Here is a 71,296-nt window from a genome sequence, read left to right as displayed (position 1 = left end):
TCTCTCTCTCTCTCTCTCTCTCTCTCTCTCTCTCTCTCTCTCTCTCTTCCTTCCTTCCTTCTTCCTTTTTCTTTTCTTTTGTATTTGCATTCCCAGTATTTAGCACAGTACCTAGACCACAGCAGGTGCTTAATAGATGTTTATTAGCTACTGGGCTCAGCTTTGCCAGGATACTAAAACTCAGGAAGAAGAGAGTCCTGATGCACCAAGAGTTGAGGTTCTAACACTCAGCAGTTGATGGAAGTATTAGGACTTCTCCTTTTACCACCACCTGCAGCCCCCCCCCCTTCCCTGGCAGGTGGGCAGCCCTGGGATAGGCATTGGGATAGGCACTGGGCTTGGAATCAGAAACATTCATCTTCATGAGTTTAAATATAGCCTCAGACACTTACTAGCTGAGTGAACCTGGGCAAGTCCCTTAACCACTCAGTTTTCTCATCTGTAAAATGAGCTGGATAAGGAAATGGCAAATCACCCCAGCATCTTTGCCATGAAAATTCCAAACAAAAACAACAAAAAAGTCAGACTGAACTGAAAACAACTGAATAATAATTTCCCACCTCCAGCGGTCCCTTTAAATATCCTTTGCATATTGCAATGGATAGAGTTCTAGAGGTCTCCAATACATTGGGTATAACCTCATAGCAGATTTCAGAGAGAGCGCATGGAAAGGGTTGGGGTAAGGATGGGCCAGAGAGGGTTAGGGTAGAGGGAGAGGATAGCTTTGTTTGGATGTCCTTCTTTCATTAGAGAAAGGAGCTTCTTTGATGAGATTATGGGTATATCCCAAACAGCAGATAATGGAGTCAATGATTTTAAAATTGTCACTTGTACCTTTGGATGCTGGTGGTTTGGGGCTGGTTACTATATTTTAGATTAAAAAAAGACAGAATTATCCTTTGCAATGAGCTCGAGTTACAATTGATCTACTTATATCTGAAAGTATTCTTGTGTGCCAGTGGCCATGCGTGGGCTGTTTCCTGTGTATTGAAGGGGAGGTTACTTTATACCAAATGAGGCTTTATCTTCAGGTGAGGGGACCTTTTTCAAAGACAAGGATGAAACATTTTCTCTTCCTGAAGGCCTTCATTGACTGGCTGAGCTGTCCAGAACAGCAGCCCCTGAAGCACTGAGTAGTTAATGTGATCTGTCCTGGTCACACAGCTGAAAGGCATTCATAATTGTTCAAATTGCCCTAAACCAAATTAAACTTGACCTCTCTGCTTTGGAGCACTAGGTGAATTTAAATTTAGGTCTTATGTTAGTTAAAGTGTTAATCTTTGGATCATTTTTATCATTATTTTCCCCTATTTATCTATTTTTAGTTTTCAGCATTCATTTCCACAAGATTTTGAGTTTCAAATTTTCTCCCTGTCTTTCCCCTACCCCCACCCCAAGATAGTGGGCCTACTGAATACCCCTCCCCCACATTTTTATCATTATTTTTGGCACTTCTTCAGAAAAAACAGTCCTTTGTTTTCCCTTATAATGCTTTGGGCCAGTATTTGTGACTTTCAAAGGTAAAGATGCCATCCTCGGGAAAGTCTGGAAGCATGGGGTCATGAAATGTTGTCTTTCAGTGACAATGAGGGTGATTTAGAGATACTCAGCCTCTACCAAAACCTAATCAGCAGGTGAGCCATACTGGCCGTGGGAAGTTTTTTCTCATATGAGGAGAATGGGAGAGAGAAGGGTGCTAATCAAAGAACTCCCAGTATTGAGCTGCTACAGACGGCACCCAACTGCCAGGAAGAGGTGTCTTGGCTGGTCTGGGGAAGCTCTAAGATGAACTTGTTTTGTGAGTTTTCCCTGACACTTGACTGACAGCCAGGAGAAAGAAGTCATCTTACACCACATATGTCTGTATGTAGGAAATAAGGTAGATTTTCATGAAAGAAGACATCTTGGCACTCTGATTTCTCTTTCCTTTTTCATTTCTTTCAGTTTCCCATTGTACCAGCTGTGCATTTAGTCATGAATGAGTGGATGGATGGATTGATGGATGGATGATTTCCCTATGTGCTGGTCTCAATATTAAAGTATCCAGTTCTCTCCTTTGAAGGGAGCAACACAATGGCATAGATTGAGTGTCTTCTTCCTTGCTTCCTGCCCAGGTCTCTCCTTGACTCCCTCTGGGCTGGTGGCCTGTGTGGAAGCAGCATTTTCCTGGCCCTACAAGGTCATAACCTAGAGTTGCCAGTGAGTCTCTCCTGCAGGATATTTCTCCCACTCAACTGGCAGGGTTCCCCAATTGTGGAATTTTGGGTGTGCTGTGGAACTGCATTTGTTGCAGGAGGGACATAAAGGTATGGGGTTCATAGGGAAGAAAATAAAGCTCCCTGCCACCCTCCCCAACTCTCCTTTCCATCTAGTGAGACTTGAGGAAGTGAAGGGTGAATAGCCTAGTACTGAGCCTCATTAGAAAAGCATGAATTGTTTTCATTGGTACATTTCTAATATAAATTTTGAGGGTTTTTATTATTTTTGAAATATAATAACTATGTCAACACTAGGGGAAAAGTCTCTTTTCTGATGAAGTAAGCTTACTGAGCAACGTTAACCTAAGAGCAAAATTAGTGGAACTGGACAACATTATTACAAAACATGATATGTGAATGACGGTGATTGAAAAAAGGCTGAACAAACCAGTGCCTTAGTGAATGGGAAAAACCAAAGTGATCAGTCACCTCCTAGCCCTCTGAGCTTTCTCTGGGGTGCATAGGCTGCCCAGCACAAGGTAGGGGCATTCCCTTACGAAGTCCCAGAGCAGGATCTGAATCACCCCTGAGGCCGTGGTAGAGGGGGTGGACCCCAAGGCACTTACTGGATGAGACAACCACTGGGTCTCTTCAAATGCAGTCATTAGGTGCTGTTATCACCATTGTCTCTCACCTCCCTTTTTAGACCTGTTAGCACAGGGAGCACATGCAGGTCACTTATTCTGACTGAAGCTGCCAAATGCCCATGGTGCTAATCACAAAGCCTAGATACATTTATCATTTCTAACTTTGAGTTCTGTGTTGTAGGGCATAAATATGCAAAGGCATAGGATTGGTCCCATGAGAATGGCAGTAGCAATGGCAGTGGTGGTGGTCAATGGCATTTCCATGAGCCCAAAGGTACATAAAGTACTTCTCATGCCTCATTTCTTCAGATTTATTTTTGATCCAAATGAACAATGTTAAGATACCTGAAAGATAAGTCACAGACTGATGGCAAAACATAATAGAAGGCCTGTCCTCAGAAGAAGGTTTTATTTCAGTTCAACTGGCCAGTAGTCAACATTTACCTTCTACCTTGATGCTTATGCACATGCTGTGCCCCTCACCTCTGAAATAATCTCCTTTGGGAGTCTTTGAATATCCATCATTGGACATGGTGCCTGGAACACAACGGGCATTTAATACGTGCTTGTCGAAATCAGCTGAGTTGAACTAAATTGTCAAGGAAGTCCAGTAAGACTTTCATGCCACCAGGGCAGAGGCAGCATGACTGAGAACAGCTTTGAGTGACTGAGGCATCTGGACTGTTATAAATACTTAAATTAAGTCCAAAAACCCTATGAAGGAAGACGCTGTCTGCACCCAGGGAAAGAACTGATACGTAGAAATGTCTAGAATGACTTTTTGTGTGTGAAAGTGTGTGTGCATGTGTGTGTGTGTGTGTGTGTGTGTGTGTATGTAGTGGTAGCCATCCCTAAGTCAGGGGCAAGGAGAGAGATGGAAGAAAAAAAAAGAAAGTTGTACATAATGGATTTGAAGTTTCATGTTCAATCACTTTTTTCCCCTATTCTACTATGTTATGGAAATGCTCGTTTAATTTCTTAAGTTCAAAATAAAATTAATAAAATTTTTAAAAAAGAGAAAGAAAACCTTAAGGAAAATGTTATGTCTTCGGGAGCCTTTGAGAGGTCAAGGGGAGGAGAGATGTCAGGAAGTGGCAGGCTATTTTCCATTCTCCATCAAGGACAGAGGGGAAAGCACAGGACTTGGAATCAGACTTTATTGTAAGTCTCAGCTTTGTCCTGTAGCAATGAGTAAATTACTTTCCTATTGATTCAATCAATCCCTGTGGAAAGTAGCACTAGAGTCATGTGTTGTGCTGATTCTGGGGCATCCAAAGACCAACAATTCCTTCTGCCCTGAAGGAGTTTATACTGTACTGGAGGAAACAAAGTGCAAGCTAGCTATAAAGTGCCATTTGAGGAGAGGATACCTCAGAGTCAGTGGGATGGAGTTTGGAGGTAGCAGAGTCCAGGTTTGATGATGTGTTGAAGAGGGAGTGCATTCCAACAACAGAGGACAGAAAGAGAACACAGACAGCCTGTAAAAAATGTGGAGGCAGGCGATGGAATGTTGTGTGCTGGGAATGACAAGAAGGCCAGATTGACACGTGGAGTGAAGGAAGGAGATTGAAGCCAGACTGGGAAGCATCTCAAGGTCAAAAGGAAGACTTTTATTCCTGGAGGGAAGTGGATCCCTTGAGCAGACAAATGACCTAGCCAGCCTTTTACATTATGAAGGTCTGTTTGGAAGCAGTGCAGAGGATGGATTAGAGGGGAGGACCTGGAGTCAGGGAGACCCTGAGAAGGCTACTGGGAGAATTCCAGTAACAGGTGATGAGGACCTGAACTGGGCTACTGGTTGTGTGAGGGAAGAGAAGCTATGGAGGAAGAACAAGTAATACTTGGCGACTGATGGGACATTGGATGAGGGAGGGGCAAAAAACAAAGGGGACTTTGAGTTTGCAACCATGGTGCCTGGAAATATCAAAAGCACCCTGCCCACTGCCATGTATGGTAGGGAGGACTCTGGCATGAGGGCTTGCTGAGTCCTTTTCAGAGCTGCTCATCTACCTCATACCCAACTCTGACTATGACTCCAAGAAGCTGTAGCATGGGCCGTGGCCATAGCCCATAGACCCTGAGATGGGATAAGCCAGGTTGAGGGGAACTGACACATTTCAAACCCATCAGTGAGTTGGAGGGGGTGTCTTCCTTGATTTTGTGAAGATTTTCCCTAGTGGAATAGGTGGATGAGAACAATTTTCTCCACTGACCATAAAGGCAGCAGAATCATGTGTTGTTGAGTGCTTAGAGCTTGGTCAGACATTAAATCCACCAAGGTCATCCACTGCATTCTGGTCCATACCCAGTCATCTTGTCTTTTGTTCCACCACTAGATTTGGATGACTCAAAGAGAGAGGCTAATGACTGCAACTCTGCCCCACTTAAAGGCACTTCATGCATTACTCAAGATGCGACCCCATGATGTCATTGAGCTTCTTTGAAACAAAGGATGAACAAGTTAGCAACCTGCCCCAGTGCTGTGAGGCCCAGCCTCAAGTGGCCGACTATGAAGCAGAACTGTAACACATATCTCCATGGGACTGGCCCAGCCCCATGACTTTTACCAATGCTTGTCCTATTTACAAAGCACTAATGACTCTCCCATTACAGGTAGACCCAAAATGTGGTGGCTCTTAGCAGTCTTGAGTGCGGTCCATTTGCTTGGAACAATACATGACTTCTTTGGGAAAGGAAAACCTGTTAACCCAGAAGTCAATATGAATATTGTAAGTTGTCTTTCAGAAAAAAAATATGGGGCAATATTGGATATAACTGATTGACATGGCTAGAAGTCTGAGAGTCTATAAATTAAACAAAATGTTCAAAACAAGAAAAGGGACAATTTCAGTCTCCAGAGGTAAGAGATGTGCTTTTTCGCCTTCCAGAGTGAAATCATTGCTTACTGGGGCTATCCAAATGAAGAATATGAAGTTGTAACTGAAGATGGCTATGTCCTGAGACTGAATAGAATTCCTTATGGGAAAAATAGTCCAGGACAAGGTAAGATGTAGAGGTGCCACTTTCTGAACTTCTTTTGGAAGCCCACAGGAAGGGTCAGCTGCTAGGCTCTCCATAAGTTTTCCACGATCCTTGGTTTTGCAGGTCCACAGCCTGTCACATACCTTCAGCACGGTCTGCTCTCTTCTGCCAGTGACTGGATTTTAAACCTACCCAATAACAGCTTGGCTTTCATGCTGGCTGATGCAGGCTATGATGTGTGGATGGGGAACAGCCGAGGGAATTCCTGGTCTAGGAAACATGTTAACTTTTCCCCAGATTCATCAGAATTCTGGGCTTTCAGGTAGGAAAACAATTAAAATGAGGATGGTTTGCTTTATGAAGACATGAACTCCCTTCAGACAATCACCACACTTCCTATTTAGCAGTATGTTTACTGTGCATTGTCTAGGAACAGGGAGAAGAAAACCCTCATTCTTTGATACTCTTGACTTATTCTTTCATTTTCCTTAGTTGAAAAGGGGAATCGAATCCGGGCTCAGACACTTAGCACCCACCCAGAAACACCTGGCTGTGTAACCTTGAGCAAGTTACTTAATCCCAATTGCTTTAAAAAAAAAAGGGAAGAAACTTTTCAAGGCAATAAGTGGGCACATTTAGGAAAACTGGGCAATGTCTCATCATACAACACAGCAGGAGTCAAGCCACCCAAATGGGCAATGGGCTGACATGGGACAGATGGGCTATTCATCTTTAGAGGTCTAGTTCAGAGGCTGGAGAAGAGAAAGTTCAATCAGAAACCGGGGCCCCTAAACTATACATATGAATCCCTCTGGGCCACATTGATGTATTTTAAAAATATATTATGTTTCAGTGTATTTTTATTTATTTTGTTAAGTTTTAATCTGGTTTAGCCCATTTGATCCATGGATTGATTGCATGTTTGATACTTCTGGTCAAGGGAATTCCCACTCAGGTATGGGCTGCACTGGATCACTCCAAGATCCTTTGCAATGTCAATATTCTGTGAGTCAGTGAAATTTGAAAGGAGGCAAATGAGCCCCCATCCACCTTCTACCAATTCTGCATAGCCTTACCATCTTATGACATTGAAGTGGTGATATGGGTTCATTCACCTTCATTTTGTCTCATTCTTGCAGTTTTGATGAAATGGCTAAATATGACCTTCCTGCCACAATCAACTTTATTTTGGAGATGACTGGCCATGAGCAACTATACTATGTGGGCCACTCCCAGGGTTCCAGTTCAGGTATGTGAAGGCTGACTGACATATGAGATGGTTGACTTGTCATGCATCCTGGTCAAAGTTCTGGCTTGAGACTGGTACTGGGTGGCATAAAGTTACTTCCTTTGATCTAGAACATGAACATCTTTGAACATGGACCTTAACTAGGCAAGTTCCCCTTCCTCTAGCTTCTTGCTGTCAGAGAGAGGATAGGAAGAAAGCTTGCTGATTAAACCCACTAAGTGAGAGCCCCTGCCCTTAGTAGGGTCACACCCCACTCCACTAAAATAGAGGCTGGATCTGTTTCTTGGTATGTATATTCTGTGCAATGCTAGATATGAAAGGCCATTTAAAATTAGATATGCTTAAGTATTGCTTTTTCCTCACCTTCATGGCATCAGAAATTAAGCCTGTATTTTACTGAGCTTCTGGTGACTCTGACATCCTTGCAAAGGCCTTTGGGTAGACTAGGAATCACTAACCTGAAGATACTATGAGCAAAAGTATTCTCATAGGAGAGAAGAGTATCTCTGTGCAGGTTGATGGAAAGTGCCCCCTTAGCAGCCTAGAGGCTGGAGCACTGGACTTGGGGTGAAAAAGACCTGAGTTAGGATCCTGCCTAAGTCTCTCACTAGCTCTGACTCTGATGATGTCATTTCACTTCTCCCTATCTGTTAGATGAAGGGGTTGATATCAATAGCCTCTTAGGTCCCTTTCAGGCCAAAGTTTATGCTCCTATGGACTTTCAAGACCTGTTTCTAAAATGTTCTAGTCACACTGCGATCATGGGGTACTGCTAAATCTGCCTTCATCCATCTCCTCCATTTGTTCTTCTCTCCAAGAGTCAATCTATTCCCCCTTCAAATCTGCCTTTCAACTCTCTGCCATCCCCACTTTCTCCTTTGGCTTCTCAGCTCAGCCAGAAAGCCATAAACTGGCCAAACCCAGGCCATGTGGGGGAGATCACGTCTGTGAGGTCAACTTGTGATTTCATGGTCTGCCTTTCCTGCTGTGAATGTATGGAATTCAAATGACAGCTTCAGCCAGAAAGATGCCCTGAATTGCTAGATAGTAACAGGCTGTTTTCTAGGCAAATGAAACTGTCTTTACGTTTCCACAGCTTTGGAGATTTTAATCATTTCGATGATCCAGTTTCTACTTCTCCTCTTGATTTCTTAAAAAGATCATACTGGGCTAAACACAGGGTTTGGCACACAGTAGGCACTTAATAAATGCTGATTTACTAATTGACATAAAAGCACTCCGTGGAGCTAGTGGACTCTGGAGGCCTCTGGGGTTATTGGAGGGTGCTGGTCTTTGGAATCTACACTCGGTGGCCTAGGTTTGGGAGGGATTTTTCTGTCTTCTCTTTTGCTGTTAGGCTGGCAGCTCTGATGCCCAGTGGCTCTTAGTGTTCCTGCTTCTGAGACCTCCTCTGCTTCTTGTTTCTAATTTGCTACTGCTAATCGGTCATGAGCTGGGAGCCCATTTCTAAGCTTACCCAAATGGGTTAGAGACAAAGAAAAATAGCCCAAGTTTGGTTTGGAGCATTCTTCTCAAATGAAGAATTTCCCTCTGAGTTTTGACTTAAAGACAATCAAGCCTGTGTTGTATGCACAAGGCAGGGTTGGAGTAAACTGACCATCTGATGTCTCCCCAAGGAGGTGGAGGAGGGGGGATCAGAATGGAGAAGACACAGGATATGGAGGGGACACTAAACTTGCCACTTGCTACCCTCTTGACCTTGGACAGCCTTCTCTGAGCTTCTGCTTTCTACATAGATGATTTACCTGAAAGCCAAGCAAGGAGATTTTACCATAAGACCTGTAAGGTCCCTTCTTGACTTTTGATCTATTATCCCACCATAGTTGAGCCAACCCACAGTTGGCCACAGTGGAGCAGAAAAGGAGTGGGCAGCTCTCAGAGATTTGGTGTACAGCACTGCATTTGCTCATGTGGGCCAGAACACTCACAAACATCAAGACTGATTTGATTAAAATGGAGAAATCCAAAAGCTGCTAAAGAAAAATGAGCATTCCACAGGCTTTACCAACAGGATAGTTCATTCATCTCTAATAAGGCAGATTTTAATCCCATGGAAAGTAAAGTACAAGGAAAGCTTAGAGAGATGCAGGATTCTTGGCTCAGTGAGAAGGCAGATGAAATTCAGTTTTATGAAGATAGTAACATTCCAAAGAGTTTTTATGATGCCCTGAAGGCCATTTATGGGCCAAAGAAATCTGGTGCATCTCAACTACTCAGTTCTGATGGACACATTGGTCAGTGATAAGGATGTGATCCTGGAGAGATGGGCTGAACACTTGATATTCTCAACAAAGCTTCACCAATCGATGCTGAGGCCATTGACTGTTTACCTCAGGTTGAAGTCAATCTCTCCCCACCATCCATTGCTATTTCTACACAGTCCATTTCTGGGAACTGAGCTGAAGAATCTTGAGATCTTGTCATGTTCTATGGCTTGTGTTCCTGTTAGAGAAACAAATCATGTTGGCATGGAAATACCGGGAGGCATGCATGCCAATTATCTTTTTATTTAAGTGTGTAAGTAAGCAGAGTCCCACAAACTCCCTTCCCCTCAGCTATCAGAGTTTGTCAGAAATGTGTGGAGCAGATCAACCCTGGTCCCCAGAAATCCCTGGAGAACCAGAAAAACTGAGCTCGGAGGCCTTTGCCCATCCCTCCCTTGGCTCTCACTCTCAGCACACTGGGGTGTGTGGTCCTGTTATCACATGGCTCTTCTTCTCTTTCAGCTTTTATTGCATTTTCTGCAGACCAAGCTCTGGCTCACAAGGTCAAAGCCCTTTTTTCTTTGTCTCCCATCACTGCTGGGAAACACGTAAAGGGTCTCTTAAATATCGTCTTCTTGTTTCCCAAGAAAATATTCAAGGTATGTGACATTCCCAAGTTGATTCAGTGATCATCTCAGTTAAAACCCTTCCATGGATTCAGAATTCATTTCATGGATTAAGAGCTAGAAGACACTATTAAGTCCAACCCTCATCACTAAACCAAAGAGCAAATGGGAAGGAAAGAAACTTACCCAAGGTTGTATAGCCTGTCCAACAGGATTCACACCCAGGTCTTTAGAGCCCAAATCCAATATTCCTTTCACTACCCTATTATGTCTCCACTAGACCTTAACTTTCTCTTAACAGCTAAAGGTTCAACCCCAAACAAATCCCAGTGAGTAGCAATCTCTGCCCACCCTTCTGTTCTCTAAGGTTCCTTGCTCCTGAATTGCATTTACTATATTCAATTTTTCCCCTTAGAGCCCAGGAAGACCCTGTAACCTGATGAAATTGTGGGACCCATGACATTTGGGGAGGTCTTTAATGCAACTCTTCTTGAATAGACCTGGAATTATTATTGTTGTCACTATTAGCCACTCTCATTACTTAGTACTATTTCTGGAATTTATCTAGCAGTTTAAGGATTACAAAGTGCTTGATATATGTTACCTCATTTGATTCTCACAATACTGGGAGGCAGGTGCCATTATCTCCATTTCACAGAAGAGAAGCTTGAGGCTTACATTTAAGCTATTTGCCCAGAGTTACACAACAAATAGGTATCTGAGGTGAATTTTGAGCTCAGATCCTTCCTCTAAATCCAGCCCCCCATCCCCTGTCCCACCTAGCTGCACCCCCAGAGAAAGCTAGAAGAAGAGAATGTCCAGAGAAGGACAAGCAGAGTCACTCACTGCCAAGTGCTGAGCCATCCTGGGCTGGGGAAGGTGGTGATGGGTGATAGAGTTGGAGGGTTGGCATGGGTTACAGTTGGGTTAGAGTCAGAGGGATTCAATAACTGTGACCCAAGGGTTAAGATTTTGTTCTGAGAGGTAATGTGGGGCAGAGGAGAAAGGGCTGGCCTTAGAGCCACAAAGCCCCAAACTCAATCCTTCCCTTGACCCATCCTATCTATGTGACCCTCCTCACTCTTTTTTTTAAATTTTTTTTTATTTTTTAAGCAATCGGGGTTAAGTAACTTGCTCAAGGTTACACGGTTATTTCTGGGTGTGGTGCTAAGTGTCTGAGCCCGGGATTCGATCTCCAGGTCGTCCCAGCACTGGAGCCGGTACTCTTACTCGCTGAGCCACGTGGCCGCCCCTGACCCTCCTCACTCTTGTTACCTCTTGGGGCAGCTCTCTCTGGCTGTGCAAGTCTTCCAAATCTGTACTGCTAGAGTAAGTTTCCATAGGAGTTGGATTTGCCAGTCAATAATAAATATTAAGCACCTACTGTGTGCCAGACACTGTGCTAACCTTTGGACATACAAATACAAAAAAGAAAGTCCCTGGTCTCAAGTAGCTTATAATCTAATGGGAAAAGACAACAGCCCCCAAAATCTGGCCAAGCAGCAAGGGACATACCCAAATCAGGGGTCTGGGGAAGAAGTCAAACCAGTTTAAAACAAGGACAGTCAGGTGGAAAATGGGTAAATTCTTTTTTCTGTTCTTAAATGGAGGAATTTATGGCTCCTCATCAAATCAGAGGGACAGAGGGGACTGATGAGGTGTGAGCAACACAGCTGATTGAACCTTGCAGATTTATGAGATTTTCCAATGATGAATTTGCTGCAGGCATGGTGGAAAAGTCAAAGGAATCTCATCTGAGAACAGTTGAGCGGGAAATGAAGAGATGCCTGATCAGTGGGATAACCTGCATGGCCCTCTTTTCTCTCACAAATCAGGATGAAAATATACACTTTAAGCACTATTACTTTACACATGAGAAATGTTAAGAAACCTTACTCTAATCATTAATGATAATTAAGAAATATTATTTTAAATTGCACTGAAAGAATACCAACTTTGGAACTGGAGGATCTGGGGTCAAAGCCTGTTTCTAGTGCTCTCTACCTGTGGGTCCTGTACCTTTGGGACCTGTACCTGTGGCCCCTGTACCTGTGGCCCCTATACCTGTGGGTCCTGTACCTGTGGGACCTGTACCTGTGGCCCCTGTACCTGTGGGTCCTGTACCTGTGGGACCTATACCTTTGGGACCTGTTCCTGTGCCCCTGTACCTGTGGGTCCTGTACCTGTGGCCTCTGTACTTTTGGGACTTATACTTTTGGACCTGTACCTGTGGCCCCTGTACCTGTGGGTCCTGTACCTTTGGGACCTGTACCTGTGCCCCTGTACTTGTGGCCTCTGTACCTGTGGGTCCTGTACCTGTGGGTCCTGTACCTGTGGGACCTGTACCTGTGGCCCTTGTACCTGTGGGTCTTGTACCTGTGGCCTCTGTACTTTTGGGACTTATACTTTTGGGTCCTGTATCTTTGGGACCTGTACCTGTGGGCCCTGTACCTGTGTAACCTGGGTCAAATCCTCCAACATCTCTGGGCTTAAGTTTCCTTATCTATAAGACAAAGGGGTCCCTCCCAGGTCCATAGCTCTGCCTTTATTCAGTGCCCACCTAGAGGTATATCTAAGTAGGAATCAATGAAAGGGAGTGAAGAGAAGAGGAGAGCCCCTGGACCCCCGCAGTGAGGCCAGACAAAGAAAACTCTCAGCAGGCTGATTCACAGTAAGTCCCTTGATGGGTCTTGGCCGAGGATGTGGCTATGATTCTCCAATGTGCTCATTTCAAATTGATTTTGCAGATTTTATTTGGTGACCGAACATTCTTCACAAACCTTCATTCGGAGAAATTCATTACCACCCAGATCTGTGGCCGCAAGGTCCTTGACCAAATTTGTGTAAACGCCTTATCCACCATGCTTGGATACAACCAGAAGAATTTAAATATGGTTTGTATAAATTATGGTTCCCCCTCTCCAACTCGCCCCTAGAGATATTGAGTACACAGCTGCAGAGAATTCATCTCATCCTTATGTGAAAAAAGCCCTTGGGGGCTCCCTTATCCATGGGCTGTGTGGATCCTGCCTTCTGAAGCCCCAGCTCTCACCCCATCTGTCTCATCAGGGCAGCTGGGTGGTAAAATGGATGAAGCATGGGATCTGAGATGAGGAAGATGAGTTCAAATCTAGCCTCAGATACTTACTAGCCATGTGACTCTGAGCAAGTCACAACCTCAGTTTCCTCATCTGTAAAATGGGAATAATAACAGCCCCCCCCCCCCACTTAGGGTCGTTAGGAGGAGGAAGTGAAATAATTATTGCCCGCACAGTTACTGGCACAGTAAGCACCATATAAGTATTAACTATTGTTACCATTGCTACGTAAAGGGCTACAGGTCCATGGCCATAACGGACAACCAATCCCCGAGCAAATCCATAGCTCACTATAGTCACCTACTTTCCTCCCACCCACTAGGGCCCGTCCCCAACCAGCCCTACTTTCAGGAAGTAGCATGTGGAAGAATACGATCTAGGAAATGACCTTTTGTGACAGCATCTTATTTGGATGTGCCCAGGACCTTCTCTGCAGCCTCCATGGCACAGTGAAGAGTGCTGCTCTGGGAGTTAGAAGACCTTGATTCAAATCCCGACCCTGTGACCTTGGGAGGGGAGGGGAGGCAGACTGCGGGTGAAAGAGCATGTTTTTGTTATGGTATCCCGGGATGGAACAGACTGGCAGGGAAAGAGGGCCTCATCTAATGACCTTCCAAGCAGCCTTGGGCCTTGCTCAGTTTCTCTCCAGCTTCCCCTCTTTCAGATCACCTTCCACCTGCCATTTGTGATTCTTCCAGAGTCGCTTGGACGTGTACCTTTCCCGTATCGCAGGGACATCGATGCAGAACATGCTTCACTGGCGTCAGGTAGGGGCTGAGAAAGAAGCAACGGGATCCCAGGGCCTTTGGTCATCATTCCCCATCACTCTGAGTAGAGGAAGGACAACTTCCTCAGTCAGCTGGGGCATCAAATTCTCCACTATTCGCCCCCACTGACCCTTTCGAGCACCATTTTACATTCTGCCCCTCTCTGTACTCTATGCTCCAGCCAAACTGATCCCTAAGCTCCCAGTTTCATCTCCTGCCTCCATGCATATATATGGCACCTGACCTCATGCCTGGAGTGCAGCCCTTTGTCATCTGCACCTGTCAGAAACTGTCATCCTTCCATGGCACCTCCTCTGTGAAGTTTTTTCTGTCCCCATCCCCCCAGGCTTTACATTCTCCCCATTGCAGATTAACATAGCTTCACTTATCCACTCACTTGCTGTATCTTCCCAGTAGACTGGTCTCCTTGAAGCCTGGCTCACTTTTGTGTTTAGCACAGGGGGTCTTACATGCAGCCTTTGGTTACTAAAAGCTTGGTTAATTGAAATGGGACACATTAAATGGCCTTTTTCAACTTGTGGATTTCTCTGATGCAGGAGGTTTGGACCCTATTTGTATCTTGGACCCCTGGGACAGGTGAAGTCTATGAGCCCCTTCTCAGAATCATGTTTAAAATGCATTAAATAAAAAATATTGGAAAATGCAAAAGAAACTCATTATACAATGGAATACAGTTATCAGGATATTAAAAGCAATACCACCATCACAATTCATGGGTCCCAGGTTAGATCCTTTGCTCTAAGGAATTCTTCATTGCTAGATGTTACAGTTTACCCTTTGATGTTGTCCAGAGAAGGACACTGATGTGGGAACTGGGGACTTGTCTATTGTTTCCTTTCTCATTCCAGGTTTTGAAAACCGGGCAGTACCAAGCTTATGACTGGGAAAGCCCAATCCAGAATATGATGCATTTTAACCAGGTATGTCTGCCTGAGCATTTTGGGCCAGCTTCTTCTGGCTTGTGACGTGCTAAATGTGAGAAATCAAACACCCCAAATTTGGGATGTCCCAAATAAAAGACTTCCCCCTCTGATCCCTCATCCAGGGTGAGGAAGGGCCCTTGGGCTCTGCCAGCTGATCACAAGCAGAAGGGGGAACATGTCCTAAGTGAAAAACTCTGACCCAGAAATGGACTGACTCCAGCCTGTCAGCCAAGCAGAGACTGGAAAGCCTCACCATCAAACTGACCTCATGATGAGGCATTTGTTGACCAAAGTGATTTTCAAGTATAATTGCCAAATAATGACAATTGGAGATAGTGGGGGGGGGGATGGGAAGGGAGGAAGAGAGTATTTTTTGTCTTTTCCCTCTCCTCTGCCTTATGGAGCACAGTGTCTGCTATGTAGTAGGTCTGAAATGTTTATTGATTGATTGATTGACTGGTTGGTTGTTATCCATACTGAGGAGATCTTGAAGATATGAGAAGAATAGAAGCCTGTTATGCCCTAGGGCCATCCCAAGCAAGATTTGACTCTGGCCCCCTCCCACCAGTTCCCTCAGTGCCATTCTATCTCTACTTCCTACTTATGTGCCCCAGATTCAGCATCTTCATTCTCTTCCCTGGCTTTCTTTACTTGGGTTGACCTCCTCTGTTTGTTTCAGGTCTCCCCTCCTTGCCAAATTCTAGCCCCCACTCCAAACTCTTCCTGCTCTCTTTAGGTCCTCCTCTCTGCTTTGCATGGCTAAAGTCAAGGAATTTGACAAAAAGCCACAGTCTGATGAGTCAAATGTGTTCATCGCACCCTTCTAGGAGAGGGGCAGTGGACAGAATGGCCAGAGAGATGACTGAGGGCTCAGAGAGATGCAGCTTGTGGTTCTTTCCGCCTCTGACAGCTTCTGATTGTGTAACACAAGGCAAATCACATCATCTCTCAGTGTCCCAGGCAACAATCTGTGACCATCAGTGCCAGAGCTGGTGCTGACTTGGATTGGTAGATGGAATTTCCTGGATGGCAGTTATGGATACCAAAGAAACCATGAATCTGATTCAAAAAATAAGGGACCAGACGATATTTGTTGAATTGTTAATGAAGTTAAGGAAAGAAGCTGATTGGATCTATGGGTGTCTGGGCCTTAGCTCTCTCATCTATAAAATGAGAGGGTTGGATTTGACCATTTCTAAGGTCTCTGGCTCAGAATCAATGATCTTGAGATCCCATGGCTGCCTGGATGCTCTTCTCTTTCCAGAAAAGAAGAACAAATACCATTTCTAATACTCTTTAAGGTTTGCAAAGCATTGTACTCACATTATTTCATTTGAACCTCCCAACCTCTTGTGAGACGGACACTGCAGTTATCATAATGCCCATTTTACAGAGGAATTAACTCTGTGGTAATAAAACTAATAAGCACTGGCAAAAATAATTGAACCCAGGTCTCTCCTGACTTGAAGCCAAGCACTCTCTCCTCCACCACTGGGGCTTCCATAGCTCACACTCACTTTAATACTGATCTTTTGCACATTATTCCCTCCCTTTAAAAAAAAATGAACAGAGACATGGCATGGATGGTAGGCATGTCAAGTACAGTATAAGGGATAGGTAGATGTACTGTAAGGACAAACATGGCAAGGATTGGAGTTAGGGGTTTCTTCCAAATTTTCTTCCTGACCCAGACATAAACTACAATTGAAGTAGAGCATAGGAGAGGAAAGAGAATTCTCCAGAAGAAATCTTTTCACTTCAGGTCTTCAAGGATCTGAGATTCAACCAATGAGATTCAATTCAATCTCTCCATCCAAGAAAACCCTACATAGGTCTGCATAAAGACAGAGTAGAGTTTTGGAAACTGAAACAAAGGATCCAACTCCTTCCAATCAGTGTGGCATAAGATTTTTCAGTGCTTATGTGAAGTATTACCTATATGGGGAGGCATTTGATGTCCAGTTGAGACTACAGGTCTGGACATTGAATTTGGAAGACCTTGATTTAGATCCTTTGTTGGAATTTAGCTGTTGGAACCTGGGCAAGTCTATAGACCTCAATTTCCACCTGTGTTAAATGTTTGTGTGAGATTCAAAAAAGACACTGCCCATCAAATATTTTACCAACCTTAAAGTGCTGAGCACAGTGTCCGGTACATAGTAGGGGCTTAATCAGTGTTTATCTACTGACTTGCTATGTAAATGTCAATGGCTATTATACGCTATTTGTTGGTATGACTGATGGAGGGAATTCTCCTGGTGGTTAACTCATTTTTTAGAAACTCATATACCCGTCAATACTTGAGGAGTTTGTAGTCCATGAACTTTTTTCTTTTATTTAAAAATTTTGATAACTATTATTTTAAAATACTTGGTTTTATTTGTTATCCAATATATTTTATTTTATGTACTTAAAGACATGATTCAGAGGAGTACATAGATTTCACCAGTCTGTCCAAAGGATCTAGAACACAAAAAAAAGGTTGCGAACCCTGCTCTAGAGGATTAATGTTGGATTTTCCCCAATGGTCCTACCGAGAATGTTCATTTGCCTTCTTTTTTGCCCCCCCCCCCCCAGACTACACCTCCCTTCTATAGAACAGAGGACATGAGAGTGCCTACTTTCCTGTGGAGTGGGGGCAATGATTGGCTGACTCCTCCCAAAGATGTGGAGAATTTGCTCCAACAGCTCCCCAACCTCAAGTATCACAAAATGATTCCTTCCTATAACCATCTGGATTTTATCTGGGGCATGGATGCTGCACAACAGATTTACAATGAACTCATTGAGATAATGAAGCAAAATGTGTCAAGCTTCCCAGTGATGGGAAGGAGTTAGCTTCTCCCTTGTCGTTGATTCTTCTTGTATTGGGGGCACACATGCTGGCTTTTCAGTGCTGTTGTTCATCCAATAATAAATAAAACAATAGAAATAATCCATTATCAATTACCTTTTCAGCAGTCATTTTTAGTCTCAGAGACTGGGATTTTCTTCTTGGCATAAGCAGGAACAGCTGTGGGATAATGACTGGACAACTAGCCTTGGACACAGGAAGACTTGGGCGCAAGTCCTCCCTCTGATACAGACTTGCTGTGTAACTCTGGGCAAGTCATTTAACCTCAGTCCTCCAGGTAACTCCTTAAGGCATTAAGCACCAATTGGTACCAATGAAAGGAGTTCCCTTTATCATTGAAATTACAGATTTGGTCCCTGTCCTCCTATTTGCTGAAGAAACATGATTTCAAAAGTAGAAATGCCCAGTTCTGAGGATAAAACCCCACCCCTCCACATTTTCATCTGAAACCCGGATGACAAAAGACTTGAAGAGAAGACTTATTTCAGAGAGTGAGCTGATGTTTCCCTGCTATCCCTGTTGGGTCATGAAGTTCCAAGATGTACTTCTAGTCCTGCTAGAAATGTCAAAAAGGAGCTAAGCCTGTAGCAACTCCTTTCTACTTCTTTCCCTGAACCAAAGTTCCTTAATCAAGTGAAATAATAGTATAAAGAGTTTAGCACAGTGTCTGGCATATAGGAGGCACTACATGAATGCTTATTCCCTTCCCTTCCCTTCTCCTTAATCCCTAAATCCAAAGCTTGATTGGAAAAGAAAGCCTAGATATGAATTAGCTGTCTCCACTAAAGGGTAGTCAGCAATAACTGTTTATTATCCTGACTTCTTTAATGACTTAAAAAATTATTTTTAATTTATTTTGTTAAATATTTCCCAATTACATGTAAGTTTTTAAAACATTTTTTAAAGTGAGTCCCAAATTGTCTCCCTCCCTCTTACTCTTTGAGAAGGCAAGCAATTGACTATATATGTGAAATCATGCAAAATGTATTTCCATATTAGATTTGTTGCAAAAGAAAACATACAAAAAGAAAGAAAAAAGTAAAAACTAATCCCACTATGCTTCAATCTGCACTCAGAGTTCATCAGTCCCTCTCTGGAGGTGGAAAACATTTAACATTATGGGTCCTTTGGAATTGTGTTGCTTCATTGTTTTGATTAGAGCAACTAAGTCTTTCACAGTTGATCATCCTTACAATATCGTTGTGATTGTGTACAACGTTCTCCGGTTTCTGCTCACTTCAATTTGCATCAGTTTGTACAAGTCTTCCCAGGATTTTCTGAAAGCTCCTGCTCATTATTTCTTATAGCACAATAGTATGCCACATTGATCAGCATTTGTTGATGTTAATGGTTCCTAAGCCTCTATCTACACCTCTGATCTTTAACCTGACCTCCAGGATTATTGTTTTCGAGATCTCCAATATGGCTCCATTTAGATGATATTCCCTCACATAAAAATCAGTCTATCTCAAATTGAGATGATTACCTTACCTCCCCCCCCTCAAAAAAACCCAGCTACCTTCTTGCCTTCGACTCCCCAACATCTATCAAAGGCTTAAGAATTTGGCATCTTTGCCTGTACCTCCTCTGTTCATCTACCAAAAAATCTTTGTGGTTTTTCATTTGAGATGCTTCTTGGACTCATCCCTAACTCTTCATTATCATGCACACTCCACCCACTTCATGCCTCACCCCCTTTTACTTGAATCATTATAGTGGCTGTCTGCCTCCAGCTTCTCCCCTTTATTCTACACTTCAAATTGCTACCAAACCCAACTTAAAATATCTATCTTATCAGCTTACTTCTCTGTTTTAAAAACCTGGACTCCCTAACACCCTTTGAGTCAAGGTTGCTGGTGAGGATTTCCCTTTATCCAGAACAACTACCCCAGCAATAAAAGTGGCAGAAAGATGAGGTGCCTGAGGGATCTCATTCAGCATAGCAGACCCAAGTCAACTGAAGGCTCTTTACCTTCTCAGCCCAGTGAGGGCTTTGCCCAAGAGTTCCAAGGATGCTGTAAAGCTATGTCCTTCAGCAATACCCTTGACTGAGAAAAGCTAATATATCTCCCTAGAGAAGGTTCCCTTCTGTCAACAGAGTTTGGGGGCTCCCTTTAAAGCTCTCTCTTCCCAATAACAATGGAGTTCACATAAAAGGATCCCTTCCTGGCAGTTACTTAGTTTCTGTGCCCCCAAAATACTCTCTCTGTGGGCAGTTTCTGATCGATGGAAACACTTCCTCCTCCAAATGGAAGAGTAGACATACAATTTACAGCAGCAAATAAATGTAATAATCTTGCATTTGACAAGTATAAAGACTTAAGATTTGGGGATAAAAATTCATTACTTGGTGAAAAAGATTAGAAAAACAAGAAAGCATTATGGCAGAAACTGGAGACAGACCAAGCTCTTGTGTTCTTTGAAATATAATGTTCCAAGACCAATGGTCTTTTCGTGTAAAAGTCCAGAAACTTCAGGGCAGTTTTCCTTGATCATTTCTTGTAACATTGTAGCCAGATTCTTTTCATATAACTTTCAGGTAGTCTGGCAATTCTTACATTATCTCTCCTCAATCTGTTCTCCAGATCAGTTTTTCTAATTAGATGTTTTAGATTCTCTTCTATTTTTTCTAGTCTGATTATTTTTTGGTGTCTTATAGTGTTATTTGATTCCTCTTTCCCAATTCTAGATTTCAAGAAGTGATTTTCTTCCTTAAGGTTTTACACCTCTTTTTCCAGTGGTTAATTTTCTTTTCATAATATTCTATTTTTTCCCTGATTTTTCCTTGATTCCTCTTATTTGATTTTTGAATTCCTTTTTAAGTTCATCCAAGAATTCTTCTTGGGCCTGTGACTATTTGTGATTGTGATAAATGTGACATCACTCTTTAGGGTAGGAATGGCTTTTTTTACCTCAGTGTTTGTCTCTGAAAATGAACCCAAGTCTTCTTTACCCCCAAAGTAGCTCTTTGTGCTTGGGTTATTTTTCCTTTGTTTACTCATTTGTATTTTGTTTTATTTTATTAGCAGCTCATTATTATAATTAGGCTTTAATTCCAAGTTGTGGGTAATTTGGCCCTAGGCCTCAGGTTCTACTTACCGTTGTTTTCTTAATTCTGTCCACGGCTCGCCATAGGGGATTCTTCTCCTCCCCTAAGCCATGGTTATGGCCCCCTGCCACCCTGTCCCAAACATGTCCTTGCTCCCTGCAGCATCATACTCAATGGACATGTGTTCACCACTCCTTGTCCATAGTCACAGCCCAGAATCACTTCTGGTTATCACTGCTAGACCTGGCTTCCAGAAACAATGGGGGTCCTTTAATCTTCCCCTGCTCAGCTATCTGCTGTTCCTTAGATGAAAGTGTGTGAGGTGAAAGTCTTCGAGGTGAAGTTTCTTGAGGCCTAGTCTATTTCCTGATGGAGCTATCCCAGGTTCTGCTGCTTGTTGATTTAGTGGAGGTGGCCCAGAGGTGTCAATACTTCACTCAGATCAAGCCTTAGCCCCTGTCTTTTCTGAGATCCTCTCAAGTAGTCTTAGGAGGACAACTGCCTCATCCCTTTACTTTTGCTGCCCTGTGTTCATTCTATGTCCATTTGTAGAGGGAATCTGGAGAGCCTAGAAATGTCTGACCTACTCTGCCATCTTTCCAGAATGGCCCCATCCTTCATTTTCAAAGAAGCCCAATGGCACCACAATGTTGCAGCCAGGGTATGGTGTATTTGGCTGTGTCTGATCAGTCTCAAATGAGTTCAGAAGGCACTACCCCAGGTGGGACACAAACAGTCTGTTAGAAAATTTGGGATGGAAATGTCTGTGGATTTATGCATCTCATGTATCCTTTCTGGATGCTTTTGCTGACCAGTCTGCTTTGCTCATGGCATACAGAACCTTTGTCCATGTGGGCACATCATGCTGGGCTGTCCTGGCTCAGCTTTCCTACATCACATTTGATATTAAAGATCTTCAGGTACTTACTGTAGCTTGGACCTTGAATGCTCACCCTTCTCACTACTGCCTCTTACAATCTCAAACTTTCTACAAGACTCCAATGGAATGCCGCCTTCTGTAGGACGCCATTCCCAGCTCCTCCAGCTGCTAGGGACTTTCTGCATTTTTAAAAAATTAATTTAAAAAATTTTTAAAAAGTACTTTTTCTCCCTTTACTTTGGGGGAGGGGGAAGAGAGAAAAACAAAACTCTCTTAACAAATTGTCTAGTCAAGAAAAATAAGTACCACAGTGGCCATGTACAAAAGGGGATATTTCATCACATTTCTTGAGTCCATCACCTGTCATTAATAGGGAGGTAGGACACTTCTTTATTGATCCTCTGGAATCACGAGTGATCCTCACACTTGAACACTTTCTTTAGAGCCTTTCATAGTTGTATGACTTTATTATGGTATTATTGTATATATTGTCCCGGTTCTTCTCACTTTACCCTGGGGAATATATACGAGAGATGTATAAAGATAGAATGGACAGGACTTGACAACGGATTTGGTGTGTGGTGAGAAAGAACGAGGAGTCAAGAATTACACCTACAGTCTGAGTCTGGGACTGGGAAGATGGTGGTGCCCTCAACAGTAACTTGAAAGTGGGGGGAGGACAGTTTTAGGGGAAAGATAAGTTTTGTTTAGAACATGTTGAGTTTAAGAGATCTATAGGATATCCAGTTTGAGATATTTAAAAGGATGTTGTAGATTTGAGTCTGGAAGATAGGAGAGAGGTTAGGATGAGATCTGAGGACAATTAGCAGAAAGATAATGGAATATGTGAGAGCTTATAAGATCACCAAATGTAATCATATGCTTGTAGAAGAGAAGAAAGCCCTGGGCCAGAGTCCTGGGTGACCCCTACCATTGTGGGGGAGGGGGTACCAGAATGAAAATGGAGCAAAGGAGACTGAGAATGTGTGGTCAGAAAGGTAGGAGGAAAACCAGGATATTGCACTTTCACAAAAACCTAAAGAATCTAGGAGGAGAGGGTGCAGTGTCAAAGGCTGCAGAGAGGTTAAGAAGGATCAGGGTGCAGAAAGGGACATTAAATTTCCTAAGAGATCAATGGTAACTTTAGAGTTTGTTGAATGATGAAGTAAAAAACCCAACTGGAGAAAATCAAGAAAAAACAGTGAGAAAAAAAGCAAGTGGGGGTAATCATCATAGGTGGCCTTCTCAAGGAATTTTGTCACCAAAAAGGAGAGATATGGGGAGATACCAGGGATGAATGGATCAAGTGAGGATATTCTGAGGCTATAGGGAGACCCAGGCATGTTTGCAGGCAGTAGGGAAGCAGCCAGCAGATGGGGAAAGATGGAAAATCAGTGAGAATGGGGTTGACATAACAGGCAATGTTCTGGAGAAAACAAGATGGAATGGAATTACTTGTGCATACAGAGGAGTTTGCCTTGGCAAGGAGAAGGACCACAATTGTAAGATAAATGAGAGGTGAGAAGGACGGGGGAGAAGAGGTAGCTCTAGGCAAATGGCCTCATTTTTTTAAGTGACATACAAGGCAAGGTTCTTAGCTGAGAGAATGGAGGGAAGAAGCAATATGGGAGATTTGGTGATGGATCAAAAGCTTTGGAAAAGCCTCTGGAAGTAAGATAGTGAGTCAATTAGGAAGGTGTCAAAAGATCGCTTTGCCACAGTGAGGACCCAGCTGAGATCACATAGCATGCATTTGTAGTGGAGTCAGGCAGCAGTGTAGTTTCCTGAATTTCTCTTGCTTCTTTCAGTAGGAGCCACAGCAACAGATGATGGAAGGAATCAAGGCAGAGGCATGGCAGAGGAAGGCAAGTGATAGGACAAAGGACTTGAGAGAAGAAGACAATGTAGAACATATGTGGTTCACCAAGGAATCAAGATGAGGAAGGGGGAAAATGTAGCCAGCTCAAGTATGATATACTGAGAAAGAACAAAGGAGTTCATGGACTGGAGGTTCTAGTGAGGATGAAGAAAAGGGTTTGGGGCTGGAAGGCAGAGGGAGAAGTGCAATGACAGCAGATTGTGATTAGATAAGGAATTTCAGAGTTCATGAACATGGAAGTGGTGCATTTGTGGGTGAGGAAAGATTGAGGATATGACCATACTGTAGCTTGGTGCTCTGCCCAGGAAAGGCAAACAAAGCACAGATGCCACCCACGTGCATATGTCTATGATGTGTGCAAACACATGGAAAAGGGAAGAATCACAGAGAGGAGAGCTCGGGATCCAACGTCTCTGGAGTAGGCAGAACCAGATCTTACCACTGTCTCTCTTCATTCTTCACCCTGGGTTGGTGTATGTCATGTGGTGAGTTTTAGTGGCCAGCCCCGAATTCCCCACCCCTTTGCCTATGTGGGATATAAACAATCCCACACAGATTTTTCCAGCCTCTTTACGCAGCTCCTCTCAGGCTGGGTTGGGTTTGGTTTTCTGGAAAGCACTGTGCCAAGCACTCTGACAATTCTCTCTTCATACTCTCTTCTCTTACACCAGAAACTACACCTTAAACTCACACTCATCACAGCTAGTATCTCTTCTTCCATGTTCTAATGTTCGCTCAAGTAGATTGCCTTTCAACCACTTTGTCATACACACATGCTTACACATACACTCACAGATATGTATGTAGACATCATAAATATTTGTGTATATTTATATATCAGCCTACTAAGCACTACCCCTTCACTTCTGTTTTTAAATATTAATTAAATGGTATTAATTTAGTGTCATTGATAAAAATCCTTGGTGTCCCAAACTCATTCATTCTTAGTCAAAATCTCAAAGGGATAATGTCTCAATGTTCCTCTTTTCTGATGTCTAATTAGTCTTCAGTCTCATCAGTCTTTCTTTATAGAAGACAATTAAGTTTGGGGATAGTATGAGATCTCTGAATCTAAGGTTAGATAGAGAGATATCTTTTGGGTTAGGCCTTCCAACATTATTACCACTATTATTCTGTTAATGAGTCCAAAACTCTACCCAGGACTTTGTACTTTTGCTTTAGCTTGGCAAAAATTTGTCTTTGTTTTCAAATTCTCTAAACATGTATGAAGACTTGCCCTGGGCGGAAAGTCCTCTCTGAATATTCCTCTAAGCAGTGTGTTTGTAATATACATATATGTGTATATACATGTATAGATGTATATTTTTGTGTGTATATGCATATGCAGACATAATGTCTATAACAGATTTGACACCAAGAGTCCTAAGTTTTCTTTCATGATAATTAGCAAGGCCTTTCAATAGCACATTGAAAGCAATCACTGTCTTTTCCTGGGCCCTCCCAAGCACAAGAACTGGAGAGCAAGTCTTCCCACACACCCAAAAGCATCTGTGAATCTCCCCCATCTTCCAACTCAGCTTGGTGAAAGAGAGACAGAGACAGAGACACAGAGAGACAGAGATAGAGACAGAGAGACAGACAGAAAGAGACAGAGACAAAGATACAGAGAGAGAGAGAGAGAGAGAGAGAGAGAGAGAGAGAGAGAGAGAGAGACAGAGAGAAACCTACAACGTATTTAAGTTTGCATATTTGTCATGATCATACTAATTACTTCATAGAAAACTTGTTGAGGGGCATCCATTCCCAGGCAGAAGTCCATGTGATTGTAGTAGGGGACCCTCTTGTGGTAAATGAGGTTAGTGATATTGGGGAGCAAACTGTCCACATCTGCGGGGTCGGCCAGCATGTCTTCTCCACCGCTCCACAACACAGTCGGCACCATCATCAGCGTCACATTGTACAGAGGAGGAGTGACCTAAATGAATTAAATGGGGGAAATGTTTTCTCAGTGAACCACATGGTAGGAGAAACCTTTCCTAGAAACGTAAACCAATTCCTCCAGGGCTCCGAGGGTTATGCAATCCTTATGAGAAAGACTGTGGCCTTGGTGAGAAGGATTGCATGTGTAGTCATGCTGACAGCAGAGCTTACACTTATAAAAAGTGCTTTGAGAACCATCGCGCCAGCACAGCAAGAGCAGAAAAGCAAGAATTGTCCCCTGGTTATCACCCAAAGGGCACCAGAAATTGTCTTTAGTCCAAGTTCTTTTGATTCCACGTGTGACTTTTTCCACTTTCTGGAGGTCATGGCACTGCTCATCTTTTGACTGCTAGTTTTTGAAGATCTCAGAAGACTAAAGGGATCTTGATGGGACTTTAAAGATAGATTTAGTCTATTTAGGTTATAGGACTGGTTCACCCCACTGTGTCGGAGTGAGTCCATGGAATCTTAATATGTGGGTTATTCTTGTACTCATTACTAACTGTGTGACCATGGGCACCTCATTTTGGGCCTCTCCTACGAAGCAGAGGAATTAAACCAGCTGATCCCTAGGGTCCCTTTCAGCTCTAAAGCCTGGGATTTACACAGGCAACATAAGCAAATTGCTAACACTTTCCTTTTGTTCAATAGTATTGGTCTGAAATGGATCCGAGGTAGGGTCTATGCTACAGGAAAATATGCGGTTGGTTGGGGATAGTCTTCCACAAAGCCTGACCATGTCTGACGGCACATACCTGATTATAATGTACTATGTTCAGAGCTGGATCCTCCCAGTCAAATGCTTGCAACCGCCCGGAAGTAATGATCTAGGATGAAGAGAAGAAGAATTCTCTGCTTCACACACATAGAAGAGAGATGAGCACAGCAGTAGAGTGGGTAGGGAGTCAGTCTCTAAGCCAAGAAAACACGAGTTAAAGTCCTGTCACTGGCACACATGGACTCCATGACTCTCAGCTGCTCGTTAGGCTAGAGAAGTCTCTGAACTGTACTGGGGAGGAGGCCTTTCTTCACTGAGATCCCAGGTCTAGACCTCATCCCCTACTGCTACGTGGGCATGGAAAGTCTGTCTGCATGAACCATAAAGGAACACAGAGCAAAGGAGCCAACCCTGGAGAATCAGAGTAAAGAAAAAATATGCAAGGCAAGATAGTCATTAAGCCTGTGTGCATAGCTGAGAGAACACCAGGCCAAGAAGAACAAATATAGGTCACATTCTTCATCAGTACAACTGATCCCACCAGAATCATACCCTATTGCTAGTGTCTGTCTGTCTGTCTATAGACATACATAGATGTGGGGGGGGGGGAGGCTCTTATTCTCCCAATGCCAGGGCTATTGAATCCCCAACTGCCTAAGAGAAAACTATCCCCTCCCAGTTCCCACTGACCATTCTCTCAATCGCATCCACTTCAATCCTACCATGCAATATCCTACTCCAATACCCCACACCCTTCACCTGTAGTCTCTGGAACATCTATTCTGTAACAAATACATTTCCCATCAATTTAGACTTCTTCCTCTTGTGTTCATCCTGTCTTCTGTCACTCTCAGACACTAGAGTGCCACTGAATGGCATTGCATTCCTGGCCATCTTCTCCAGCTCCAGGTGTATCTTCTCTCATATTTCATGATATATAGATATAGATATTTATATTTATATATATATATGTATATATATATATATATATAATTGCCAGAGAGAGTCAGAATGCTCCTCACTGCCTCTTTCAGACACTCCATCTTCTGTAGCCACTCTCCTAATGGGAAGTTTATTCAAATTCATCACCAAAATTCGGATTCTAATGGTCCTTATCTACTGAACATCAGATCATTCTCTGTACTTTCTTCAGGAGTTTGGTACCTGGCTCACCGGCTTTCTGTCCTCTCAAGCTCATGTATTTATACTAACGGCCTTCAACGTCCCATGTCCTCCTTAAATATTCTCTTCTAAGTTTTTCATCACACTACTCTCTCCTGGTTCTTCTCCTACTGAGTCTTTCTCAGTTCCCTTTGTTGGGTCTTCATCTGTCTTATGCCCACCAAACATGGATATTCTTTAAGGCTGTGTCCTGGACTCTCTTCTCTTTTCAATTCAATCTATACTATCTCACTTGGTGATCTCATCAGCTTCTGTTAATTCAGTTTTCATTTACAAATAAATGGTTCCCAGGTCTTGATACCTAGCTCTAGTCCCACTGCTGATCTGTCATTGTGTAACTCCAACTGCTTCTTGGACATCAAGAATCTGATTCCTGGAGGTATCTCAAAGTCAGTGCATCCAAAACAATTCATTATCTTTGGCCACCAATTCTCCCGTCTTCTTGACTTCCATGTTCCTGTTGAGGATACTAATATCTTCCCAGTTAACTAGGTTCACATCCTTAGTGTCCTACTCTAAACCCACATATCCAGTCCATTGCCACATTCTACTCCATTCTCTGTGTCTTTGCATAAGCAGTCATCTTGCCCTCTCCAAATTTAGCAATAGCCAATTGTCAAACCAGTGACCTTTTTCTCAAGCCTGACCTGCCTTGACCCTATCTCCACAAGAGCTCTCCTATAGGACCCCTTCTCTCTCTGGGTAGAGTCAGCACCCAAGTTCAGGCTCTTCTCGCTTTTTGCCTGCAACACTAAAGTAGCTTTCTAACTTGTTTCTCCACCTCAAGTTTCCCCTGCCTCCACTCCAATGCATCCTTCTTTCTGCTGCTTCTAAAAAGTAGGTCTGACTATATCACCTTCCCTGCCCAATGAGCTTCAGGGGCTCCCTATTTCCTCCTGGATCAAATAGAAAGTGCTTTGTTTAGCATTCAGATTCCTTTATAACCTAGCTCTCTCTCTTACCTTTCCAGGCTGCTTATACCTTCCTCCCCACCACATTGATTTGTTGACACTGGCCTCCTGCTTCTTTCTCACACATGACACAACATCTCTGCTTATGTGCCTTTCCACTGACTGTCCCCCCTCCCCCCATAGCTGGAACACTCTCCCTTTTTACCTTCACCCACTTCCCTGGTCTCCTTTGGGATTCAGCCCCCAAATCACCTGTTGCAGGATGCCTTCCCTGGTTTCCCCAATGACTCAATGGCTTTTTCTTTCAGCTTAGCTCTGTCTTCTGTGTCTAGATCTTGTACAGACTTAGGCCTCAGGATGTTGTCTCCCCCATTAGGCTATGAGCTCCCCGGGGAGAGAACTGTTTGTTTTGTTGTTCCAGCTCTTAGCATGGTGCTTGGCACATAAAGGGTGTTTAATAAGCGAGTCTCACGTGGTTCACCACTATTTCTGGAATGTTGTCCCACTGCCTTGAAGGAGCACAGCTCCAGCCTCATCTCCGATATGGGGCCTTTTCTGATCCCTCGGCTCTTCAAACTAACCTTGTCTTAAAAATACTTAGAATTTATACTTACTTTCTATTTGCTGACCTATATAGACATTGTATCTCCCAGTACAAGGCAAACTCCTTGAGGGCAGACTGTGTTTCTGCCTTTCTATGCCTAATGCCTAGCACATGCCTGGTGATTACTAATAAATACTTTGTATCTCTATTGCCTTCCACAGTGGCTAGGGCCTTATAAAATTTCTGTTGAACTGAATTAAATATAGTAGACCCCTCTCCCTTAAAAAAATGTGCTGATGTCTTTTAAACACCGTATTTCCTGATTTAGCCTCTGACATTCAACCCCCTTTTGTCAAAAGGAAAACAGGTCAGCAGAATCAAGGGGTCAAATACTCCCCTGCCTGACACTCTATGCAGTATCCTGTGACCATGGGCTCCCACCTCCTTACTGAGAAGAGGGGCGTGTTATCATATGTTCTCTGCAGCTTCCACCTTCTCCCTCCCCCCCATTGTACAGAGGAGAAAATTAAATCCTTGAGAGAGGGAAAGATGATGCAGTTATTAAAGTAGGAAAACTAAGATTGGCTAATAATAAATCACATTTATATACTGTTTCCTTTTTCTCTTTGATATAGTCTGTAAAGTAGGTAATGTAATTATTATACCCCCCCCCATTTTATGGTTGAAGAAACAGGCTCAGAGAGGTTTGCTAAAGGGCTCCCAAACACATACTTATTCAGACAATTCTGAGTCAGTAGCATTATCCTGATTACCCCCATTTTGTGGAGGAATAAACTGAGCTTAAATGATTGTTTAGGGCCACTCACACTATTAGCAAGAATGGGAGTCAAGATTGGAACATAGATCTCAGTAAAGTTTCCTTCAAGATCATGCCTCTTTGAAGTGTCATGGGGCTGGGGAACTTCCTCCAGAAATGTCAACCCTTCTTCATGAAGTTTCTTTGAGGACTCTAGAGCAGGAGGAGGGACCTGCAGGGGGCAGGAATAAGCTCTTTAAGATCAGTACCTGTGCCCAGTGGATCAAATTCTGAACAGATATTGGCCCCGGATAATTGGACATATAGACATCCAAGCGACTCTGGAAAAGAAAGATGTGTCTTTATCCCATCTGATTACAACTTGCCAACATACTTGGAAAGGCCTATTAGAAGAAGAATCTCTAATGGGATGGTTTAATTAAAGAACCAAGGGAATCCATGAGGTTAGTGGGTTACTGATCACTATTTTATTTTACACAGAAGTAAAGTGAGGCACAGAGATGGGAGATGTGTCCAAGACCACAAAGATAATACGTGGCAGATGTGATTCATAGGATCATGATTTGGAAGCAAGTAGGGCTTTAGAGATCATTCAATTCAGGGCTTTTCCAAGGCTCTCTTGTGTCATGGAATACTTGAGCAGTCTGGTGCATTCCATTGACTTCTCAGAGTAATGTCTTTAAATACACAAAATAAAACATGTGGGATTAAAAAGAAAACCAATTATATTGAAATAAAATGATACAAAAAAATAAAAGCTTATGGATCTCAGGTCAAACACCTCTGATCTAATCCAATGCCTTCATTTAACAGATGAAGACCTGAGGTTCTCTGAGAGACAAAATGACTTGCCCCAAATCACAGAGATAATGGGACAGGGCAGGGATTCAAGGAATCATAGATTTAGAGTTGGGGGGAGGGAAAGTAGTGGCAGCAGAAGACCATTAGGGGGAACATGAAACCAAACTTTGAGGAGAGAGAAAAGGAGAAAAAGTGGAAAGACATGGCACTGAAGTGAATTGAATTGAACTGATGCCACATCCATCCCATCCCTCACAGCTTCTGATCATCCTGGGTCTTGCTGTCCATCCTTTCAACAAAGCTCAGCCAGCTGCTCCTTGGAGAAGGCTCGTTATGCCCATTTACATGCAGGTGGCTGTGAGCTCACCCAGCACTGGCTATTTCTTTGTCAGTGGGGGACTTCCCCTTATTCCAAAGGAATGAAGGGGAAAGGTGAGATTTCTCACAACTTCACTGTGTGGGATGGGGCTTTCCCAATATAGCATTAGGTTGGCCTCTCCCTCAGACCAGCTCTGCTTTATTTGTCCAACTTTAGGGTAACAAAACTTCACTGAAATCACTCTCCAAGGACTCATCCTGTTTTCCTAGGGACCGTGGGCTCTCAAGGGCTATGCTAGAAGCATTAGGCAACTGGCAGAGAACCAGGCTTGGGCTGATCTAAGCAAACAGCCCCAAAGAACAGCTGTTCCCAAGTGGGAGAGATGACCTCCATTCAGAACTGGTCTCCCCTTGCTGGAGGACCTCAAGCAGATACTATGTCATTTGTTCAGTATATAATTGAAAGGATACTTGTTCAGGTGTGGACTGGCCCAGAAAGCTTTGAGGTCCCTCCCAAACTGGAGGGTTTGTGACTTCATGATCATAAGTGGAGAAGGTACAGAGGCCAAGTATGGGGAGAGAAAGAATGTCAAGCAAAGACCATCCCTGCTCAGTGAGCAGGATCTCATCACCAAAAACTTGACCACAAAGTTATGACGTGCTTGGTCACCTGAAGGCAGCGATCTGAGTGACCTTGAACAAGTTAACCTCCCTGGGCCTTAGCTTCCTCATCTGTAAAATGAACAAAGTAGACTAAATTGACCTCTACAATTCCTTCCATCTCTAGATGTGCGAGTCTACATGTAATGGTAGACAAGTCACTTCACCTCCTTGGGTCTCAGTTTCCTTATCTGTAAATGAAGAGGTTGGGCTAGATGACCTCAGAGGTCCCTTCCAACTTTAAATCTCTGGTCCCATGAGCCTGTACTGTAGTGAAGCCTGTCTGATAGGTTGAGAGCTGTCCCCACACCTATGAAAACAGGGGTTTGTTGTTGGTGGCTTTGGATGTACCAAATTAAAGAGAAGAAAATTAGCCCTGAGTATCATTTCCAGATAGTTCTAGTATAGGTAAGGAGAAGAACTTGTTCCCCAACCCTCCCCCAGGGGAAGATGCCTCCACATACCTCATTTATGTTCCTATAGTCAGATCCATATGTGGCAAAGAAAATGCCTTTGCATAGCCAGTGAAAAACCCAGAGGTTGCATATTTTGGTTGCAAGGAATTGATTGAACTTGGTGTCTGAAAAAATAGCTTTTCTGTGAAAAAGAACCTGCCAAAGGAATGATAAACATATCCAGACTTCAATTCATATAAACACATTGATTATGCACTTACTATATGCTAGGCACAGTGCCTGGCACTGAAGACTCAGAGCTAAAAGCAATCTTGGCAGCCACTGACTCCAACCCCCTTCATTTACAGATGAAGAGACTGAGGCTCAAAGAGCTTCCATGACTTGCTCAAGGTGTCACAGTCTCTAGCACAGTCCACACATTCAAGGAATGTACATTCTCATGGAGGCGGGTGGAATAGCATATACACAGAAGTAAATGCAAAACATCTGAAGAGGAATTTGGGGTGGGAAATATGCTAAGAAGTGGGGGATCAGGGAAGCTTATCCTTGAAGCAAAGAAGCTTGAAGGACAGAGGCAGAACCATTCTGCAGAGCCAATTGTCAAATGGTTAGTGTGAGCATTTGCCCCTTGAAAATTAGCAAAATACTACAAATTGGGGTCTGCTTTGTTATGTTGTTGATTGTGGGACTTAAGAGAAAATTGTAATAATGCAGATTAAACTTAAAAGCATGTCATGGGAGCAGCACCTCTCCCAGTGCACTGCTGAACGTCTTCCAGCACACCTCCAAGTGAAGGTGAGGACGAAGTGAATTCCAAACCGGAAGACAGCCTGGGCAAAGTCATACAGGTGGGAGATGAGATGCTGCGTACGAGGAACGTTGAGGTGGCCCAGCTTGTCAGAAAATACAGAGTTCATAAGGCAGAGTAATGAGAGAAGGGAGGAAATAAGCATTTATTAAGTGCTTACTGTGTTCTAGGCACTATGCAGAGTGCTATACAGATATTATCATCAATTTTCACAACTTTGTGAGGTAGCGACTATTCTTATTATTTACAACTGGGGAAACTGAGGCAGGCAGAGGTTAAATGACTTTCTGCGGATCACACATCTAATAAGTGTCTGAGGATGTATTTGAACTCAGGTCTTCCTGACTCCAGGCACAGATCTCTATCCATTGCACCATCTAGCTGCCAGGGAATAAATCTGGAAACAGACTGGAGGCAGATTGTGGGAGGTTTTAAATGCCAGAGAAATTTGCATTTGATTATAGAGGCAAGAGAGAGTCAGTGAAGCTTCTTGAGCAGAAACGGAGTATGTTCATCCCTCTGCACTAGGAATTTCAATTTAGCAGCTGGATGGAAGGAGAGGGATGAAACTGGATGAGGAGAAGTCCTTACAGTTCTGCTCTTTCCGATTCACTTACATAGGGGCTGGCTTCACACTAACAACTGCTGGGTGTGGATGGGTGGATGGGAGAAGTGAGCTAAGCAAAACTGTGAAACAGAAGGAGATTGCCTTCGCAAAGCTACTCCTCCTCTCGTTGCCTATCACTCCCTCCTCATCTTTATACGTGGCTGGCAAGGACTTAGGACTTTATACCTGCCTGATTATTTACATCTTAATAGAGGATTCTCGTTGGTTCTGGAGATTAAAGTGGTTATTGAGAGTATCTAGTGGTCTAACTGCCTCATTTTACAGAAGGCTGAAAGAGGAAAAACGAGCTGCCTTAAGTCACGTGAGGAATAAACACCAATTCCACTTAAGGGCATGTGCCCCTTTGGGGGCCAGGACCATGTGGAAAGGACACTGTAGAGTTTGGGATGTGATGTCAAAAGGATGAGACAACCTGAGCCTGGGCAAGATATGCTGAAGGGGTTAGGCTGACTGATGGGATTAGAGAAGTTTGGGGTGATTGGTCCAAATCCTTTATGATGTAGATGAAAAACCTAGGGTCTGGTAAGTGAAAGTGACTTGCCTAAGGTCACACAGGACTATAGGACATCACACCTAGGGGGAGAAAATTGAAGCTCAAAGGAAAAAGGAGAGGGAAGTCAGAAGGGCTATGCCTTGGGTCCTAACCTCGGGTCCCAACCAGCCCACAGCTCTTCCTCCCCCAACTCAATGTCACACGATCTTTCCTCCAATAGAATGTAAGTTCCTTGAAGGCCTGAGCCAAACTATTTTTCTGCTTCTGCATTTCAGATGCCTGAGCACATAGATGACACTTAATAAATGCTTGTTGTCATTAGAAGTGTCCAGGAATGGGAAAAATGCTGACTCAATGGGGGAAAGAAGGAGGGACAGAGACACAGGTCTCAGAGACAGGGAGAGGAGCTGTCCAGCTTTCCCTCCTCCAAGGTTGCCCTCAGAGGAAGACACCTGGGGACTTCAAGTTCACTTCCTTCTTGCTGCTGGACTTTCATGGTCCTGACTAGCTCAGTCCCTGAGCTCAACCATCTCCAGAATATTTCTCCTAAGGGAGGCTTCCTCCACTGTAGAGGAACAGTGTTAAGGACAATGACAATAATGTTAATTATACTATGTCATTCTACATCTTATAATGTTCTTCATTGTTTAATGCAGAATAGAGATTTGTACACAATGTTCATCAATCTGACCAAGGCCTTTGATACTGAGAGTCATGAAGACTTGTGAAAGATCATGAAAAAATGTGGTTGCCTGGAGAAATGAATTGTATTATGCAGTTATATAATATATGTATTATATCAGTTCCATGAAGGCATACTAGCCTGGGTTCTGGATAATCATCCCCAAGCTGTGTGCTTGCTCCCATGCTTTTTAAGCATGATCTTGTCAGAGGCCTTCAATGTGGATGAAAATGGCATCAAGGGCAGCTACCACACTGACAAGTTAAAAAAATTATTTAAATTGAAAAGGCTACAAGCAAAGACTAAAATAGAAGGAGAGTTACTGCATGACTTTTTTGTTTGCAAAAGATTGTTCACTCAATGCAGCCTTGGAGTCTGAGATACGATGAATCTGTTCTCTGCCACTTGTGCTGATTTTGGCCTGACAATTAACCCTAAGAAAACAGAGATTCTTCACAGTCAGTACCACACCAACCCAAAATGGAACCATCAGTTGCAGCAAATGGAGAAATATTAAAATCTGTGGATAAGTTCCCTTACCTTGGCAGTATACTTTCCAGGGATGTCTATGTAGATGATGACGTTGATACACCCATTGCCAGAGCTAGCTCAGTGTTTGGGAAGCTCCAAAAGAGTGTGTGGGAGAAAAGACATATTAGGCTGAAGGTCTGCAGAGTTGCTGTACTGATCTCACTGTCTTAAACCTGTAAATCCTGTGCAGTCTACCAGCACCATGTCAGGAAACTGAATCTCTTCCCCTTGGATTGTCTTAGCAAGATTCTGATCACCCGGCAAGATAAGACACTAGACACTGAGGTCTTTTCTTGAGCCTAACTGCCAAAAATTCAAACTACTACAAGAGAGCACAACTCTGATGGGCTGGCCACGTTGTTGCCTATTTTTACAGAGAACTCACACAAGGTAGATGCTCACACAGAGGTCAGAAGAAGCAATAGAGGGCACTCTCAAGGTCTTTCTGAAGAACTTTGGAGTCATTTGTGAGACATGGGAGACACTGGCACAGGACTATCCAGGAGGGCATGCCCTCATCAAAGAAATGATTGTACTCTATGAACAAAGAATTTCAGCACCTCAACAAAGCAAAAGAAGACAAGAGATGCACAAATTTAGAGACATCTCCCCTCCAAATGTCCAACCTCTAGTAGAGCCTTACAAGCTTGTATTGGGCTGATCAGCCACAGTTAAGCACACTGTACCTTTGCCTTGACATAGATTCATTTTGGTCCTCTTTGAGCATGAAGGACAACAATCAACCATAATGTCATATCTTATTATAAAAAAGCATCTGCCTTTGCAAAATACTCTCCCTGCCCCACCTCAAATATGGTTTCTTCTGGGACTTGTTTAATCAACAATGCTGTTTGAACCATGGGGCTCTCCTGACTCTCCTGCTCCAGAACTTCCAAAATCTATGACAAGCAATGAACCTTCAGGGAACAGAATGGACCAGTGCTTGATGATCATGAATGAGGAAAATACTGGGCAAGAAAGGCACCCAGAATCCATGCATGTAGTAGTCAGTTTAATACCTTGTTTACAGAGCTTCAGGTGTGGGTAGAGGAAGGCAAGCTTGCCATACTGGGGCATAGGTAAAAAAGATTAGATCAGGAACCCTGGGCGAGGCAACAGGAACGTGTTGCTCTTACTAACATTGCTATACAGACTAGGGAGGTATCAAAGGCCAGAGCAGTGAGTAGGTCAGTATTCAAAAGTCAAGCTATGGTAAACAAAGGCCAGGATAAATGGGTCAAGATCTAGGAAGACAGATGAGAAAGACTCAGTGCATTGGGTTCAGTCATGGAACCCCAACCCTCAGAGCTGGGAGGGGCCTCAGAGGTAACTTGTCCAACCTGTACCTCATTTTCATTTGCATGAAATAGGCATCTGGGCTTTGCTGGAAGGTCTCTGGGGAGCACAGAACTCACCACCTCCTGCAGCAGCCCATTGCACTGGGGTTCAATTGCACATAGCTTCAATTATTAGGGAGCTGAAATTTGCCCCTTTGTAGCCTCTGCCCATTCTCCCTAGCCCTGCCTCTGGGGGCATGGGGAACACATGGAATTCCTCTCCCATGTGACAGTACTTCAGTTCTCTTCAAATATTTCACATCTCCCCCATGTCTTTTCTTCTTCAAGCTTGCTAATTCCCAGATTAGATATGCCTGAATAGTGATATTGCCTAGTTGGGGGAGAAGAGAAAGGCATGAATGGGTAGAAGTTAAGTGACTTGCTGAGGATGGGACATTGAAATACCATGGGGAGGGATGAGGAACAAATGGAAGAGGTAGAGAGTGAAAGAAGGAAAAGGAAGGCCATTAAAGGTAAGGTCAGGATTTAAGAACAGAAAGAGACTTGAAAGGTCCTCTGGACTCCTTCCCTCATGGAGCAGTGTGATATCCAGGAGATAATGAATTAGGAGGCAGGGGAGACTGAATTGCAGTTTCTTCATCAAAGAAGAAGAATAAAATTTGGGTCTTTGCTCAAAATGTTGTGAGAATCCATTGAAATAATCCACAGAAAATGCATTTCAAAGCTTCAAGTGATATATAAAGGTTAGCAAATGTTATTATTTGTTCATTGTTGTCTGTGTCCAAAAAGGATGAAAATGACATCAATATGTCAGGGTCAAGGTAAAGTGTGTCCAACTGTGATTGATCAACCCAATATGAACTTGGAAGACTCTAGCCCAGGTTGGGCAGAGAGTCCATCTGAACATTTGGAGTGGAGACATCTCTAAATTTACTCATCTCATGTTTGCTTTGAGCTGCTGAAATTCTGCTTTGCTCACAGAGCAGAGTCTTCTTTGGTGCAGGTACACAATGCTCAGCATCTGTAAAAATAATCTTTTAGGCAAATGTATGTTTGACACTCAACCAACATGGCCAGCCCATCAGAGTTGTGCTCTCTGCAGCAGTCTGAATTTTTGGCAGTTTGGCTCACTGTGTCTAGTATCTTATCTTGCCAGGTGATCTTCAGAATCTTGCTAAGACAATCCAAGTGGAAGAGGTTCCGTTTCTTGGCATGCTGTTGGTATACTACACATGGTTTAGAGGCATAAGGCAAGGAGGTCAGCACAACAATTCTGTAGACCCTAGTTGGTAGACTTTCAGCCTAATACCTCTTCTCTCAGACACTCTTTTGGAGCCTCCCAAACACTGAGCTAGCTCTGGCAATGGGTGTATCAACCTCATCATCTATGTAGACATCCCTGGAAAGTATACTGCCAAGGTAAGGGAACTTATCCACAGATTTCAATATTTCTCCATTTGCTGCAACTGATGGTTCCATTTTGGGATGGTGTGGTACTGACTGGTGAAGAATCTCTGTTTTCTTAGGGTTATTTGTCAGGCCAAAATTAACACAAGTGGCAGAGAATAGATTCGTACTTTATTGCATTAATTTATTACCTCTAAGGCTGCATTGAGTGAACAATCTTCTACAAAAAAAATTCATGAAGTAACTGTCGTTCCACTTTAGTCTTGGCTTGTAGTCTTTTCAAATTAAATAATTTGCTGTCAGTGTGGTAGCTGACCTTGATGCCATTTTCATCTTCACTGAAGGCATCTGACAACATCACTGAAAACATCATGCTTAAAAAGCCTACGAGCAAGACACAGCTCTGCTTTACCCCATTGGTGACTGAAAACGTTCAAGAGGCATTGTAAATTATCCAGAACCTGGCAAGCATGCCATCATGGAACTGGCATACCATACTGATGAACTTCTCTGGGAAATCAAATTTTGCAATGATGTTCCACAAGCCCTCATGACTAACAGTATCAAAAGACTTAGATCAATAGATGTGTACAGATTTCTGTTCTGTTCTTGTCATTTCTTCTGGAGTTGTCAGACAGCAAAGACCATGTTTATTCCTTGGCCTCTTCTGAAGCCACACTGACTCTCGAGTAGACAATCAGTGTATTAAGGAAGACTGGCAAGAATCTTGTCAGTAATGACTAGGAGAGAAACCCCTACTGTGATCATCATAAGACAACCTCTTTCCTTTTCATTTATATAGGTGGACAATGAAGGCATCCTTGATGTCCTGGGGGATATCCTTCTCTTGCTATATACCCCAGAAAATTTCAGTCAGTTTTTGTAGGAGCAGTGGGCCCCATGCCTTGTAAATCTCAGCTGGAGTAGAATCAACACCAAGCACCTTGCCACATGAGAGGAGCCTAAAAGCATTCAAAAACCCTTCTTCAGTTGGAGGTTTGGCCGGAGAGGGCTTGACTTCAGCTTGAGGTATAACCTCAATATAACCACAATTAGTGTGGTTCCATTAGCACTGCTGAGCTGTCCCATAGGTCTTTGACCCATAAATGGCCTTCAGATAATCATCAAAGTGCTCTGGATTGTTACTGTCAGTGCAAAACGGAATTGCGTCTGCCATCTTGTTGAGTCAAGAATCCTGCATCTCTCCAAGTTTTGCTTGCCCTTTACTTTTGATGGAGTTAAATGCTCTCTTCTTAGAGAAGGATGAAATATCCTGCTGGCAAACCCTGTGGCATTGTCTTTTTTTGCTTATCAGCTTCTGAATTTCCCCATCATTTTCAGCAAAGCAATCTGGATCTTTGAGTGTTCTGGCCCAAATGAGTAAATGTGGTGCTGTCCACCCAGTCTCTGAAATCTGCCCACTGCTTTGGTCTGCCACTGCCAACTGTGGGTTGGCTCAAGTTTCCCTCCAAGTTAGCAACAAAGCACTTAGAGAAGCTTTTTTGATCTGCTCACATTAAGTCTTGTGGCAGTCATCTCTCTTTGTGGACATCACCTTTATTGAATGTGAATATTTAGCTGGGAGAGGATGAGTCTTTCATTGGTATAGTATTCCTTGCCACCTATTGCCTACATCACTCTCAATCCCGTCAATGTCTTCTCCTTATAAGTTCATAGTCTATTAAATGCCAGTGTTTGCTTCAAAGGTATTGTGTGTAGGTCAATGAAAGACAGTATAGATGACAAGAAGGTCATGAGATACACAAGTCTTCAATAGTAAGTGACTGTTGCTGCTTATTTTTCCAACTTCATTGGTCTCAAGGGCTCCTTGGTATGTCTGATAATCTGTGCCTATTCTGGTGTTAAAGTCACCCAGAACTATAAACTTGTCCTCTTTCTGTCCACACTGATGATAAAGGTTTCCAGGTCTTTAGAAAAATTGTCTTTGACCTCATTAGGGTTAATCATAGAGAGATCCTTCGCCCTGATGATGGTGGTGTGGTACTTTTCTGCAAGTGGAATGCTATCATAGCAGCCGGTACAATGAAAACAATGCTGAACCTGGAGTCAGGAAGACCTGAATTCAAATCCTGTCTCACACATTTACTTTGTTGTGTCACTTAAAAACAATCTCTATCTGCCTCCGTTTTCTCATCTGTAAAATAGAGATGAAGCAGCACCTACTTCTCAGTGTTATTATGAGGATCAAATGAGATAACATGTGTCTGGCCCTTTTAAAGTGCTTTTACAACCTCCAAAGTACTAAATAAATGCTATCATCCTCATTGTTGATAAGGAGGCCCTGAGAAAACACTTGATCCACCCAGTGTAACACAATTTACAAATGGAGAAACTGAGGAATGGAAGCTGAAAACACATCCAGGAGATGCCTTTGTTTGAATCTGGGCTCTGGCACTTATTTTCATATTACCAGATAAGTCTCTTCAGTCTCTCAGAGTATCAATTTCTTCAGCTGTGAACAGGATCAGTATTACTGATATTATTTGCTTCCCCCAAGGAAGGCTTTCCTTATAGGAAGCCTTTTGTGGGAGAATCCTTTTGTGAATAATAAAAGAAATGCGACTAAAAAGCAAATGAAGGATTCAAACCCAGGTCTTATGGTTAGTGTTCTTCTGTCTAAACTTGTTATCTTCTGAATAACCTGGCTCCATCCTGCTTTGTGACCTGAACAGGCAATCTCTGTCCAAATTAATCTCTTTCTTGTGTTGGGGGACCCTTTGGTCACCTGGTGAAGCCTAGGGACCTCTTCCCAGAATCATGTTTTTAATGCATAAACTAGAATACATAGGATGACAAAGGAAACCAGTTACATTTAAATAAAGATATAATTATTTTCTTGGTCTAAGGTCTAGGTTGGAAGAGAAACGAAGCAGGCAATGTCCTGGTGTATACACCGAACTGCTTCTCTACCCATTGCTGGAGATTTGGTGAGAAAGATTACTGAATTTAAAATACAGAGAGATGAAGAGGAGAGTATTGGAATGGCAGTACCCAGGATTTGTGTGTATTTTTTATACATTTGTAAAAATAATAGTTGTCTCCCCCCCAAGAGAATGTAAGTTTCTTGAGGGTAGAGTCTATTTTACTTTTATCTTCATATTCCCCAGGGGTTATTAAAGTGCCTTAATAATATAGTTCCTGGGGCAGCTAGGTGGTTCAGTGAATAGAGCACCATCCCTGGAGTCAGGAGGACCTGAGTTGAAATGCAGCCTCAGACATTTAACACTTACTAGCCGTGTGACCTTGGGCAAGTCACTTAACCTCAATTGCCCTGCCTTCCCCCTCCAAAAAGTGAAGAAATAATAATAATAATATAGTTCCTTAACATAATAATTAATAAATAATTGAAAAATTAGTCCATTGATAAGAGATAAGCTTGGATGTGGGGAAAATATCTCAGGCCTGGATTCTGGGATCTGAGTGACCTGGAACAGGTCACTTCTTTCTGGGGCAATGTCCTCACCAGCAAAAGGAGAGGATTACATTGGGAGATCTCTAAGATTCTTGTCAACTCCTCATCAATGATTCTACAACATGGGGAGAAACCCTGGTTTGAGCCACTTTGGAGAGCACCCTGGCTTGCAGGGAGTGATGTGGCTGAGGAAGCAGGCCATGAATGAACCCCCAAGTAGTGGTGAGCACCTCCTGGACCCCCACTGCCTGTCTACATAGTGTCCATTAGGGATTTTGCTCCTTGGGTCATTATTGGTTTCACATCTGGGAATCACATACCTTTGTTAGTGACTCCAGGAAGGGAAACAGTTTTGTCGGAGGGCTTTTAATGTGATTTACTGACCCAACAGGAGCCAAGCCAAAAAACATCTTGATTCTCTGAGCCAGTTTTGGATTGGTAGAGAATGATATGAAAGCTGGAAAAGAACAAGAGACTTGTTGCTGGGCTGTTCTTGGTTAAGGTTAAAGTCCCCCTGCATGATAGAGGGTAAACCCAAAGGGAGCAAGAATGAGAACCCCAGAGAGAGGAAGATAGCATAGCATTTTCTTTGGCCACCTTGTAAATCCCAGGGACCTTTTCCCAGAATCAAGTTTTTAAATACATAAAATAGAATACATAGGATGGCAAAGGAAACCAGTTATGTTGAAATAAAGATGAGTTTTTCACCAACTAAGTTCACAGGCCCCTTGCAATGTATCCATAGGGGACCCCAAGTTAAGAATTCCTGGACTAGGAGCAGCTAGGTGGCACAGTGAGTAAGAGCACCAGCCCTGGAGTTGGGAGGACCCAGGATCAGTTCCGGCCTCAGATACTTAACACCCACACAAAAAAGAACTGGCCATGTAACCTTGGGCAAGTTACTTAACCCCAATTGCTTAAAAATGAATCCTTGGACTAGAGGAAAATAAGGCTTGGGGGGAAGGGGCAGCAACTTAGCCAATGGTGCTCAGGTTTGATTAGCTGAGTTGGAACCACTGATGATAGAGAAGTGGAAAGGAAGGCTGAACTCTTTGTTAAAATGATTATTTATGAGTAATCTTTATAGGGGAAGGAGGATTCAAAAAGAGATGGAAGATTTGTCCAAGGGTCTGTGGGGTAATCTGAACTTTTAAAAAAAAGATAATTCCAAGGGAGTGAAAAGCCCCTCTAAATGACTGAATGATCGAGAATCAAGGGCCATTTCCCAGCTTTCCATGGAATGCTAGACCATCCTCTGATGCTACAGTCCCATCACTGCTATTTGTGACTTTGGGGCCAACATTTTAGGAACCCATTCTCACCAGTTTAAAACAATTTTTCAGTTTTCAATTAGCTCCATTTGTTAGCATAAAGTTCTAAGTTATATCAGGGAAATGACCCCAATTCAGCTCAGGTAAAAGGATCAGCCTACAAAACTCTCAGTTATACTGAGATAATCCCTGTGCCCTTGGCCCAGGAGAGATGGGTGGGGTTCTTCATGGTAAAGAAGAGTTAGCCCAATGTGGCTCTGTGGATACCTCAGAGGTGGAAGGAGGCCCAGAAGCCCCTTATCCAGCCTGTGTATGAAGAAGAATCCCTTCTACTTTCTACCTGAAAAGTAGCATCTGGCCTTTATTTGAAGACCTCCAATGAGGGGGAGACCCCACAGCCTGATGCAGCTCCTTAGCTTTGGGAAGAGTTGCCTTATATCAAACTAGAGTCTGTCTTTCTGTGAATTCCTTCCTCGGCTACCAGTTCTGCCTTCCAAGAAGAAGAAGAACAGATCTAATCCCCTGACAACCATTCAAATACTCCTTTCTTTGAAGTCCCAGCACTTATCACAGTACCCAGCACATAACAGACACTCAAAAAGTACTTGTTGACTGGCTGACTGACAGCTATCCTCCACTTCCTAAGTTTCTTCTTCAAACTCAACATTCTAAATGCCTTCAATCGATCTTCTTTCCTATGGGGGGATTTGATCTGCTTAAAGGGAAGAAAAAGGACATTGGTGTAAGAATCATAACTTGACACTGTTCTGAGGACCTGAGAGAAAACAGATGCTCAAATATAATAAGAAGACTTCTTTGACAGCAGCTCCAAGGAAGGCATACTGACTGAGGTCCAGAGAGACAATAATACATTGTTTTCTGTCACTGATTTACATATCTCTGCTTTCAGGGATTTGAAAGGCACAATTTAGAAATTATAAATCATAAAAGTATTTGGGGAATGTGAGGAACTTGTAGATTGTTGGTTATCAGAGAGGACTATGGACTCAACCTAAGATGAGTCACAGCTCATGAGGAAGCTTCAGTTCAAGGTATTAGAACCCAATTAAGATGGAATCAGAAAAATAAGAAGACACAGCAGTCACCAGAAGAGAGAAGATGATGGAGACCGATGCAGACTAGAGCCTGGGCTCTGATGCTTGAGAGAACAAAAGTGGAGAATCAGAAGATAAGAGAAGTTGTCTCTGGCTGAGATTTGACTAGAAAGACAGCCTCTGCAGTGCTGCTGGAGGCTGATTAGAGGAAGCACAATCCTCCTGGTGTAAGAAGAACCTCCTGGGTTGTCTAAACTGCTTTTTTTTTAACTCCATCTGCAATTTGAGAATCTAATGAGAACCAACAAATATCACAGTGGATCTGGGAACTGTCCTGATTGGAGGAGCTGGGATTGATAGCTGCTGGGAGCTTATTGGAGAAACCAGAATTCTCTTGCTATACAAAGAGATGGTTGGGTTTGTATGTATTTCTATTTAGTGCCAGCTATAGCCTGAAAAGTCAAGCATTTTTGCTGGCTGTCCCCCATCCTTAGATATTTCTCCCTCCTCATTTAGGCTTCCTGGTTTCCTTCAAGTTCAACGTAATGTCTCACCTTCTGCACTTAATGATAGTGCTTTCCCTCCATTATTTCCAATTTATCCTGTCTATAGCTTGTTCATGCATAGTTGTTTTCCATTTGGGTTTTTTTTTTTGCTTGTTATCTCCTCCATTAGACTGTGAGTTCCTTGAGAACCAGGACTATCTTTTGCCTTTCTTTGTAACCCCAGCACTTAGCACAGTGCCTAACACATACGCTCCCAATAAATGCTTGTTGATTGACTGAGAGAGGAATGCTTTCAGAAGTCAGAGAGAAGATCTGAAGAACTTTGCATGTCTCAGACTTAAGGAAACTTTTTGTTACTTAAATTCCTGCCTCAATGTCTAGGGTCAGGGTTACTGTTTCACTAAAACAATATAATGTTGTGCTCTATGGAAAGGCTTAGCCCCCCTTCCATAGCCTGAGAGTAACCAAGAAGAGGTTTCATCCAGCAAGAGTGCAGTGAACTTTTCCTAAGAACAGCAAGTACCACAAGGCATATTGCTCCCTAAAAAGACTACCAAATAGGGGCTGCTAGGTGGTGCAGTGAATAAAACACCAGCCCTGGAGTCAGAAGGATCCGAGCTCAAATCTGACCTCAGACACTTGACACACTTACTAGCCATGTGACCTTGGGCAAGTCATTTAACCCCAATTGCCCTTCCTTCCCCCCTCCAAAAAAGCAAAAAAAAAAAAAAAGCCTACCAACACTCAGGCCTATAGGCCCTGGTTTGCCTTCTACTGAATTCATATCTTGCTATGATTATTCTTGTTTAATAAATATTTCATTTTGAGAATTGGTGTTGACAGGATCTCTTTGTGTACATGTCAGTATGAGTGGGTGGGTCATTGCTCTGCCCATTGTGCCTTGCCATTTGGAATATGGGTCTCAGAATTGAACTGGGTGCACGTGCCTTATGTTTATCCTCCAATTTCCATGTCAGATGCTGGAACAGGTTCCAGCTGGGCCTCCTCACATTTGCTTTTGGGGTTCGAATCCAGGACTAGTAGTCCCCTCTGTCTAAGCCAAACCTCATCCAGGAGACTTCTCAGAGAGGAGAGAGGCTGGCTGCCACCTAGGGCCCTCATACCCATCAGACTACACATACCAATGGTGGTGCCCTGGGAATGACCGAGGTAATACAGTTGCTTCTGCCTGGTTTTCTTCACAATAAAATCAATTGTGGCAGGAAGGTCGTAGTTAGCCATATCATCGAAACTGCCAAAGAAAGAGAAAAATGAAGCTGGCTGTACCTTCTGGCTGGGGGTGTCTGCTTTTAGACAAAAGAACATTTACAGACAGACTCACATAACTGTGGGCTAATGGGCTTCTCCAATGAGACGGATCCCCTGCTCCCTTAGGTCTTAGGAAGTGGTTGACATAGGTAATATCTCCTGGGAATCAGCTATCTATGGGGGGGGGGGCCTCCTCTTAGCCTGCTGAGCTGCTCCCTCAAGGGCAGATGCACTGTCCTCATTCTCCCCTGCACCGGCCTGTAAGAACCCAATGTCACTTCTCTACAATGAGGACGAATCAGAGCAGAGATGACAACCTTTAGCTTTGGTGAAACATTAGGATTTGTAAAAACTTGACCTGTAACTTTTCTGATGTCAAAGTAAATCCCCTCTGCCATACCAGCTCAGCAGCTGCCTTATTATTTATAGGCATATACAGATATATGTATATGCCTATATTTATTTACAGATATATATTTACTTTTAAAAGTAAAGTTTTGCAAAGTCAAAGACAATCTTCTCCATTCAACTGAGAGAAGAAGTGCCTTGCTCAGGGCCACACAGTCAGTGTATGTCTAAGGCAGGACTTGAACCCAGGTCTCCATCCACTATGCCAGGGTCCCTGTCATGGCTTCCAAGGTGTTGTTCACTTGGGATCTGGGAACTAGGATTTCTAACATTTTGATAGCTGGGTTTCGATATAAACAGTTTCCTTTGTAACTCTATATATTTTCTACATTTAAAAGCATTTTCCTGAGAAGGGCTCCATAGGTTTCAAGCACCTGCAAAGGGGGTGGGGTGTCTGTGACACAGAAGACATTAAGATCCCCTGTTCAAAACTCTGGACCTGCCTTGCTAGATATCCATGCTTGGCAACCTCTTGGAGATTCAGAAGACTAGAATTATCCAATTGAAGATCCCCAACTGGCCTAGTAGCTCCATGAGAGAGGGCAGGGGCTTCTCATTGGTCTCACTGATCTGTCTCACTCCCTAGTTTGGTAAAGATATATGCCCTGAGGAGGCAGCTTTTAATATTGAGGGAATTCAACTAAAGGAAATGAAAAAGATAATATTTCTGGACAATAAGAATCTGCCAGACCACAATTTGGTCCAAACTCTGTAATTTTCAGAGGCAGTATTTTTCTGTCTTTATTAATGAAGTTTCTACCAAAGTTGACCCAAAAGAAGTGTTTGGTGCTTTCCCTTTGGAGATAATTCCCATGTGAGTTGTTCATATGGGAAGTCCACGTCTAGGAAGCTATAGCCAAGCTCCATCTCCCAGTAAAGCTAAGCCCTTAAAAGGACATGGCCTTCTGGGTTGTAGGAGGAAGGAGTTCAGTGGGGAGTGCTCACCTCTTGGACACATTTATTTACTCCCTTACATGTGCTGGAGCATTTGACTGTGTTCCTTCATTGGTCAGGGATGCCCCAGCATAAACTAGGTCATGGCACATCTTTTAAGAATCTAAGGCTGACCCAGGAAATCCCCTGTATTCTGGCAAGTATTTCTTTAAACAGCTCTATTGGAATGAAATGGAAAGAATGCAGCATTTGGGGGGGGGGGGCTTGAAATCTGGCCATTACCATACTATCTGTGTGGCCTTGGATAAGTCACTTTCCCTCATTGGACCTCACTCTCCTTGTTTATGAGAAAAAAGGTTTGAACAAAATGATCTTCAAGCTCCTATGGAGTCTCCTTGTGAACAAGCCCCCACTCCTCTCTTGAAACTCACCAAGTATCTGCTGGACATTTCCATCTGGATGCCCCATGGACATCACAAACTCAACATGGCTAAAGCATCCCTCATTACATTGCCCTCCCTCGGACAGGTCTCCAGGGTCCTAGAAAGTTTATGCTAACACTCCATTCCAGCTTAGTCATCTGTCCTGAATGGAATCTGTTATCTGATTAGAGGCCAGAAGGACAGCATAACAATGCATATTCATGGCATAGTTGCAAGGTAGAACCAGCCATAAAGTGGCTATCCCCTGCCCTGGTGCTGAACCACTCCCAGTCTGGTTCTACTTCCTAGGGTTCTAAACAGCCTCAATTATCCCATGATAATGGAAATCTTAGAATTTAGATTTGGGAAAGAGAATCTTGAAGGCCCCATGGGTTCTTATACCTCCAACTTGATTGTGAAAATAGAGAACATTCACTGTGAGCTCCCTCTTCTCCGCTATTCTCCTCTCAGTCCCCCTCACTGCCATTCTCCATTCTCCCCTCCTTTGCTTCAGTTTCTCATGAAGAGCTGGACTTTTTCCTTGCCAACACACCTGCATTCTGACTCTTCCTCTCTCCGCATTCCCTCTCTCTGATCTTCATTCTCTCTTTATCCTCCTTTGTCACTTATACTCATTTCCTATCTCTGGTCTCTCTCCTCCTTAAAAATATATTCACTGGACTCTACCATTTCTTCAACTTAATTGTCCTACATCTTTTCTCCCTTCCCCAACCAAACTACCAGAAAAAGTATTTATCACCTTCATTTCCTCACTCCACCACTTACTTCTCAATCCATGAATCCTGAACTCATCCTGGAGAAGGGAAGGTGTGTGTGTGTGTGTGTGTGTGTGTGTGTGTGTGTGTGTGTGTGTGTGTGTGTGTGTGTGTGTGTGGTGTTTATAGTTAGTAACCTCAGCACTCAACAGAAAGTCTCTCTCCAGGGCTACCCATGATCTCTTAACCAATAAAGCCTTTGCTAACTCCTCATCCTTCAAAGCCTTTTGTTGTGGAGACTGTGACTCCCAGATACTAATAAGGGGAACCTGGAATGAATAAAAGGACAGTAACAACTTCATTTTTTCTGATTTTAGTAAGGGAATAGAGATTATATAAATAAGAACTGGAAAGGGCCATAAAGATCATAACATTGAATTCCATGATTTTACAGTGAAGGAAAGGGAAATGACTAATCCAAGATCACACATAAGTATCAGAACCTAGGCTCAGACCCAGTGTCCAAATCTAGAACTATCCCCCCAGCCCTCAGCTATCTGGGGAACCTTCTTCATGGGGAAGGAACACAACCAGAAGATAGCCATACTTGGAGGAAACCAATGGAAAGGCACATTGTGAGGAATTGCCTTGCTACCTGAAAGCCCAGAACTCTTCTGAGTCTGGAGACAAGGACACATGTCTCCGCGACCAGGTGGTTCCCCGGCTGTTCCCCAGCCACACATCGCAACCAGCATCTGCCAGAATGTAGGCCAGGCTGTTTGGGGGTAGGTTGGCAATCCAGTTAAAAGCAGATGCTGACACACCATGTTGCAAATATACAACAGGACGATAGGGAGCTGTACAAAAGAAGAAGAGCAAAGTCACATGACAGAGATCCAAATCACTGCTAAGAATTCTTTCAAAACTGATTCCTAAGGGTGTAGAAGGGAGACGGGGAGGGAAAGAGAAAGGATGGGGGAAGGGAGGGAAGGAGAGGGGGGAAGGGAAGGAGAGAGGGAGGAGTGAAGGAGAAAGGGGGGGAAGAAGGGGGTCTTGACTCAAGGTCTAATATCTTTCCCCATAACTCTCTACCACTTGGGTCATTTCAGGGCAATTGGTCACTTTAGTTTCAGATCCCATCATGTCTTGAATTTTAAAGTGAAATTAAAAAAAATCTTAGTGTTGGAAGGGAACTCAGAGGCATTTGATGCCACATAAGCCTGTCCAGACATTTCTGGGTCTATAACTGGTCTGGGAAATTATTTCCCTCAGCTTTAGAACTCAGATCCTAAGCTGTCCTGATTAGAGAGGAAATGACTGCAAATGTCCTGCTCCCCATCCCATCCATCCACCCGCCTGCCCATCCATCCACCTGTCCATCCATCCATCCACCTGCCCATCCATCCACCCACCCACCCATCCATCCATTTACCCACCTGCCCATCCATCCACCCACCCATCCATCCATCCCACGCCCACCCATCCATCCACCCTGGGCATCTCACCATCCTGCATATCCTACCATCTTCCCTCACCTGCTCACATTTCCTTCCCACCCACCCCAGCCTGATCTACTACCTCATACTCTAGAGATAATAATTCAACTAACACTTCCATTGCTTCTGGGCAGAACCTTATGGTTCCATTCCCCATCCCTGTGACTCCCCAGACCCAAATTCCTTATTTTGCCACTTCTTCTATATGGGTTTTATCTTCTCAAATTGAAATAGAAGCTCTTTGTGAGGACAGATTATCTTAATTTTTTTTGTATCTTCAGAGCCAGTGTGACCTCACAGAGTAGATCCTTAACATATATTTTGCATACATTCATTCATTTATTCATTCACTCATTCATTCATACATTCAATCAAAGTGGTCTGTTACCTTTTGCTTGAAGACCTCAAATGACAAAGGGGCCCATTCCCTTCCAAGCCCATCTACTTTCAGACAGCTACTTATGTTGGGAGATTTCCCTGACCTAGAACCCAAATTTGTCTCCACACATTGCTCCTTGTTCTGCCCTTGAGGACCAAGCAGCCCAGATCAGATGTCTCCTTCACATGACTCCCCTTCCGCATCTGAGCACAGCCATCATGTCTCCCTTACCCAGACCAAGCTCCCCAAATTCCTTCAGTTACTCCTCATATGAATGTCAGGTTTCCTCCTCATGCTTGTTTCCCTCTTCCTGGTGTTCTCTGGCTCCTCAATGTCTTTCCTAAAATGAGACAGTGCTGGGAACTGGACCCACCTTCTAGATGTGGCATTACCAGCGCTGAGAACATCAGTTCTATCGACCCCTTCCCCTGATCCTAGACAGTCTGCCTCTCTTGGCTGCAACCTGAGAGTCCAGTGAGATTTTGGCCGTCAGATCATAGGTCATCATATCAGGTTGGGGTTCAACCTGATCCTTTTATAAATGGATCCAAGCACGGGACCTTATATTTACCTCTATTAATTTCATTTGGTTAAAATTAGCACAATGGCCTAGCTTGTCAAGACCTTTTGGAATCTTGGCTTTCTTATCCAGTGTATTGGTGCTCTTACTTCCAAAGTTGTGTTATTTGTGCCTTCATCCAAGTTATTGATATTCTAAGCACGAGGCTTAGCACAGAGCCCTAAGCAATTCTACTAAAGCCCTCCTTCCAAATACTTCCTTCTACTCTTACCTGTTCCTAAACATCCTCTCCCATGAGGAATCCTATAAAGGCCCAGAATGTAGCCATCTTTAGTCACGATGTCATATTGTTCATTGGGGTAGCCCCAGTAAGACATAATCTGGCTCTGTATGGAAAGAAGACATATTTTTATTGGTCTTGCAGTCTGTATCAGCCTAGTTCAACCAATGGATGCCCATCAATGTTGCTATGTTTATTCTCTTGTTCATCTATGTGGAACGCGAGTATGCAATTATAAGCTCCAAGGGTCCTTTGTTCACTGGAATTACAGGAAGCAAGGAGAGGGGGCGGGGGAGAGAGGGTAAAAGCATAGTTCAGGAGGACACTTTGGGAAACTTGAAGGACCAGGGAGAAGAATAATAGGAGATACATAAGATAATTATCTTAAGTATCTAAGATAATAAGATAGCATACCTAAGATAGCATAGCTCCCATTTTTATGGGGCCTGAGTAGAATGAATAATAACCTCTCTTTATAGATGAGGTGGGGGAGCTGAGGGACACAGTGGATAGAGCATTGGATATGGAGTTAGGAAGACTCATTTTCCTGAGTCCAAATCTAACCTCAGATATTTACTGACTGTGGAACCCTGGGCAAGTAACTTAACCCAGTTTGCCTCAGATTCCTTATCTCAAAAATGAGTTGGAAAAATAAATGGCAAACCACTCTGGAATCTTTGCCAAGAAAACCCCAAATGGGATCTCTAAAAGTTAGACATGACTGAAATGATTCAACAAGATCATAGATGAAGAATCTGAGGGTCAGACTGAGGGCTTGTCCAAGGTCACAAAGTGGCTAATGAATGTCAGATCCCGGGAGAAATAATGCCATAAGAACAATATCATTCCCTACCCTGGCCAAAGTTCTAACCATCCACAGTTATGGTGGTATTCAGGGCTTTACTTAGTGAATGGCCAATTATGGATCCCACCCTGGGCAAAGACGCTATCTTGGAAGCCCACATGCTGTCCAACCTAATGACTGTTTCCCCAATAACATGGCTTACGAGATTCATACTAGCTTCTGGATTCTCTGGGATTCTGGTTTTCAAGCTGTAACCATTTCGTGTTCCAATAATGAGCATCCAACAGGCAATGACTGGAAGGCTCCACATTTGGAATCTGTCTGAAACAAAAGCAGAGGATGAATGATCTTGTGGAAACCAAGGGGCTCTTTTCCAAAATGAAGCCCCTTACAGTTTCCTTTATGACAACATCAACTCCAGTAATGTGGCTCTTAGTGAGTCCCAGCTGCTGATGGGCTTCAGAGCCATGCAGGTGTGGATCACTAGCTCCTGTCCTGAACTAACATGGAGTGAACAAGGGATTAAAACCTGGAGGTTACAAAGATGTGGTTTTTTAAAAGTCCAGAAATGAAAATAATAATTAAAAAAAAGGCCTACAACTGGTCCGACTTCATCATTAAATCCATGAGACATATATGTTTCACACACACACACACACACACACACACACACACACACACACACACACACACACACACACACAGAGCCCTGCACTAGGAGCCAGTAAGACCTGACTTCAATCCTGCTTCAGATACTCCCTAGCCCAGTGATTCTGGGCAGTCCATTCAATATCTTTCCTCACCTATAAAATGAGGTCGATCCAGATGGCCTCTAAGGTCTCTTGAGAATAGTCTAGACAAAGCAGGGTGCCTGTGGGAAGTTGCCATGCTGCCAAGACCTACGGAGTCTCTCTTCCCCCTGCTCTTTTGGCTTACTGGTAGAAAGCCAGGGGAGCTGATTATTAAAAAGGGCATGTCTGCGGGGGTGCCTGTGGATTGTTAATGAGGAGCCTTACAGATAAATGCTTACACACTAAAGCTGCTATTTATAACTCAGCTGCACCCAGTTTGGTTCCTTACCTGCTGAGGTTTATCTCCAATATGTGGTAAGATCTAGCCTGATGGGTTATTGAGTCTGAGAAAGCCATCTGGCAAAGCAAGGCTGTTAAAGCTAAACCCGGGACTCTCCTATCTGTGATGGATTGTGCCATACCACCTGTGTGACCTTGGACAAATCACTTCAACAGGCTTACCCTTAGTGTCTTCATCAAAACTTTGCTCAAGCAACATCTGCATGAAGAAAATCCCTAGTGCTTATCCTGGAGTCTGGTACATAGTAGCTGATTGCTTTACTGACTGACTTGACATTTTAGGATTTGACTAGATAATTTCTTAGACCCTTTCCACTTCTGATGATCCTAGACAAAGGTCCCTGGCTTCTAAATTGAGAAAGTTTTTATAACACAATCCACATCCCAACTCTCTGCCAATTCCCCATGTGGGGAGCAGAGGGCCTTATTAAGGTATGTAAAAGGCCCCCAGGAATAGCCCAGAGCCTGTACTAGCCCTCTTTGAAACACATCTCTGGGGTGAGGGTGGGGAGACAGAAGAAAAAAAGAAATTTACCTGACAATTTTGTTGTATATGTGAAAGAAATAGTAAGTTGCACATAGTAAATTCATAGTTTCAAATGCAATCATTTTATTTATTGTACTATGTTAGGGAAACATTTGTTTTATTCCATTAATTAAATTTTTTTAAAGAAATGTTAGCCCACAGATGGACTAGGTCTGCTCTGCTGGGCCTCAGAGGCAGCACTAGGAGCAGGGGTTGGGAGTGGGGGGCAATAACAAAGAGGAAAATTAAATATTAAGGGAAGGGAACGCTTCCAAGTATTTTGAGCTTAGCACAAGGTAAGAGCTTAATAAATACCTTTTCCTTAACCCCTAAGTACAATAGACTTCTTGGGGAGATAGCAGGGTCTCTTCTCTGGAGGTCTCCCACAGGAGGATGGATGCCCACCTGTTCATGATGAGGGCTTTATGGGTCAGTTATGGGTTGGATTTGATAGCCCTTGAGCTCCAGTCCACCTCTGAAATGCTCTGGCTCTGTAACTGTCTTAAGGTATATCTGCACATTTCAAAGTGAAAGGGAGAGGAGAAATCTGTACCTATGAGAAAGACTGTCTAATGCTTAGAACCTAGTCCAAGAACTTAGCACCCAAATTAGTATGGGTGATATGACTGAAATACTTCACAGAACACTCTTTCCCAGCCACAGACCAAACAGAGATCCATCAATGGACTAAATTTTACACCTGAGAGAGACTTTGTAGATCATTGAGCCCAAGCTCTTTACCTCACAGAAGACTGTGACTCTATCATCCTAAACTTGGCATATTATTAGTACAAATAATAATAGCAGGCATTTATAGGGGGATTTAATATTCTCAAAACACTTTTATTTGATCCTCACAACAACCCTGGAAAATAGACACTCTTGTTATCCCCATTTTACAGATGAGGAAAATGAGGCTGAGAGCTGTTAAGTGCCTTGCTCAAGGTAATACAGTTAAGTATCTAGGGTAGGATTTTAATTCAGGTCTTCCTTTCTCGAAGTAGAATGTTCTATCCACAAAGCCATGCTGTCTCCCAGAAGACTTGTGGTCTAGTCCTGACTTTGCCATTTGGAGACTCTGTGACCTTGAAAAAGCTACCTTAGTTCTCTGTGTCTCAGTGTTCTTGATTCTTAGAAGGGAAAAAGAGTCCTCACTCTACCCACTTCATTGGACTTTGATGAGGTTCAGAGAAGCCACTGCATGAGATGAGAATACTGAGGCTCCAAAGGGGCCATGAACTTTGCCAAGCTCATGAAATTGGTGAGTAATACCTGAGTAAATTTATAAAGCTGGTCTGTGAGCTTTCCAAGAAGAGCTGTGGTCCAGGAGAAATAGAGTTGGATTTGAAATAAGAACAGGGTTTGAATCTTAGTTCTGATGCTAATGATCCATATGGATCCATAGTCTCTGTTGGCAAGTTCTGTTAATTCTATCTCTTCTATTCACCTCCATTTATCCTCTGGCTTTGAGACAGTTAAGGAGGTGAATGTATGAGATATTAGGAAGCTCTTTCCAAGTCACTGAATAGACAATGGATAGGACATTGGTTTGGGAGTAAGGAAGTCTTGAGTTCAAATCTTATCTCCCATAATTCAACTTAACCTTTGTCTGCTTCAGTTCCTTCAATTATAAAATGAGGATGATAATAGTATTGACTTCACAGGTTGTAAGGATCAGATGAGATGATATTTGTAAAGTACCTTGCATATAATAGGCATTTAATAAATGCTTATTTCCTCCCTCTTTTCTATTTTATTTCTCTTTTAGGCCTCTTCTCTCTACTCACACATCTTCACACTAAGGCCCATATAATTTCTTAATTCAATTACTGTAATAGCCTTTTAGCTGATCTCCCTGCCCAAAGTTTCTCTCTATTATAATATAACCTCCATTAAGATGCCAAAGTGATCTTTCTAAAGCAAAGATCTGATTGAGCCTCAGAAAAAAAAATGGGAATTGGTATCAGACCCCAAAAGAATTCTTGAAAGAGTTCAAAAAGACTTAAAAAAAAAACAAATAGAGGTAGCGGAGAAATTGGGAAAAGAAATGAGAACAAGGCAAGAAAATTATGAAAAAAAAAGAGTCAACAGCTAGGTAAAAAAAGGCACAAAAAATACCGAAGAAAACACCACATTAAAGAAAACAATAGAAATAGGCCAAATGGAAAAAAGAGGCACAGAAATCCACTAAAGAGAAAAACTCTTTAAAAAGCAGAATTGGCCAAATGTAAAAAGATGTACAAAAATTCAGTGAAGAGAAGAAATCTTTAAAAAGCATAAATGGCCAAATGGAAAAGTAAGTACAAAAGCTTACTGAAGAAAACAATTCCTTAAAAATTAGAATTGGGCAAGTAGAGGCTAATTACTCCATGAAATATCAAGAAAAAATAAAGCAAAATCAAAAGAATGAAAAAAAAATAAGAAATCTCCTGGGCAAAGCAATTGACTTAGAAAATAGATCCAGGAGAGATCATTTAAGAATTACAGAACTACCTGAAAGCCATGATAAAAAAAAAATGCCTACACATCATCTTTCAAGAAATCTTCAAGGGGGCAGCTAGGTGGCGCAGTGAGTAAGAGTGCCAGCCTCAGAGCTGGGAGGACTGGGGATCAGTTCCAGCCTTAGGTACTTATCACCCACACAAAATAACTGGCCATGTAATCTTGGGCAAGTAATTTAACTCCAATTGCTTTAAAAACAAAAAGAAATCTTCAAGGAAAACTGCCCTGATACCCTAGAACCAGAGATTAAAATAGAAATAGAAAGAAGCCATCATTTATCTCCTAATGAGATCCCAAAATGAAAACTCCCAGGAATATGATAGCCAAATTCCAGAGCTCCCAGGTTAAGAAGAAAATATTGTAAGCAGCCAGAAGTAAACAATTCAAATATCATGGAGCCATAGTCAAGATCAAACAAGATTTAGCAAGTTTTTATGTTAAAGGACTAGGGAATGAGAGTAGGGGTTTGGAAAATTATATTCTGGAGGGCAAAGGAGCTAGGATTACAACCAATAATCAACTATCCAGCAAAACTCAGCATAATCCTTCAGGGGGAAAAATGGACATGTAATGAAAATAGAAGACTAAACATTCCTGTTAAGAAGGCCAGAGCTGAACGATAACAAAAAAAAAAAAAAGATTGATTTTCAAATACAAAATTCAAGAAAAGCATAAAAAGGTAAACAGAAAAGAGAAATCATAAGGGATTCAATAACATTCAACTGTTTACATTCCTATATCAGAAGATTATACTTACAGCTCTTAAGAACTTTATCATTATTAAGAGTAATCTACATAGACAAAGGGCATGGGCATAAGTTGACAATGATGGGATTATATCTAAAAATAAACAAAATTCAGGAGTGAGAAAATGGGATGACTATAATGGGATGATATCTAAAAACAATAAAATTAAGAGGTGAGAAAGAGTGATGCACTGGAAGAAGGGGGAAGGAAGAAGTAGAATGGGGTAAATTATCTTACATAAAAGGTACAAAAGAGCTTTGACAGCGAAGGGCATGAGAATGGTGGTGGCAGATAATGCTTGAACCTTACTCTCACTGGAACTGGCTCAAAGAGGGAATAACAGTTGGATATAAAAATCCATCTGCAGAGATGTAAAAGTGGAAGAAACAAGGGCACAGGGTAGGGCTGATAGAAAGGAGGGCTGATTTGGGGTAGGTGGTGGTCAGAATTAAAAGAAGAGGGACAGGGTGAAAGGAGAGAGAGAAGGATAAACAAGGAAAAAATAGAATGGAGGGAAATATACAATTAGTAATTGAAACTGTGAAAAAAATTTTCACTGGGTAAAATTTATAAGAATATAATTAATTCCTTAATTGATAAATGGTCAAAGGATATAAACAGGCAGTTTTCAGATGAAGAAATCAAAATGATATATAGTCATAAGAAATAATGTTCTAAGTCACTATTGATTAGAAAAATGCAAGTTGAAACAACTCTGAGATACCATCTCATGCTTATCAGATTAGTTAATATGACAAAAAAGGAAAATTACTGATGTCTCAAGGGGATGTGGGAAAATTGGGATAGTAATACATTTCTGAACTGATTCATTCACTCTAGAGAGCAATTTGGAACTATGCCCAAAAGGCAATAAGAGTGTGTATAACTTTTGACCCAGAAATACCATCACTAGGTCTGCATCCCAAAGAGATTATTTAAAAAAAAAAGAAAGGAAAGGACCTACATGTGCAAAAATGTTCATAGTAGCTCTTTTTGTGGTGGCAAAGAATTAGAAATTGAGGCTATGCTCATTAATTGGGAATGACTAGACAAGTTGCTATATGTGATTGTGATGGAATACTACTGTGCTGTAAGAAATGACAAGTAAGATGTTCTCAGAAAACCTGGAAAGACTTATATGAAATGATGCAAAGTGAAGTGAGCAGAACCAGGAGAACATTGTACATAGTAACAGCAACATTGTATACAGTGATCAACCCTGTATGACTTAGTTATTCTTAGCAATGCAATGTTCCAAGACACTTCCAAAAGACTCATGATGAAAAATGCTCTCTACCACCAGAGAAAGAACTGGTTGAGTCCAAATACAGATCAAAGCAGACTTTTTAAAAACTTAATTTTCTTTGGGGGGGGGGGTTGTCTGTGTTTCTTTTACAACATGACTAACATGGAAATATGTTTTGCGTGACTGTAGGTGCATAAACTCTGTTAAATCTCTTGCTTTCTCAGTGATGGGGGAGGGGAGATGATTAAGACCTCAACATTTTAAAAAAGTTAAACATTGTTTTTATGTGTAACTGGAAAAACAATTAAAAATGAACTGGACACATCTTGGCTTTCTAGTCTCCTTATACCTTACTCTCATATAGTCTCCAATCCAGTTATAAGGGCTTCCTTGTTTTTCTTCACACAAGACACTCCTTCTCTGGACTCCAGGCATTTCCCTTGACCAGCCTCCAGGCCTGGGGGGGGGGGGGCCTCTCCCCCATCATCCCTGCCCCCAGGTCCTTGACTTCCTCCAAGTCTCAGCTTCAATTCTACCCTCTACAGGAAACATGGCCTGAGCTCCTTTTCTCTGGAATTATCTCCAATCTAGCTTGTTGCTAGCTTATTTGCATACTTGTTTCCATGTTGTCTCCTCCATGAGACTGCGAGCTCCTTGAGAGTGGAGACTTTATATTTTTAACATTTTTTTGTGCCTACCACAATGCCTGTAAACACTTAATAAATGTGTGTTGACTGACTGACTGACTAACTGAATGAGACAGTAGATCTAATTAAAATAATAGAATTTGATTAGGAAGGAACTCTTCATTGACTGATTGCATCTGTTGACTGGAAATTGGTTAATGTTGGAATGATTCAGGATTAATGATTCTGTTTTCTTATTAAGGAACTCCTGGTTAAGCATTAAGACACATACATTTCATGTTAGGAAAAGCTTCCCAGCTAATTCCATACAGAAGCAAAATGACTTCCTTCATTGGTTGCAGATTCCCCCTTTTTGGGGTCCTTGAGCAGAGATGGAAGGTGTTAGGGAGGAGATTCTGCTCCAGCCTTGCCTCCCAGCTCCCTTTACATTCTTGGATTCTGGTCCTCTAATCTGTTCTTCCTTTTGGGACCTGCTTAGCCAGGCCAGACTCCAACAGTCCCCACTATCAACAATAGTGAAGGAATCAGAGGTATGGTTGACAGAAAACCGAGAAGTCCCATTTCTGCTCATAGGGGAACATGCTCTGTCTACTTAGCTCCCTCCTTCCATGGACAGTGGTGAACAGCACGAAGGCTGACAGCAGTTTCAGAGTATCCAGTGAAATCCTAAAACCACATCAAGGTAAAATGGAGACAACATGGGACTTGACCTCAGGAGACCCATGTTCAGATCTTGCTTCTCACATGGAACCTTGGGCAAGACAGCCAGTTTCGCTTGGCCTCTATTTTCTTCATTGTAACAAGGAGGCATAGTGTAGACACAAAGTCTTGGATTTGGGGTCAAAGAACCTGGTTACCAATCCCAACTCTCCTCCTCATTATGCCTGTGACCTTCCAAGGTCTCAGCGCCTCCTCTGGGGAGGCCAAGGTTGAATTAGTTGTCCTCTGAGGTTCCTTCCAGCTCTAAGATAATCATCTTTAGACCTTTAGGGTATTTTCTAGCTCTCAATTTATGGTCTTTGATCTGTGTGACTGTGAGCAAGTCACTTAACTCCCCTGGTCCTTGATTTTATTATTCATAAAAATAAGGGGTCTGGACCAAATGGCCTCAGAAGTCTCTTCTAGTTCTCAGTTTCCAATCCCATGATGCCAAAGAAGTGTGTCAGCCCTTTGCTTCTACATTCTTGGCCCTGGGTCTAAGTCCTACCTGCACCCCATTGATATCAGCATAGAAACCACAGAAGCGCAAACAGAAACAATGTTGAGACACCACAAATAGCTCTGAGCAGCAGCTGAGTTCCCATACATCTCCAGGCATCTGAGAGAGGACTCGATTTGTAACGAGGAGGATTAATCTTGTATGGGGGCCATGGGAGACACCAAGATAGGAGCAGGATAAAGGAGCTGAGTCAGTGACAGATGTAACATGTAACAGCCATAACACCAGCCGGCAGTTATAGAGAGCTCTAGGGTTTGCAAAGCACTTTGGGTGTGCTACCTGCCCCATTGGATTCCCACAACAGCCTTGTGAGCCGATTGATTATTGAACCATTTTCAATCATGTCCAACTCTCTGTAATTCCATTTGGGGTTTTCTTGGCAAAGATCCTGGAGTAGTTTGCCATTTTCTTCTCCAGATCATTTTACAGATGAGGAAACTGAGGCAAAGGGGGTTATGTGACTTACCCAGGGTCACACAGCTAGTAAGTGTCTGAGGTCAGATTTGAACTCAGATCCTTCTGACTCCAGGCCTGATGCTTTATTCACTGTTCCATCTCATTGCTCTCAGAATCTAAATTAATGGACCATTATATTATATGCTTGAATAATTTCACCCTCTTTCCCTTGATATTTTCATCTTAAAACTGAATAAGGGGGAAAGAATAGAAGGCAATGTGAAATATCTCATGGGAAAAACCACTGACCTGGAAAATAGATCCAGGAGAGATAATTTAAAAATTATTGGACTACCTGAAAGCCATGATCAAAGTAAGAACCTAGAAATCATCCTCCAGGAAGTTCTCAAAGAAAACTGCCCTGATGTTTTAGTACCAGAGGGCAAAATAGAGGTTGAAAGAATCCACTGATCACCTGCTGAAAAAGACCCCAAAAAGAAAACTCCTAGGAATATAATAGCCAGGTTCCAGAATTCCCAGATTAAGGAAAGAATATTACAAGCAGCCAGGAAGAAACAATTTAAATATTGTGGAAACACAATCAGGATAACCCAGGATCTGGCAGTTTCTACACTGAGGGATCGAAGGGCTTGGAATACGATATTCCAGAGAGCAAAGGAGCTGGGATTAAAACCAAGAGTCATCTACCCAGCAAAACTGAGTATCATGTTTCAGGGGAAAATATGGTCATTCAGTGGAATAGAGGACTTTCAAGCATTCTTGTTGAAAAAACTAGAGTTGAACAGAAAATTTAACATTCAGATACAAGAAGCAAGAGAAGCATGAGAAGGTAAACAGGGAAAAAAAATCATAAGGAACTTATCAAAGTTGAACTATTAACATCCCTACATGGAAAAACAATAACTGTAACTTATGAAACTTTTCTCAGTAGTTGAAGGGAATAGAAATATATATATATATATATATATATATATATATATATATATACATATGTCTATATTGGAGTGTATATGGGCATATGAATACATATGTGAATGTGTGTATATATGTTTACAGGTATACATAGATAGAGGGCACAGGACAAATTTAACAGGAAGAAATTATACTTAAAAGGTGAAATTAAGAGGTGAGAGAGGAATATAATTAGAGGAGATGGAGAGAGACAGAATGGAGTAAACTATCTCATACAGAAGAGGCAAGGGAAAATGGTTACAAAGGAGGGGAAGAATAGGAAAACAAAAGGGAATGGGTCAACCTTATTCCCATTGAATTTGACTTGAGGAGGGAATGAAATACACACTAAATAGGGGATCTCACCCTCCAGGAGATTTGGGGGGGAAGGGGATGACAGGGGAGATGATGGAAAGGAGGGCAGGCTTGGGGGGAGGGAAGTTGGAAGCACCCACTTTTGAAAAGGGATGGGATCAAAGTAAAGAATAGAACAAGTGGGAGGTGGGATAGGAGGGAGGGAAATATAGTCAGTCTTTTACAATATATCTACTATGTTATTGTTTTGCATTAGCCACACATGTACATCCTATACTGAACTGCTTACCTTCCCAGTAAGGGTGGGTGACAAGGGAGGAAGGGAATGAATCTGGAATTCAAAGTTTTAAAATCATATATTCAAATATGTATGTAGATAGATAGATAGATAGATAGATAGATAGATAGATAGATAGATAGATAGATAGATAGATAGATGTGTGTGTATACTATTATCGATACTATTTTACATGTAATTGGGAAATAAAATACACAGGCATTGAGGCATAGAGACCCACTGGAAAAGTTGAAAGGGGTATGGGAGAAAATATGGGAGAGAGAAGATTGGAGGAGGGGATATCCTGTGGGACTGCTATTTGGGGGCAGTGTGTAGGGCAAAAACGGGGAGAAAATTTGTAACTCAAAATCTGGCGGAAACGAATGATGTAAATCAGAAGTTAATAAAGCGTTTGAAAAAAAAAAAACTGAATAAAGGGCTACCACATCCTCCTATAGGGGTTGGAGATGCAATGAAAGATCGACAGCCTGTGACTCAAGCCCAGGAGAGAAAGGAATGAAAAGGAGACAGTAAGAGCTGGAGTGGGAAGTGAGAGCTGGACAGTGGGGTTGTTAGCCAGCTCAGCTCTGCACCAGAGGCAAAGCTTGGGATGTGCCTTATTTCCTTCCTTCTGCTATGATGGCAAGGAAGCATGAGTTCTACTCTGCTCAATAAAAGAGTTTTTCCAAATCATATATATATATATATATATATATATATATATATTTACATATGAAAGCAGAAATGTTGGTCAGTAATTGCTTTTATTCGTTGTCTTCTCCAAATATGGCAGAAAGAATATAGGATCCTATGAATTCAGAGTGGCAAGGGCCATTAGAAATTATCTAATCCGGGGGAACCTCAACTTTTTTTGTGTTGTAGACCCCACTTGGCAATCTAGTGAAGCTTACCATATTTTAATATTATAATTATATTGCATAATAGTATTTAAATTCCTAAAACAATGCTAATGATTGCAAAAGAAACCAAAAGTTATTTAAAAAATGTAATTTTTTTCCTAGGCAAGTTCACAGACCCCCTGATATCTATCCACACACCCTTGGGGGCTCTGTGGACCTAAAGGGAAGAATCTTTGCTCTCGTCTGGTCCCCTTATTTTATAGAATAGTAAACTGAGGGCTATAAAGAGGAAGTGACTTGTCCAGGGTCACACAGCTACTTAAGCAGAAGAACAGGGATTGAAACCCAAGTGCTTTGATTCATTCAGTGCTATTTACACACACACACACACACACACACACACACCCCACACACACACACCCCCACACACACACACACACCCACACACACTCACACACACACACACACACACACACACACACACTTGAGTGCAATGTACTACAGCACATTTTTTGAAGTTCCCTATATGCAAGGAGGAAAAGAGAAGTGTGGTATTTAAAATGTTAGTAACATGTTTCTGAAATGTCTCTTCATTGGAAAGACTTAATTTCCTCAAAAAACTCTTTCCTTTAAAGAGTTAATATATGTTACTAGTGTCTTTAACATAGAGCCCCTCTCCCTCCAATGTCCCTTCCTTCTCCCCCTTTCTGCACTCCACATTTTGCATTTCTTTTGAAAGGATTTGTGAAATTCTAGAATCATAGAACAAAATGTTTCCTCAGAGCTCATTTACTCCACAGCATAATTTTCTAGAAAGACAAGGAAGGGTACGTGACTTCTCCAAGGTCATACAGTTAATAAGCATCAGGTTTGGAATCTGAAGCCAGGTCCTCTGCCTCTAGATTGAGCTTCCATCCCACTGTACCATGCTGACCTACACATGAGCGCACATCACGAACACTCATACACACATACTGTTTCACACACTCCCTCTATACATTCTTTCTCACACACATATAAACAAGATAAAGATTGCCGAGTCAGATTCTATGCATCTCAAGTCAAACCATGCCCTAGGAGAAAGGCTTTCTATTAACTGCTATTCCTTCTCAAATATAATTCTTGCATATAGACTAGCTCTTGTCACACACCATTGTTTCTTATCAAGGTACTGAATTTCTAGGGAAAATCAAGGATCTCTGGGCCTGCCTTCCTTCCTCTCCACCCTTCACCTCCCCATTGCATTGCAAAAAACAAGAAGAGAATAGCACAGAGTGGGTCCTGAGAAGGCCCCTCACAGGTTTCCCACTTCACAGAGCCAGCTGCCCCCAAGGTATGGGCAGAAGAGGCCTTGGGGTCAATTCCTGACCCCCAGGGCCCTTTTTAAAAGCCATTAAAAACCCATTTTGAGAATATTAATTTTTTTAAACATCCCCACAATCTCTATTGCCAATCCTCTCCCAAATAACCTTATGAACTTGTAGGTAGAAAAAAGACTTCTTACAAGAACAGCTGAAGCCACTTTTGCCCAGGCTAGGTGCCCACTAGTCAGTCCTGCCGAGGTTCAAACACCAAGGTCCCCTCTGCTGGTGCAGTGGCAGCTTTCTGCTAGAGGAGAGGGACTGGGCAATATCGGCAATCAGGGCAAGCCCACACTCTATTTCCTCCTATTGGGAGAGGCCAATTGGACTGTGCCTCTCACCCTACTTTGCCCAGCTAGTTGGAATTCAGTCATGTTGTCTATTAGTCAACCACACATATTTGGGTCCTCCCTAGTTTGCTGGAACCTTTAGAAAAATGTATTAATAAATGCCCTACAGTGACAGCCACCAATTACCAAGTATTCCAAGAGGCTGATTAGCAGGCTCTGTGGATGAGGCCATGTGGCTTTGTGAAGGAGTCAGCTGCAAGGAGGTGAGTGGCCTGGCAGGACCTTCTGCTCATCCCATAGAAGGTGGTGCAGCCTTAGATGTTTCCCAACCAGCCTTTACTGACTCATGGTTTCGCCAGCCCTAAGGGTACTTCATTACTGACTTCATCTTTCTTTATGAACAAAGGAGAAGGGAACCATAGACATGCCCAATCTCTCCTTGCACCCTTAGTGGTGTCACTGAGGAGATAGGTCCATCAGAGACCTCCTAGGATACCAGAGAATCTTCCTGAGGAGGAGGAGACCATGGTCTACCTATGCATCTCAGTGCCTTGGGTTGTTTTGAATAGACCCTCCATTCCCCTATTGGGGGCCATCTCCAGTCAGCCCGATCTATATCCTACCATTGGACCCAGATGGTGAGGCTGGTGACTTTGCACAGCCCTCCTTCCTTTAAATCCAATTCATTTGCAATTCATGGCATCACCTCCCTGCTGCCATGGTCCTCTTTGAGAATGAAGGACAAACAACATTCCCCTATTCCATGACAGGTCTTTAGTTTTGCCAGATACAAGAAATGAGAACCATCAAGGAACAAGAGAGTAGCATCCTTGTGGGCCATTTCTTAAATTCCCTTAGAATATTTGGTATAGAAGAAAAAGCTGAGTTTGGAGTCAGTAAACCCAAATTTTAATCTCATCTCTAGGACTTACTACCTGGGTGAACATGGGCACATAAGGCAATCTTTCTTAGTGCCTCAGTTTCTTCATTTGTGAAGTGGAGATGGTGGCACAATGAATAGAAGCTTGGGCTTCAAATCAGGAAGACTCATCTTCCTGAATTCAAATCTGTCCTCAGACTCTTACTAGGCAAATCACTTAATCCAGTTTGCCTTAGTTTCCTCATCTATAAAATGAGCCAGAGAATGGGCGGCTAGGTGACACAGTGAATAGAGCACCGGCCCTGGAGTCAGGAGGACCTGAGTTCAAATCTGGCCTCAGCCACTAAACACACACAGACAAACTAGCTGTGTGACCTTGTGCAAGTCACTTAACCCCAATTGCCCTCCAAAAAGAAAAAAAAATGAGCCAGAGAAGAAAATGGTGAACTAGTCCAGTGGTCTTTGCAGAGAAAACCCCAAATGGGGTCATGGAAAGTCATACACAGCTGAAATGACTGAACAACAAAATCCTTGTACTACTTACTTCACAGGTTGGCTGTAGAGAAAGCTGATCACAAACTGTTATTATCACAGGGTTTAACTTAATATGATGAGGCATCAGGAAGCAATGGGTCTAGGCCAATGGTAGGGTAAGCACAGAGTGAGGGCAGGTTGGGAAGCCTTGGCTTCCCAGCTATTCTTCACCATCTTCGACCTAACCAAGTCGGTTGTCCCATCTTGTTGGTTCCGTGCCCTTCTCTCCCCTTCTCTGACCCTTCATCCCCACAGCTTTCACAGGTGGGACAAGAGAGAGAAACAATAGCCTTCCCCATCCTCTTAAAACATAGCCAGGTGGGAAACTATTTTCCAGTTGTCTCCATCACTTGCCTCCTGTCTCCTCCTGAAATGTTCGCTCCATGTCTAATACATTCCAGTAGATGCCTAATTACTCTAGGATCAAGTTTAAATCCCTCTTTTGGCATTTAGATTTTGTCTCAATCTGACCCCAGCTGATCTTTTGAGTCATATTTAAAAACAATGACTAGCATTTATATAGAACATTAAGGTATTCAAAGCACTTTATCAATATTATTTCATTTAATCCTCAGAGAAACTCTGGACGTCAGGTGCTATTATTATCCCTATTTTACATATGAGGGAACTGAGGTAGAGTTCAGAGTTCCTGAACTTCCAGACCCAGGGTCACAAAGCTAGTGAGTATGTGAGACTGGGGCTGAATCTGAATTCAGGTCTTTCTGACTTCAGGTCTGCACCACCATCTAACTACCTCCACATTCCCCTGATCTCCATCTGACCTTCCTAGAGACATCAGGGAGCTTCTCCTCGGCTGAGATGCAAGCCTCTCTCTTGATGGAGCTGAGATCTCAACCTGCTGTCCTCCACACTTCCATTGTTCTTTCATATTTGGGGGTATTTCCTGGTATGTAGAACATCTGCTTCTGTTTTGCTTGGATAGAGGGAGTCACTCCATATTTTCTATTTGTGTTGGACTTTGGTGTAACCAATGTCTGGCAGAAAGGAGTAAAACTGGTCAGAGTAAGCAGCAACCAGAGAAGTAGCTTTTGTTCTAAACTAACACTGTGCTGCAGCCCTGTTCAGGGGCAGAAGGAAGGGCAGATTGCTAGAATTCCAGTTTGGGATTCCTCTCAGAGACTGGAGGAAAGGGCACCCAGACTTAGTGCCCTTTCCCTGCTTCCCCTAAGGCAGGGATTGCAGTTTGCTGTGGAAAGAGTAGGGCAATATTCCAGAGATCCTATCAATGCCTTTGAAAGTTTCATTTAAACAACCCCAGGCATCAAGTTCTCCCAGGTGAATAAGCTTCCATGACCAATGCACGGTGGCACCTTCTCTGCAAATTACCATGTGAGCGAGTTGCCTAGAGCACTAAACAGAGAAGTGGCCTGCCCACGGTCACACACTGTGTGTTAGAGTTGAAACCCAAACCCAGATCTTCCTGACTCTGATGGTCATTCTCTAGTCATGAGCCACGTGGCTTCTCCTTTGAAACTGGTGCTGATCCATTGAATGATGTGCCCTTAATCAGGGAAGTGGGAGCAAAAATGCAATCTGTACTACACACAGTGTATCAATCCATCAATAAACACTTCTTAAGCAATTATTGTATACTAATGTGTGCTAAGCACTGAGGATGGAGAAAGGTAAATGGAAGTCCCTGTTCTCCCAGGCTGGTGAGACGGTGCATGCAAAGTGCTATAGAAAAGTTAGCTGCAAGAAAAAGCATCTCAAGCCGCCTTCCATCACTCTCCACCCGCATCCACCTTGCATGATTTTATTCATCCCAAGAACATTTCTATGCCTTTGAAAAGAAAGCAATGTATTTATGGATAACCTGGGTTATTTATTCCATGTAAAGAGGGTTTAGGTACTTATTACAGATTCAACACTCCATCTCACAGTCAGTCAGAACAAGCATTTATTAAGCACCTACTATATGCCACGTATGGTCCTAAGCACTGGGAATAAAATACAGTCAATAAGCCAGTCCCTGCTCTCAAGGATCTCCCAGTCTAATGGAGAATGTAGCATGAAAACAAAAAACAAACTGCAAACAAGCTACATACAAGATACATTGGAAATTATCAACAAAGGGAAGGCATTAGAATTCACAAGGGAGGAGGGAAGACAAGGAGAGAATATGGAACTCAAATTAAAAAAAAAGATCAACTGTTTTTATATGTAACTAGGAAAAAATATTTTTAAAAAGGGGGAAGGGTGAAGACTGGGAAAGACTTCTGGCAGAAGGTGGGATTTCACTGGGCTTTGGAGAAAGCCAGGGGAGTCAGGGGGCCAGAGCTGGGCAGGGAAGGTGCTCCAGGAATGGGCAATGTGGCCAGTGACAATGCCCAGAGACAGGAAGACAGAAAGGAAGCCGAGTTGTTGGGTCACTGGTATATGGTGATGGTGGGGGGAGGGAGAGAAATTAAGGTGTAGGAAGGCTGGAAAAAGAGGGAGGGAGCCAAGTTAAGGAGGACTTTGAAGGTCAAACAGGATTTTTGCCTTTGATCCTAGAGGCAATAGGGAGCAATGAGAGTTGAGTTGGGGGTATACGTGACATGATTAGACCTGTGCTTAGGAAAATCATTTGGGTAGTTGAATAGGTGAGCAGACTGGAAGCACCAGGAGCCCCCCACCCCCACCCCAACCAAGCAGGCTATTACAATAGCCCAGATGTGAGGTGAGGCACCAGGGTAGGGGCCCCAGGTCAGGAGAGAGAAGGGAGCAAATTCTAGACATATTGCAGAGGGGAAGTCGACAGGCCTTAACAACAGATTGGAATGGGTCCAGGGGCTGGGTGAGAGTAAGGCATCCAGGATGAGTCCTAGGTTGTATGCCTGAGGGCCTGGGAGCACGTTAGTGCACTTTCCAGTGACAGGGAAGGTTGGTGGGGGGAGGGTTTGGGGGAAAACAATGAGTTTAGTTGGGGACTCAACTAAAACCACGGCCAACATAATGACCATCCCTGACTTCAGTACTTGATAGAACATGGTTCAAGGTCAAGTTGCTCACATGTATCAAACTCCAATTTATTTCAAACAAATCAGAAGCAGAGAAGTCAGGATATCCAACAGTCCTGGGAAAATGAACAGTTTATAGCAGCATGTTATGTTTTCCCCAAGTCAAGGTCATTTTGAAAAGCTGCTATCTTGAAACTTCTGGCAAATTAACCTTGGCCGGAAATTCATAGACTTGACTATGGCCTCCCCATGAGGGGACATGGATTTTTTGCAGACAAAGGTTGAAGTAGAAATAGTGTTTTTAAACCTTAAGAAAACAATAGGAATAAGTTTGTTAGTTCAATATATCTGATAATTTGGTGACAATTAGAACTATTATCCTAATAAAATAGCTTGTCACGTTAGCACAATTAATTCCATTGTCTAATGATTTTGACTCTTGTTTGAAAATATAATTTGTTTCTCAATAATGAGATAAACATGTTTGTGATACAGTATTCTTAAACAACTGGTAAGTATGGACCCTCCTATGAGACAAATCATCAGTGAAAGATAATAAAAAAATATTTTATCAGTAATTTTGAAGTGAATTACCAATCAAATTATACAGTAAACAAGTTAAATGCACAAAAATTCATCTGAGACCCCAGCTATCAGCATGTTTCCTACACAGTGATCAGGGCTGCTTCCTGCATTTCTCAAACTTTAGACATAAGAAGAAAGTTGGTGCTGACTGGAAGACAGTGCCCATTGGTTGATTGGAGATTTGGAGCTGTGTCAGTCACCCTGGCTGGAAATGTACAGTCTCTAACTGGGTGGAGAGGGAACAGGTTAGAAAGAAGCCTAATGGAACCTCTAAAACATGGTTTGTTTTTGGAGGATATTGTTTGCACACAGTGACTAATAAAGTTTGATTTCATGCATTGAGAAGTATAAATCTAATTAGCATTTCTTTAATATTAGCCTATGTAACAGTAAATCAGCTTTGCATGTACTCTACATTACTGGGGTTGGGATGGGAGGGAGAGACAGCTGGAAACCCAATCAGCCACCTCAATCAAGAAAGATTTATTAAGAATCTACTGTGTGTTAGGCCCCCACAAATGATATAAAGACACAAAGGAGCTTATAAATATTAGGGGATGCAGTATGTGCATAGAGCTATCAGATTCCAGGTCTAGAGTTGGAAGAGACAGCAAAGATTATTTACTGTTTTACAGATGGGGAAAATGAGGCATAGGGAGTTTAAATGATTTATTCAAGGTCACAGATATAGTAAAAGTCAGAGGCAGGATGTGAACCCATTTGTCCTCTGACTTCAGATCCATCATTCCTGCTGCCTCAGTATACACATCTGTACAGTGATGCTAGAACTGTTTTCAAAGAAAGTAAGCATTCAGTGTGGCAGAGGTGAGCAGGGAGTGCTCTCTAGGTGTGAGGAGGAGAATCAGTGCAAAGGCACAAAGGTTTTCCCACCCTCCCCATCATCTCACCAAGAGCTGGCTCTCTCCTGATGACCCTTCCTCTCTGGCCACTCTTTCCAGCACTGGTTGCACCATCAATCATGAACACTTCTTACTCCCCTTGGCCACTTCCATGCTTTCCCCCTATCACCAACACTCAATAACCTGTCTTTGTAGTTCATTCAGTCCTTATCTATCAGCCAATCAAGATGTTGGTATTTGTTGTCTACAGATGCACTCTCCTCTTTCCTCCCCTCCTTCCTTCCTTCTTTCCTTCCTTCCCTTCCTCCTTCCTTCCTTCTTTCCTTCCTTCCTTCCTTCCTTCCTTCCTTCCTTTTTTTCTTCCTCAATGAGTTCAATGCCAGTTTCACAGTCTTTCACTCTTTCCCAACACCTGCCCTCATACTAAGAGCTCTGACATAACATATTGAAACTTCCTCAAACACCCTAATTTCTCAGTTCCTCAACTTACTCATATCCTGTGACCTGATCTTCCACCCCACCTCTCCTTGGCTGTACACAGAGATAGTCCTAGCCTTGTCCTCACTATCTCTCACAAAGGTACTACTTTTATGTTCATGAACATATTCCTTTACCTGATCTACTTATCCCTCTGCCTTATAAGCTTGAGGTATATTACCCATTATCACCATGAATTCAAATCTCCATATCCCTCAATTCTTTTTAAACCAGTCCATTACCCTTACACTGGCTACACTCTCCTCCCTTCCCCTTGGTGAAGCTGTCCAACCCTACTCTGTCCTCTTCTCTTGAATGTCTTCCCCCCTTTCTTCTACTACTGAGGTTGTCCTCCCAAACCACAGCCCTGGATGACCCCCATCATCCACTGTCTTCATTCCTCACATACTGCTGAAGGAAGTTAGGGAAAACCAGGAGACGCTGACTGTGTCCAATACAAATGTATATTATACAAGCTCAACTAGCCCCTCAATATGACAAGAGCAAGCCTTCTCCGCCTTCCTGATTGACTCACTCAATGCAATAAACCTTTCCTTCTAAACCAGATGACTCCCCAACCTCACCTTCTCAGCTGAGAGCCAGCCTCATACTTCACTAAAAATATTAAGGCTACTCACTAAGAGTTCCCTCCTCTCCCTTGCTCCTCATCTGCCATCACTGACATGCCTTTCCCCACTATCTCCTCCTTCACCTCTCTTTCACAGGAAGAAGTGGCTGAGGCTAACCCCTGGGATTAAATCTGTGTTCTTCAGTTTCCTCAACTAAAATGGGGATATTAATAGCACCTACCTCTCTGGGTTGTTGTATCAAATGAGATAATCTTCGAACAAGTGTTTAGTGCCTACTACATAATAAATGCTTTTTCCTTTCTTCTACCTGACAACTCCTTCTCAGTCTCCTGCTAAATCTTCATTCAGTTATCACCTGTTAATCATGGATGTCTCCCAAGGCTCTCTTCTGGGCCCTCTTCTCCTCTTCCTCTGTACTGTTTCATTTGGTGATCTCCAGGCAGATGGCACTCAGATTTATTTATCCAGCCCTAGCCACTTTCCCGACCTCCAGTCTCACATCTACCTTAATGGTGTCTCTCATATATGCACCATCCTGTCTATGTACATTGCCACCACCCTGGTTTAAACCGTCATCATGTCTCTCCTGTATTTTTTCCCCAAATATTTATTTATTTATTTTTCAAGGCAGTTGGAGTTAAATGACTTGCCCAGAGTCACATGGCTAGTAAGTGTCAAGTCTTATCTGCAGCCGGATTTGAAATCAGGTCCTCCTGACTCCAGGGTAGGTACTCTATCTACTGCACCACTTAGCTGCCCCCTGGATTATCTTAATACCCTGCTGGTTGGTCTTCATGCCACAAATCTCTCACCACTCTGAACTATCCTCCAATCAGCTTTTGAATTGGTCTTCCTAAAGTGCAAGTTTGACCTCATCACCTGCCTATTAAATCAACACCACTGTCTCCAGGATCAAATATAAAATCCTCTGTTGGCTTGTAAAGCCTTCCATAACATGGTGCCTTCCATAACATGGCGCCTTCCATAACA

At 42.7% G+C, this 71,296-nt stretch overlaps 2 protein-coding genes across 9 annotated transcripts; one reads left to right on the top strand and one right to left on the bottom strand.

The window, feature by feature from the left end:
- The first annotated feature begins 5,469 nt into the window (after positions 1 to 5,469).
- Positions 5,470 to 17,574, top strand: LOC138172068 (gastric triacylglycerol lipase-like). The gene is made up of 7 exons (XM_069101662.1): positions 5,470 to 5,574; positions 5,734 to 5,848; positions 5,951 to 6,149; positions 6,967 to 7,076; positions 9,824 to 9,960; positions 13,724 to 13,792; positions 17,314 to 17,574. The coding sequence occupies exons 1-7, from the start codon at positions 5,470 to 5,472 to the stop codon at positions 17,572 to 17,574; spliced, it is 996 nt and encodes a 331-aa protein (XP_068957763.1).
- Positions 17,575 to 24,779: 7,205 nt separating this feature from the next.
- On the bottom strand, positions 24,780 to 63,438 carry LOC138172153 (lipase member K-like). Of its 8 annotated transcripts, none has more exons than XM_069101776.1 (10): positions 63,271 to 63,438; positions 51,171 to 51,289; positions 50,155 to 50,269; positions 48,144 to 48,345; positions 44,922 to 45,031; positions 41,268 to 41,404; positions 31,716 to 31,862; positions 29,522 to 29,683; positions 26,095 to 26,166; positions 24,780 to 25,334 (listed from the first exon to the last, which is right to left on the bottom strand). In XM_069101776.1, the coding sequence occupies exons 2-10, from the start codon at positions 51,276 to 51,278 to the stop codon at positions 25,095 to 25,097; spliced, it is 1,293 nt and encodes a 430-aa protein (XP_068957877.1). In that variant the 5' UTR covers positions 51,279 to 51,289; positions 63,271 to 63,438; the 3' UTR covers positions 24,780 to 25,094. The 8 variants fall into 8 exon arrangements, with proteins under 8 accessions (XP_068957877.1, XP_068957878.1, XP_068957874.1 ...); XM_069101777.1 differs by having other exon boundaries at positions 51,171 to 51,285; XM_069101773.1 differs by lacking the exon at positions 63,271 to 63,438 and adding an exon at positions 51,772 to 51,938.
- Positions 63,439 to 71,296: the final 7,858 nt, after the last annotated feature.

The sequence above is a fragment of the Petaurus breviceps genome, unplaced genomic scaffold, assembly GCF_028583685.1.
Source record: "Petaurus breviceps papuanus isolate PSGF00001 unplaced genomic scaffold, PetGlider_PUasm1.0 490, whole genome shotgun sequence".
In the NCBI taxonomy this organism is placed as follows: domain Eukaryota; kingdom Metazoa; phylum Chordata; class Mammalia; order Diprotodontia; family Petauridae; genus Petaurus; species Petaurus breviceps.
The sequence above is the reverse complement of the archived record's forward strand: the minus strand, read 5'-3'. Positions and strand labels throughout refer to the sequence as shown.

What these genes read in the sequence shown, in the direction of transcription:
- LOC138172068 (XM_069101662.1), top strand. Translation starts at nt 5,470, where the DNA reads ATGTGGTGGCTCTTAGCAGTCTTGAGTGCGGTCCATTTGCTTGGAACA. An exon ending in TCAGAATTCTGGGCTTTCAG is followed by an intron (nt 6,150 to 6,966) that starts GTAGGAAAACAA and finishes TCATTCTTGCAG; the next exon opens with TTTTGATGAAATGGCTAAAT. An exon ending in ACATGCTTCACTGGCGTCAG is followed by an intron (nt 13,793 to 17,313) that starts GTAGGGGCTGAG and finishes CCCCCCCCCCAG; the next exon opens with ACTACACCTCCCTTCTATAG.
- LOC138172153 (XM_069101773.1), bottom strand. Translation starts at nt 51,856, where the DNA reads ATGGCAACTTCCCACAGGCACCCTGCTTTGTCTAGACTATTCTCAAGA. An exon ending in TTCCCAGGGCACCACCATTG is followed by an intron (nt 41,405 to 44,921) that starts GTATGTGTAGTC and finishes GTTCTTTTCCAG; the next exon opens with CTTTCATATCATTCTCTACC. An exon ending in ACATAGTACATTATAATCAG is followed by an intron (nt 25,335 to 26,094) that starts GTATGTGCCGTC and finishes TAATTCATTTAG; the next exon opens with GTCACTCCTCCTCTGTACAA.